This window comes from Amia ocellicauda, chromosome 2 (genome assembly GCF_036373705.1).
Source record: "Amia ocellicauda isolate fAmiCal2 chromosome 2, fAmiCal2.hap1, whole genome shotgun sequence".
NCBI lineage: Eukaryota > Metazoa > Chordata > Actinopteri > Amiiformes > Amiidae > Amia > Amia ocellicauda.
The window spans coordinates 52,821,879-52,893,967 of NC_089851.1; the positions used below are offsets into that span (position 1 = coordinate 52,821,879).

General features: G+C 41.7%; 3 non-coding genes across 3 annotated transcripts; 1 reads left to right on the forward strand and 2 right to left on the reverse strand.

Annotated features, from left to right (window-relative positions):
• Positions 1-22,345: 22,345 nt before the first annotated feature.
• trnan-guu (transfer RNA asparagine (anticodon GUU)) lies at positions 22,346-22,419 on the forward strand. The gene has a single exon. It is a non-coding gene; the product is annotated as a tRNA-Asn (tRNA).
• Positions 22,420-22,583: 164 nt separating this feature from the next.
• On the reverse strand, positions 22,584-22,657 carry trnat-ugu (transfer RNA threonine (anticodon UGU)). The gene has a single exon. It is a non-coding gene; the product is annotated as a tRNA-Thr (tRNA).
• A 384-nt stretch (positions 22,658-23,041) lies between these two features.
• Positions 23,042-23,115, reverse strand: trnat-agu (transfer RNA threonine (anticodon AGU)). The gene has a single exon. It is a non-coding gene; the product is annotated as a tRNA-Thr (tRNA).
• Positions 23,116-72,089: the final 48,974 nt, after the last annotated feature.

Below are 72,089 nucleotides of genomic sequence, written 5' to 3' on the forward strand. Positions count from 1 at the left end.
CTATCTATCTATCTATCTATGACTCTCAATATCTAACTCTCTTGCTTGCTATCGTTCCCTTAATGGTCAGTAGCATAGTAGCATAACAGCAGATCACGGACCACTGTCAATCAGATGCTTGCCTTGCCGTCCATCCATCCATCTATCTATCTATCTATCTATCTATCTATCTATGACTCTTGATATCTAACTCTCTTGCTTGCTATCGCTCCCCCAATGGTCAGTAGCATAGTAGCATAACAGCAGATCACGGACCACTGTCAATCAGATGCTTGCCTTGCCGTCCATCCATCCATCCATCTATCTATCTATGACTCTTGATATCTAACTCTCTTGCTTATTATTGCTCCCCCAATGGTCAGTAGCATAGTAGCATAACAGCAGATCACGGACCACTGTCAATCAGATGCTTGCCTTGCCGTCCATCCATCCATCTATCTATCTATCTATCTATGACTCTTGATATCTAACTCTCTTGCTTATTATTGCTCCCCCAATGGTCAGTAGCATAGTAGCATAACTGCAGATCACGGACCACTGTCAATCAGATGCTTGCCTTGCCGTCCATCCATCCATCTATCTATCTATCTATCTATGACTCTTCATATCTAACTCTCTTGCTTGCTATCGCTCCCCCAATGGTCAGTAGCATTGTAGCATAACAGCAGATCACGGACCACTGTCAATCAGATGCTTGCCTTGCCGTCCATCCATCCATCTATCTATCTATCTATCTATGACTCTCGATATCTAACTCTCTTGCTTGCTATCGCTACCCCAATGGTCAGTAGCATAGTAGCATAACAGCAGATCACGGACCACTGTCAATCAGATGCTTGCCTTGCCGTCCATCCATCCATCTATCTATCTATCTATCTATATATCTATCTATCTATCTATCTATCTATCTATGACTCTTGATATCTAACTCTCTTGCTTGCTATCGCTCCCCCAATGGTCAGTAGCATAGTAGCATAACAGCAGATCACGGACCACTGTCAATCAGATGCTTGCCTTGCCGTCCATCCATCCATCAATCTATCTATCTATCTATGACTCTTGATATCTAACTCTCTTCCTTGCTATCGCTCCCCCAATGGTCAGTAGCATTGTAGCATAACAGCAGATCACGGACCACTGTCAATCAGATGCTTGCCTTGCCGTCCATCCATCCATCTATCTATCTATCTATCTATGACTCTCAATATCTAACTCTCTTGCTTGCTATCGATCCCCCAATGGTCAGTAGCATAGTAGCATAACAGCAGATCACGGACCACTGTCAATCAGATGCTTGCCTTGCCGTCCATCCATCCATCTATCTATCTATCTATCTATCTATGACTCTTGATATCTAACTCTCTTGCTTGCTATCGCTCCCCCAATGGTCAGTAGCATTGTAGCATAACAGCAGATCACGGACCACTGTCAATCAGATGCTTGCCTTGCCGTCCATCCATCCATCTATCTATCTATCTATCTATGACTCTCGATATCTAACTCTCTTGCTTGCTATCGCTCCCCCAATGGTCAGTAGCATAGTAGCATAACAGCAGATCACGGACCACTGTCAATCAGATGCTTGCCTTGCCGTCCATCCATCCATCCATCTATCTATCTATCAATGACTCTCGATATCTAACTCTCTTGCTTGCTATCGCTCCCCCAATGGTCAGTAGCATAGTAGCATAACAGCAGATCACGGACCACTGTCAATCAGATGCTTGCCTTACCGTCCATCCATCCATCCATCTATCTATCTATCTATCAATGACTCTCGATATCTAACTCTCTTGCTTGTTATCGCTCCCCCAATGGTCAGTAGCATAGTAGCATAACAGCAGATCACGGACCACTGTCAATCAGATGCTTGCCTTGCCGTCCATCCATCCATCAATCTATCTATCTATCTATCTATGACTCTCGATATCCTCTCTTGCTTGCTATCGCTCCCCCAATGGTCAGTAGCATAGTAGCATAACAGCAGATCACGGACCACTGTCAATCAGATGCTTGCCTTGCCGTCCATCCATCCATCTATCTATCTATCTATCTATGACTCTCGATATCTAACTCTCTTGCTTGCTATCGCTCCCCCAATGGTCAGTAGCATAGTAGCATAACAGCAGATCACGGACCACTGTCAATCAGATGCTTGCCTTGCCGTCCATCCATCTATCTATCTATCTATCTATGACTCTTGATATCTAACTCTCTTGCTTGCTATCGCTCCCCCATTGGTCAGTAGCATAGTAGCATAACAGCAGATCACGGACCACTGTCAATCAGATGCTTGCCTTGCCGTCCATCCATCCATCTATCTATCTATCTATCTATCTATGACTCTTGATATCTAACTCTCTTGCTTGCTATCGCTCCCCCAATGGTCAGTAGCATAGTAGCATAACAGCAGATCACGGACCACTGTCAATCAGATGCTTGCCTTGCCGTCCATCCATCTATCTATCTATCTATCTATCTATGACTCTTGATATCTAACTCTCTTGCTTGCTATCGCTCCCCCAATGGTCAGTAGCATAGTAGCATAACAGCAGATCATGGACCACTGTCAATCAGATGCTTGCCTTGCCGTCCATCCATCCATCTATCTATCTATCTATCTATGACTCTCGATATCTAACTCTCTTGCTTGCTATCGCTCCCCCAATGGTCAGTAGCATAGTAGCATAACAGCAGATCACGGACCACTGTCAATCAGATGCTTGCCTTGCCGTCCATCCATCTATCTATCTATCTATCTATGACTCTTGATATCTAACTCTCTTGCTTGCTATCGCTCCCCCAATGGTCAGTAGCATAGTAGCATAACAGCAGATCACGGACCACTGTCAATCAGATGCTTGCCTTGCCGTCCATCCATCCATCCATCTATCTATCTATCACTCTTGATATCTAACTCTCTTGCTTGCTATCGCTCCCCCAATGGTCAGTAGCATAGTAGCATAACAGCAGATCACGGACCACTGTCAATCAGATGCTTGCCTTGCCGTCCATCCATCCATCAATCTATCTATCTATCTATGACTCTTGATATCTAACTCTCTTCCTTGCTATCGCTCCCCCAATGGTCAGTAGCATTGTAGCATAACAGCAGATCACGGACCACTGTCAATCAGATGCTTGCCTTGCCGTCCATCCATCCATCTATCTATCTATCTATCTATGACTCTCAATATCTAACTCTCTTGCTTGCTATCGTTCCCTTAATGGTCAGTAGCATAGTAGCATAACAGCAGATCACGGACCACTGTCAATCAGATGCTTGCCTTGCCGTCCATCCATCCATCTATCTATCTATCTATCTATCTATCTATCTATCTATCTATCTATGACTCTTGATATCTAACTCTCTTGCTTGCTATCGCTCCCCCAATGGTCAGTAGCATAGTAGCATAACAGCAGATCACGGACCACTGTCAATCAGATGCTTGCCTTGCCGTCCATCCATCCATCCATCTATCTATCTATGACTCTTGATATCTAACTCTCTTGCTTATTATTGCTCCCCCAATGGTCAGTAGCATAGTAGCATAACAGCAGATCACGGACCACTGTCAATCAGATGCTTGCCTTGCCGTCCATCCATCCATCTATCTATCTATCTATCTATGACTCTTGATATCTAACTCTCTTGCTTATTATTGCTCCCCCAATGGTCAGTAGCATAGTAGCATAACTGCAGATCACGGACCACTGTCAATCAGATGCTTGCCTTGCCGTCCATCCATCCATCTATCTATCTATCTATCTATGACTCTTCATATCTAACTCTCTTGCTTGCTATCGCTCCCCCAATGGTCAGTAGCATTGTAGCATAACAGCAGATCACGGACCACTGTCAATCAGATGCTTGCCTTGCCGTCCATCCATCCATCTATCTATCTATCTATCTATGACTCTCGATATCTAACTCTCTTGCTTGCTATCGCTCCCCCAATGGTCAGTAGCATAGTAGCATAACAGCAGATCACGGACCACTGTCAATCAGATGCTTGCCTTGCCGTCCATCCATCCATCTATCTATCTATCTATCTATATATCTATCTATCTATCTATCTATCTATCTATCTATGACTCTCAATATCTAACTCTCTTGCTTGCTATCGATCCCCCAATGGTCAGTAGCATAGTAGCATAACAGCAGATCACGGACCACTGTCAATCAGATGCTTGCCTTGCCGTCCATCCATCCATCTATCTATCTATCTATCTATCTATGACTCTTGATATCTAACTCTCTTGCTTGCTATCGCTCCCCCAATGGTCAGTAGCATAGTAGCATAACAGCAGATCACGGACCACTGTCAATCAGATGCTTGCCTTGCCGTCCATCCATCCATCCATCTATCTATCTATGACTCTTGATATCTAACTCTCTTGCTTGCTATCGCTCCCCCAATGGTCAGTAGCATAGTAGCATAACAGCAGATCACGGACCACTGTCAATCAGATGCTTGCCTTGCCGTCCATCCATCCATCCATCTATCTATCTATGACTCTTGATATCTAACTCTCTTGCTTATTATTGCTCCCCCAATGGTCAGTAGCATAGTAGCATTACAGCAGATCACGGACCACTGTCAATCAGATGCTTGCCTTGCCGTCCATCCATCCATCTATCTATCTATCTATCTATGACTCTTGATATCTAACTCTCTTGCTTATTATTGCTCCCCCAATGGTCAGTAGCATAGTAGCATAACTGCAGATCACGGACCACTGTCAATCAGATGCTTGCCTTGCCGTCCATCCATCCATCTATCTATCTATCTATCTATGACTCTTCATATCTAACTCTCTTGCTTGCTATCGCTCCCCCAATGGTCAGTAGCATTGTAGCATAACAGCAGATCACGGACCACTGTCAATCAGATGCTTGCCTTGCCGTCCATCCATCCATCTATCTATCTATCTATCTATGACTCTCGATATCTAACTCTCTTGCTTGCTATCGCTCCCCCAATGGTCAGTAGCATAGTAGCATAACAGCAGATCACGGACCACTGTCAATCAGATGCTTGCCTTGCCGTCCATCCATCCATCCATCTATCTATCTATCAATGACTCTCGATATCTAACTCTCTTGCTTGCTATCGCTCCCCCAATGGTCGGTAGCATAGTAGCATAACAGCAGATCACGGACCACTGTCAATCAGATGCTTGCCTTACCGTCCATCCATCCATCCATCTATCTATCTATCTATCAATGACTCTCGATATCTAACTCTCTTGCTTGCTATCGCTCCCCCAATGGTCAGTAGCATAGTAGCATAACAGCAGATCACGGACCACTGTCAATCAGATGCTTGCCTTGCCGTCCATCCATCCATCTATCTATCTATCTATCTATCTATGACTCTCGATATCCTCTCTTGCTTGCTATCGCTCCCCCAATGGTCAGTAGCATAGTAGCATAACAGCAGATCACGGACCACTGTCAATCAGATGCTTGCCTTGCCGTCCATCCATCCATCCATCTATCTATCTATCTATCAATGACTCTCGATATCTAACTCTCTTGCTTGCTATCGCTCCCCCAATGGTCAGTAGCATAGTAGCATAACAGCAGATCACGGACCACTGTCAATCAGATGCTTGCCTTGCTGTCCATCCATCTATCTATCTATCTATCTATGACTCTTGATATCTAACTCTCTTGCTTGCTATCGCTCCCCCAATGGTCAGTAGCATAGTAGCATAACAGCAGATCACGGACCACTGTCAATCAGATGCTTGCCTTGCCGTCCATCCATCCATCTATCTATCTATCTATCTATGACTCTTGATATCTAACTCTCTTGCTTATTATTGCTCCCCCAATGGTCAGTAGCATAGTAGCATAACAGCAGATCACGGACCACTGTCAATCAGATGCTTGCCTTGCCGTCCATCCATCCATCTATCTATCTATCTATCTATGACTCTCGATATCTAACTCTCTTGCTTGCTATCGCTCCCCCAATGGTCAGTAGCATAGTAGCATAACAGCAGATCACGGACCACTGTCAATCAGATGCTTGCCTTACCGTCCATCCATCCATCCATCCATCTATCTATCTATCTATCAATGACTCTCGATATCTAACTCTCTTGCTTGCTATCGCTCCCCCAATGGTCAGTAGCATAGTAGCATAACAGCAGATCACGGACCACTGTCAATCAGATGCTTGCCTTGCCGTCCATCCATCCATCTATCTATCTATCTATCTATCTATGACTCTCGATATCCTCTCTTGCTTGCTATCGCTCCCCCAATGGTCAGTAGCATAGTAGCATAACAGCAGATCACGGACCACTGTCAATCAGATGCTTGCCTTGCCGTCCATCCATCCATCCATCTATCTATCTATCTATCAATGACTCTCGATATCTAACTCTCTTGCTTGCTATCGCTCCCCCAATGGTCAGTAGCATAGTAGCATAACAGCAGATCACGGACCACTGTCAATCAGATGCTTGCCTTGCTGTCCATCCATCTATCTATCTATCTATCTATGACTCTTGATATCTAACTCTCTTGCTTGCTATCGCTCCCCCATTGGTCAGTAGCATAGTAGCATAACAGCAGATCACGGACCACTGTCAATCAGATGCTTGCCTTGCCGTCCATCCATCCATCTATCTATCTATCTATCTATCTATGACTCTTGATATCTAACTCTCTTGCTTGCTATCGCTCCCCCAATGGTCAGTAGCATAGTAGCATAACAGCAGATCACGGACCACTGTCAATCAGATGCTTGCCTTGCCGTCCATCCATCCATCCATCTATCTATCTATCTATCAATGACTCTCGATATCTAACTCTCTTGCTTGCTATCGCTCCCCCAATGGTCAGTAGCATAGTAGCATAACAGCAGATCACGGACCACTGTCAATCAGATGCTTGCCTTGCCGTCCATCCATCTATCTATCTATCTATCTATGACTCTTGATATCTAACTCTCTTGCTTGCTATCGCTCCCCCAATGGTCAGTAGCATAGTAGCATAACAGCAGATCACGGAACACTGTCAATCAGATGCTTGCCTTGCCGTCCATCCATCCATCCATCTATCTATCTATCACTCTTGATATCTAACTCTCTTGCTTGCTATCGCTCCCCCAATGGTCAGTAGCATAGTAGCATAACAGCAGATCACGGACCACTGTCAATCAGATGCTTGCCTTGCCGTCCATCCATCCATCAATCTATCTATCTATCTATGACTCTTGATATCTAACTCTCTTCCTTGCTATCGCTCCCCCAATGGTCAGTAGCATTGTAGCATAACAGCAGATCACGGACCACTGTCAATCAGATGCTTGCCTTGCCGTCCATCCATCCATCTATCTATCTATCTATCTATGACTCTCAATATCTAACTCTCTTGCTTGCTATCAATCCCCCAATGGTCAGTAGCATAGTAGCATAACAGCAGATCACGGACCACTGTCAATCAGATGCTTGCCTTGCCGTCCATCCATCCATCTATCTATCTATCTATCTATCTATGACTCTTGATATCTAACTCTCTTGCTTGCTATCGCTCCCCCAATGGTCAGTAGCATAGTAGCATAACAGCAGATCACGGACCACTGTCAATCAGATGCTTGCCTTGCCGTCCATCCATCCATCCATCTATCTATCTATGACTCTTGATATCTAACTCTCTTGCTTGCTATCGCTCCCCCAATGGTCAGTAGCATAGTAGCATAACAGCAGATCACGGACCACTGTCAATCAGGTGCTTGCCTTGCCGTCCATCCATCCATCTATCTATCTATCTATCTATGACTCTCGATATCTAACTCTCTTGCTTGCTATCGCTCCCCCAATGGTCAGTAGCATTGTAGCATAACAGCAGATCACGGACCACTGTCAATCACATGCTTGCCTTGCCGTCCATCCATCCATCTATCTATCTATCTATCTATCTATGACTCTCGATATCTAACTCTCTTGCTTGCTATCGCTCCCCCAATGGTCAGTAGCATAGTAGCATAACAGCAGATCACGGACCACTGTCAATCAGATGCTTGCCTTGCCGTCCATCCATCCATCTATCTATCTATCTATCTATGACTCTCGATATCTAACTCTCTTGCTTGCTATCGCTCCCCCAATGGTCAGTAGCATAGTAGCATAACAGCAGATCACGGACCACTGTCAATCAGATGCTTGCCTTGCTGTCCATCCATCTATCTATCTATCTATCTATCTATGACTCTTGATATCTAACTCTCTTGCTTGCTATCGCTCCCCCATTGGTCAGTAGCATAGTAGCATAACAGCAGATCACGGACCACTGTCAATCAGATGCTTGCCTTGCCGTCCATCCATCCATCTATCTATCTATCTATCTATCTATGACTCTTGATATCTAACTCTCTTGCTTGCTATCGCTCCCCCAATGGTCAGTAGCATAGTAGCATAACAGCAGATCACGGACCACTGTCAATCAGATGCTTGCCTTGCCGTCCATCCATCCATCCATCTATCTATCTATCTATCAATGACTCTCGATATCTAACTCTCTTGCTTGCTATCGCTCCCCCAATGGTCAGTAGCATAGTAGCATAACAGCAGATCACGGACCACTGTCAATCAGATGCTTGCCTTGCCGTCCATCCATCTATCTATCTATCTATCTATGACTCTTGATATCTAACTCTCTTGCTTGCTATCGCTCCCCCAATGGTCAGTAGCATAGTAGCATAACAGCAGATCACGGAACACTGTCAATCAGATGCTTGCCTTGCCGTCCATCCATCCATCCATCTATCTATCTATCACTCTTGATATCTAACTCTCTTGCTTGCTATCGCTCCCCCAATGGTCAGTAGCATAGTAGCATAACAGCAGATCACGGACCACTGTCAATCAGATGCTTGCCTTGCCGTCCATCCATCCATCAATCTATCTATCTATCTATGACTCTTGATATCTAACTCTCTTCCTTGCTATCGCTCCCCCAATGGTCAGTAGCATAGTAGCATAACAGCAGATCACGGACCACTGTCAATCAGATGCTTGCCTTGCCGTCCATCCATCCATCTATCTATCTATCTATCTATGACTCTCAATATCTAACTCTCTTGCTTGCTATCAATCCCCCAATGGTCAGTAGCATAGTAGCATAACAGCAGATCACGGACCACTGTCAATCAGATGCTTGCCTTGCCGTCCATCCATCCATCTATCTATCTATCTATCTATCTATGACTCTTGATATCTAACTCTCTTGCTTGCTATCGCTCCCCCAATGGTCAGTAGCATAGTAGCATAACAGCAGATCACGGACCACTGTCAATCAGATGCTTGCCTTGCCGTCCATCCATCCATCCATCTATCTATCTATGACTCTTGATATCTAACTCTCTTGCTTGCTATCGCTCCCCCAATGGTCAGTAGCATAGTAGCATAACAGCAGATCACGGACCACTGTCAATCAGGTGCTTGCCTTGCCGTCCATCCATCCATCTATCTATCTATCTATCTATGACTCTCGATATCTAACTCTCTTGCTTGCTATCGCTCCCCCAATGGTCAGTAGCATTGTAGCATAACAGCAGATCACGGACCACTGTCAATCAGATGCTTGCCTTGCCGTCCATCCATCCATCTATCTATCTATCTATCTATGACTCTTGATATCTAACTCTCTTGCTTGCTATCGCTCCCCCAATGGTCAGTAGCATAGTAGCATAACAGCAGATCACGGACCACTGTCAATCAGATGCTTGCCTTGCCGTCCATCCATCCATCTATCTATCTATCTATCTATCTATGACTCTTGATATCTAACTCTCTTGCTTGCTATCGCTCCCCCAATGGTCAGTAGCATAGTAGCATAACAGCAGATCACGGACCACTGTCAATCAGATGCTTGCCTTGCCGTCCATCCATCCATCCATCTATCTATCTATCTATCAATGACTCTCGATATCTAACTCTCTTGCTTGCTATCGCTCCCCCAATGGTCAGTAGCATAGTAGCATAACAGCAGATCACGGACCACTGTCAATCAGATGCTTGCCTTGCCGTCCATCCATCTATCTATCTATCTATCTATGACTCTTGATATCTAACTCTCTTGCTTGCTATCGCTCCCCCAATGGTCAGTAGCATAGTAGCATAACAGCAGATCACGGAACACTGTCAATCAGATGCTTGCCTTGCCGTCCATCCATCCATCCATCTATCTATCTATCACTCTTGATATCTAACTCTCTTGCTTGCTATCGCTCCCCCAATGGTCAGTAGCATAGTAGCATAACAGCAGATCACGGACCACTGTCAATCAGATGCTTGCCTTGCCGTCCATCCATCCATCAATCTATCTATCTATCTATGACTCTTGATATCTAACTCTCTTCCTTGCTATCGCTCCCCCAATGGTCAGTAGCATTGTAGCATAACAGCAGATCACGGACCACTGTCAATCAGATGCTTGCCTTGCCGTCCATCCATCCATCTATCTATCTATCTATCTATGACTCTCAATATCTAACTCTCTTGCTTGCTATCAATCCCCCAATGGTCAGTAGCATAGTAGCATAACAGCAGATCACGGACCACTGTCAATCAGATGCTTGCCTTGCCGTCCATCCATCCATCTATCTATCTATCTATCTATCTATGACTCTTGATATCTAACTCTCTTGCTTGCTATCGCTCCCCCAATGGTCAGTAGCATAGTAGCATAACAGCAGATCACGGACCACTGTCAATCAGATGCTTGCCTTGCCGTCCATCCATCCATCCATCTATCTATCTATGACTCTTGATATCTAACTCTCTTGCTTGCTATCGCTCCCCCAATGGTCAGTAGCATAGTAGCATAACAGCAGATCACGGACCACTGTCAATCAGATGCTTGCCTTGCCGTCCATCCATCTATCTATCTATCTATCTATGACTCTTGATATCTAACTCTCTTGCTTGCTATCGCTCCCCCAATGGTCAGTAGCATAGTAGCATAACAGCAGATCACGGAACACTGTCAATCAGATGCTTGCCTTGCCGTCCATCCATCCATCTATCTATCTATCTATCTATGACTCTCGATATCTAACTCTCTTGCTTGCTATCGCTCCCCCAATGGTCAGTAGCATTGTAGCATAACAGCAGATCACGGACCACTGTCAATCAGATGCTTGCCTTGCCGTCCATCCATCCATCTATCTATCTATCTATCTATCTATGACTCTCGATATCTAACTCTCTTGCTTGCTATCGCTCCCCCAATGGTCAGTAGCATAGTAGCATAACAGCAGATCACGGACCACTGTCAATCAGATGCTTGCCTTGCCGTCCATCCATCCATCTATCTATCTATCTATCTATGACTCTCGATATCTAACTCTCTTGCTTGCTATCGCTCCCCCAATGGTCAGTAGCATAGTAGCATAACAGCAGATCACGGACCACTGTCAATCAGATGCTTGCCTTGCTGTCCATCCATCTATCTATCTATCTATCTATGACTCTTGATATCTAACTCTCTTGCTTGCTATCGCTCCCCCATTGGTCAGTAGCATAGTAGCATAACAGCAGATCACGGACCACTGTCAATCAGATGCTTGCCTTGCCGTCCATCCATCCATCTATCTATCTATCTATCTATCTATGACTCTTGATATCTAACTCTCTTGCTTGCTATCGCTCCCCCAATGGTCAGTAGCATAGTAGCATAACAGCAGATCACGGACCACTGTCAATCAGATGCTTGCCTTGCCGTCCATCCATCCATCCATCTATCTATCTATCTATCAATGACTCTCGATATCTAACTCTCTTGCTTGCTATCGCTCCCCCAATGGTCAGTAGCATAGTAGCATAACAGCAGATCACGGACCACTGTCAATCAGATGCTTGCCTTGCCGTCCATCCATCTATCTATCTATCTATCTATGACTCTTGATATCTAACTCTCTTGCTTGCTATCGCTCCCCCAATGGTCAGTAGCATAGTAGCATAACAGCAGATCACGGAACACTGTCAATCAGATGCTTGCCTTGCCGTCCATCCATCCATCCATCTATCTATCTATCACTCTTGATATCTAACTCTCTTGCTTGCTATCGCTCCCCCAATGGTCAGTAGCATAGTAGCATAACAGCAGATCACGGACCACTGTCAATCAGATGCTTGCCTTGCCGTCCATCCATCCATCAATCTATCTATCTATCTATGACTCTTGATATCTAACTCTCTTCCTTGCTATCGCTCCCCCAATGGTCAGTAGCATTGTAGCATAACAGCAGATCACGGACCACTGTCAATCAGATGCTTGCCTTGCCGTCCATCCATCCATCTATCTATCTATCTATCTATGACTCTCGATATCTAACTCTCTTGCTTGCTATCGCTCCCCCAATGGTCAGTAGCATAGTAGCATAACAGCAGATCACGGACCACTGTCAATCAGATGCTTGCCTTGCCGTCCATCCATCCATCTATCTATCTATCTATCTATCTATGACTCTTGATATCTAACTCTCTTGCTTGCTATCGCTCCCCCAATGGTCAGTAGCATAGTAGCATAACAGCAGATCACGGAACACTGTCAATCAGATGCTTGCCTTGCCGTCCATCCATCCATCCATCTATCTATCTATCTATCAATGACTCTCGATATCTAACTCTCTTGCTTGCAATCGCTCCCCCAATGGTCAGTAGCATAGTAGCATAACAGCAGATCACGGACCACTGTCAATCAGATGCTTGCCTTGCCGTCCATCCATCTATCTATCTATCTATCTATGACTCTTGATATCTAACTCTCTTGCTTGCTATCGCTCCCCCAATGGTCAGTAGCATAGTAGCATAACAGCAGATCACGGAACACTGTCAATCAGATGCTTGCCTTGCCGTCCATCCATCCATCCATCTATCTATCTATCACTCTTGATATCTAACTCTCTTGCTTGCTATCGCTCCCCCAATGGTCAGTAGCATAGTAGCATAACAGCAGATCACGGACCACTGTCAATCAGATGCTTGCCTTGCCGTCCATCCATCCATCAATCTATCTATCTATCTATGACTCTTGATATCTAACTCTCTTCCTTGCTATCGCTCCCCCAATGGTCAGTAGCATTGTAGCATAACAGCAGATCACGGACCACTGTCAATCAGATGCTTGCCTTGCCGTCCATCCATCCATCTATCTATCTATCTATCTATGACTCTCAATATCTAACTCTCTTGCTTGCTATCAATCCCCCAATGGTCAGTAGCATAGTAGCATAACAGCAGATCACGGACCACTGTCAATCAGATGCTTGCCTTGCCGTCCATCCATCCATCTATCTATCTATCTATCTATCTATGACTCTTGATATCTAACTCTCTTGCTTGCTATCGCTCCCCCAATGGTCAGTAGCATAGTAGCATAACAGCAGATCACGGACCACTGTCAATCAGATGCTTGCCTTGCCGTCCATCCATCCATCCATCTATCTATCTATGACTCTTGATATCTAACTCTCTTGCTTGCTATCGCTCCCCCAATGGTCAGTAGCATAGTAGCATAACAGCAGATCACGGACCACTGTCAATCAGGTGCTTGCCTTGCCGTCCATCCATCCATCTATCTATCTATCTATCTATGACTCTCGATATCTAACTCTCTTGCTTGCTATCGCTCCCCCAATGGTCAGTAGCATTGTAGCATAACAGCAGATCACGGACCACTGTCAATCAGATGCTTGCCTTGCCGTCCATCCATCCATCTATCTATCTATCTATCTATCTATGACTCTCGATATCTAACTCTCTTGCTTGCTATCGCTCCCCCAATGGTCAGTAGCATAGTAGCATAACAGCAGATCACGGACCACTGTCAATCAGATGCTTGCCTTGCCGTCCATCCATCCATCTATCTATCTATCTATCTATGACTCTCGATATCTAACTCTCTTGCTTGCTATCGCTCCCCCAATGGTCAGTAGCATAGTAGCATAACAGCAGATCACGGACCACTGTCAATCAGATGCTTGCCTTGCTGTCCATCCATCTATCTATCTATCTATCTATGACTCTTGATATCTAACTCTCTTGCTTGCTATCGCTCCCCCATTGGTCAGTAGCATAGTAGCATAACAGCAGATCACGGACCACTGTCAATCAGATGCTTGCCTTGCCGTCCATCCATCCATCTATCTATCTATCTATCTATCTATGACTCTTGATATCTAACTCTCTTGCTTGCTATCGCTCCCCCAATGGTCAGTAGCATAGTAGCATAACAGCAGATCACGGACCACTGTCAATCAGATGCTTGCCTTGCCGTCCATCCATCCATCCATCTATCTATCTATCTATCAATGACTCTCGATATCTAACTCTCTTGCTTGCTATCGCTCCCCCAATGGTCAGTAGCATAGTAGCATAACAGCAGATCACGGACCACTGTCAATCAGATGCTTGCCTTGCCGTCCATCCATCTATCTATCTATCTATCTATGACTCTTGATATCTAACTCTCTTGCTTGCTATCGCTCCCCCAATGGTCAGTAGCATAGTAGCATAACAGCAGATCACGGACCACTGTCAATCAGATGCTTGCCTTGCCGTCCATCCATCCATCTATCTATCTATCTATGACTCTCAATATCTAACTCTCTTGCTTGCTATCAATCCCCCAATGGTCAGTAGCATAGTAGCATAACAGCAGATCACGGACCACTGTCAATCAGATGCTTGCCTTGCCGTCCATCCATCCATCTATCTATCTATCTATCTATCTATGACTCTTGATATCTAACTCTCTTGCTTGCTATCGCTCCCCCAATGGTCAGTAGCATAGTAGCATAACAGCAGATCACGGACCACTGTCAATCAGATGCTTGCCTTGCCGTCCATCCATCCATCCATCTATCTATCTATGACTCTTGATATCTAACTCTCTTGCTTGCTATCGCTCCCCCAATGGTCAGTAGCATAGTAGCATAACAGCAGATCACGGACCACTGTCAATCAGGTGCTTGCCTTGCCGTCCATCCATCCATCTATCTATCTATCTATCTATGACTCTCGATATCTAACTCTCTTGCTTGCTATCGCTCCCCCAATGGTCAGTAGCATTGTAGCATAACAGCAGATCACGGACCACTGTCAATCAGATGCTTGCCTTGCCGTCCATCCATCCATCTATCTATCTATCTATCTATGACTCTCGATATCTAACTCTCTTGCTTGCTATCGCTCCCCCAATGGTCAGTAGCATAGTAGCATAACAGCAGATCACGGACCACTGTCAATCAGATGCTTGCCTTGCCGTCCATCCATCCATCTATCTATCTATCTATCTATGACTCTCGATATCTAACTCTCTTGCTTGCTATCGCTCCCCCAATGGTCAGTAGCATAGTAGCATAACAGCAGATCACGGACCACTGTCAATCAGATGCTTGCCTTGCCGTCCATCCATCCATCTATCTATCTATCTATGACTCTCAATATCTAACTCTCTTGCTTGCTATCAATCCCCCAATGGTCAGTAGCATAGTAGCATAACAGCAGATCACGGACCACTGTCAATCAGATGCTTGCCTTGCCGTCCATCCATCCATCTATCTATCTATCTATCTATCTATGACTCTTGATATCTAACTCTCTTGCTTGCTATCGCTCCCCCAATGGTCAGTAGCATAGTAGCATAACAGCAGATCACGGACCACTGTCAATCAGATGCTTGCCTTGCCGTCCATCCATCCATCCATCTATCTATCTATGACTCTTGATATCTAACTCTCTTGCTTGCTATCGCTCCCCCAATGGTCAGTAGCATAGTAGCATAACAGCAGATCACGGACCACTGTCAATCAGGTGCTTGCCTTGCCGTCCATCCATCCATCTATCTATCTATCTATCTATGACTCTCGATATCTAACTCTCTTGCTTGCTATCGCTCCCCCAATGGTCAGTAGCATTGTAGCATAACAGCAGATCACGGACCACTGTCAATCAGATGCTTGCCTTGCCGTCCATCCATCCATCTATCTATCTATCTATCTATGACTCTCGATATCTAACTCTCTTGCTTGCTATCGCTCCCCCAATGGTCAGTAGCATAGTAGCATAACAGCAGATCACGGACCACTGTCAATCAGATGCTTGCCTTGCCGTCCATCCATCCATCTATCTATCTATCTATCTATGACTCTCGATATCTAACTCTCTTGCTTGCTATCGCTCCCCCAATGGTCAGTAGCATAGTAGCATAACAGCAGATCACGGACCACTGTCAATCAGATGCTTGCCTTGCTGTCCATCCATCTATCTATCTATCTATCTATGACTCTTGATATCTAACTCTCTTGCTTGCTATCGCTCCCCCATTGGTCAGTAGCATAGTAGCATAACAGCAGATCACGGACCACTGTCAATCAGATGCTTGCCTTGCCGTCCATCCATCCATCTATCTATCTATCTATCTATCTATGACTCTTGATATCTAACTCTCTTGCTTGCTATCTCTCCCCCAATGGTCAGTAGCATAGTAGCATAACAGCAGATCACGGACCACTGTCAATCAGATGCTTGCCTTGCCGTCCATCCATCCATCCATCTATCTATCTATCTATCAATGACTCTCGATATCTAACTCTCTTGCTTGCTATCGCTCCCCCAATGGTCAGTAGCATAGTAGCATAACAGCAGATCATGGACCACTGTCAATCAGATGCTTGCCTTGCCGTCCATCCATCTATCTATCTATCTATCTATGACTCTTGATATCTAACTCTCTTGCTTGCTATCGCTCCCCCAATGGTCAGTAGCATAGTAGCATAACAGCAGATCACGGAACACTGTCAATCAGATGCTTGCCTTGCCGTCCATCCATCCATCCATCTATCTATCTATCACTCTTGATATCTAACTCTCTTGCTTGCTATCGCTCCCCCAATGGTCAGTAGCATAGTAGCATAACAGCAGATCACGGACCACTGTCAATCAGATGCTTGCCTTGCCGTCCATCCATCCATCAATCTATCTATCTATCTATGACTCTTGATATCTAACTCTCTTCCTTGCTATCGCTCCCCCAATGGTCAGTAGCATTGTAGCATAACAGCAGATCACGGACCACTGTCAATCAGATGCTTGCCTTGCCGTCCATCCATCCATCTATCTATCTATCTATGACTCTCAATATCTAACTCTCTTGCTTGCTATCAATCCCCCAATGGTCAGTAGCATAGTAGCATAACAGCAGATCACGGACCACTGTCAATCAGATGCTTGCCTTGCCGTCCATCCATCCATCTATCTATCTATCTATCTATCTATGACTCTTGATATCTAACTCTCTTGCTTGCTATCGCTCCCCCAATGGTCAGTAGCATAGTAGCATAACAGCAGATCACGGACCACTGTCAATCAGATGCTTGCCTTGCCGTCCATCCATCCATCCATCTATCTATCTATGACTCTTGATATCTAACTCTCTTGCTTGCTATCGCCCCCCCAATGGTCAGTAGCATAGTAGCATAACAGCAGATCACGGACCACTGTCAATCAGGTGCTTGCCTTGCCGTCCATCCATCCATCTATCTATCTATCTATCTATGACTCTCGATATCTAACTCTCTTGCTTGCTATCGCTCCCCCAATGGTCAGTAGCATTGTAGCATAACAGCAGATCACGGACCACTGTCAATCAGATGCTTGCCTTGCCGTCCATCCATCCATCTATCTATCTATCTATCTATGACTCTCGATATCTAACTCTCTTGCTTGCTATCGCTCCCCCAATGGTCAGTAGCATAGTAGCATAACAGCAGATCACGGACCACTGTCAATCAGATGCTTGCCTTGCCGTCCATCCATCCATCTATCTATCTATCTATCTATCTATGACTCTTGATATCTAACTCTCTTGCTTGCTATCGCTCCCCCAATGGTCAGTAGCATAGTAGCATAACATCAGATCACGGACCACTGTCAATCAGATGCTTGCCTTGCCGTCCATCCATCCATCCATCTATCTATCTATCTATCAATGACTCTCGAAATCTAACTCTCTTGCTTGCTATCGCTCCCCCAATGGTCAGTAGCATAGTAGCATCACAGCAGATCACGGACCACTGTCAATCAGATGCTTGCCTTGCCGTCCATCCATCTATCTATCTATCTATCTATCTATCTATCTATCTATCTATCTATCTATCTATCTATCTATCTATCTATCAATGACTCTCGAAATCTAACTCTCTTGCTTGCTATCGCTCCCCCAATGGTCAGTAGCATAGTAGCATAACAGCAGATCACGGAACACTGTCAATCAGATGCTTGCCTTGCCGTCCATCCATCCATCCATCTATCTATCTATCTATCAATGACTCTCGATATCTAACTCTCTTGCTTGCTATCGCTCCCCCAATGGTCAGTAGCATAGTAGCATAACAGCAGATCACGGACCACTGTCAATCAGATGCTTGCCTTGCCGTCCATCCATCTATCTATCTATCTATCTATGACTCTTGATATCTAACTCTCTTGCTTGCTATCGCTCCCCCAATGGTCAGTAGCATAGTAGCATAACAACAGATCACGGAACACTGTCAATCTGATGCTTGCCTTGCCGTCCATCCATCCATCCATCTATCTATCTATCACTCTTGATATCTAACTCTCTTGCTTGCTATCGCTCCCCCAATGGTCAGTAGCATAGTAGCATAACAGCAGATCACGGACCACTGTCAATCAGATGCTTGCCTTGCCGTCCATCCATCCATCAATCTATCTATCTATCTATGACTCTTGATATCTAACTCTCTTCCTTGCTATCGCTCCCCCAATGGTCAGTAGCATAGTAGCATAACAGCAGATCACGGACCACTGTCAATCAGATGCTTGCCTTGCCGTCCATCCATCCATCTATCTATCTATCTATCTATCAATGACTCTCGATATCTAACTCTCTTGCTTGCTATCGCTCCCCCAATGGTCAGTAGCATAGTAGCATAACAGCAGATCACGGACCACTGTCAATCAGATGCTTGCCTTGCCGTCCATCCATCCATCCATCTATCTATCTATGACTCTTGATATCTAACTCTCTTGCTTATTATTGCTCCCCCAATGGTCAGTAGCATAGTAGCATAACAGCAGATCACGGACCACTGTCAATCAGATGCTTGCCTTGCCGTCCATCCATCCATCCATCTATCTATCTATCTATCTATGACTCTCGATATCTAACTCTCTTGCTTGCTATCGCTCCCCCAATGGTCAGTAGCATAGTAGCATAACTGCAGATCACGGACCACTGTCAATCAGATGCTTGCCTTGCCGTCCATCCATCCATCTATCTATCTATCTATCTATGACTCTCGATATCTAACTCTCTTGCTTGCTATCGCTCCCCCAATGGTCAGTAGCATAGTAGCATAACAGCAGATCACGGACCACTGTCAATCAGATGCTTGCCTTGCCGTCCATCCATCCATCCATCTATCTATCTATCAATGACTCTCGATATCTAACTCTCTTGCTTGCTATCGCTCCCCCAATGGTCAGTAGCATAGTAGCATAACAGCAGATCACGGACCACTGTCAATCAGATGCTTGCCTTACCGTCCATCCATCCATCCATCTATCTATCTATCTATCAATGACTCTCGATATCTAACTCTCTTGCTTGCTATCGCTCCCCCAATGGTCAGTAGCATAGTAGCATAACAGCAGATCACGGACCACTGTCAATCAGATGCTTGCCTTGCCGTCCATCCATCCATCCATCTATCTATCTATCTATCAATGACTCTCGATATCTAACTCTCTTGCTTGCTATCGCTCCCCCAATGGTCAGTAGCATAGTAGCATAACAGCAGATCACGGACCACTGTCAATCAGATGCTTGCCTTGCCATCCATCCATCTATCTATCTATTTATCTATGACTCTTGATATCTAACTCTCTTGCTTATTATTGCTCCCCCAATGGTCAGTAGCATAGTAGCATAACAGCAGATCACGGACCACTGTCAATCAGATGCTTGCCTTGCCGTCCATCCATCCATCCATCTATCTATCTATCTATCTATGACTCTCGATATCTAACTCTCTTGCTTGCTATCGCTCCCCCAATGGTCAGTAGCATAGTAGCATAACTGCAGATCACGGACCACTGTCAATCAGATGCTTGCCTTGCCGTCCATCCATCCATCTATCTATCTATCTATCTATGACTCTCGATATCTAACTCTCTTGCTTGCTATCGCTCCCCCAATGGTCAGTAGCATAGTAGCATAACAGCAGATCACGGACCACTGTCAATCAGATGCTTGCCTTGCCGTCCATCCATCCATCCATCTATCTATCTATCTATCAATGACTCTCGATATCTAACTCTCTTGCTTGCTATCGCTCCCCCAATGGTCAGTAGCATAGTAGCATAACAGCAGATCACGGACCACTGTCAATCAGATGCTTGCCTTGCCATCCATCCATCTATCTATCTATTTATCTATGACTCTTGATATCTAACTCTCTTGCTTATTATTGCTCCCCCAATGGTCAGTAGCATAGTAGCATAACAGCAGATCACGGACCACTGTCAATCAGATGCTTGCCTTGCCGTCCATCCATCCATCCATCTATCTATCTATGACTCTTGATATCTAACTCTCTTGCTTGCTATCGCTCCCCCAATGGTCAGTAGCATAGTAGCATAACAGCAGATCACGGACCACTGTCAATCAGATGCTTGCCTTGCCGTCCATCCATCCATCAATCTATCTATCTATCTATGACTCTTGATATCTAACTCTCTTCCTTGCTATCGCTCCCCCAATGGTCAGTAGCATTGTAGCATAACAGCAGATCACGGACCACTGTCAATCAGATGCTTGCCTTGCCGTCCATCCATCCATCTATCTATCTATCTATCTATGACTCTCAATATCTTACTCTCTTGCTTGCTATCGATCCCCCAATGGTCAGTAGCATAGTAGCATAACAGCAGATCACGGACCACTGTCAATCAGATGCTTGCCTTGCCGCCCATCCATCCATCTATCTATCTATCTATCTATCTATCTATGACTCTCGATATCTAACTCTCTTGCTTGCTATCGCTCCCCCAATGGTCAGTAGCATAGTAGCATAACAGCAGATCACGGACCACTGTCAATCAGATGCTTGCCTTGCCGTCCATCCATCCATCCATCTATCTATCTATGACTCTCGATATCTAACTCTCTTGCTTGCTATCGCTCCCCCAATGGTCAGTAGCATAGTAGCATAACAGCAGATCACGGACCACTGTCAATCAGGTGCTTGCCTTGCCGTCCATTCATCCATCTATCTATCTATCTATCTATGACTCTCGATATCTAACTCTCTTGCTTGCTATCGCTCCCCCAATGGTCAGTAGCATTGTAGCATAACAGCAGATCACGGACCACTGTCAATCAGATGCTTGCCTCGCCGTCCATCCATCCATCTATCTATCTATCTATCTATGACTCTCGATATCTAACTCTCTTGCTTGCTATCGCTCCCCCAATGGTCAGTAGCATAGTAGCATAACAGCAGATCACGGACCACTGTCAATCAGATGCTTGCCTTGCCGTCCATCCATCCATCTATCTATCTATCTATCTATCTATGACTCTTGATATCTAACTCTCTTGCTTGCTATCGCTCCCCCAATGGTCAGTAGCATAGTAGCATAACATCAGATCACGGACCACTGTCAATCAGATGCTTGCCTTGCCGTCCATCCATCCATCCATCTATCTATCTATCTATCAATGACTCTCGATATCTAACTCTCTTGCTTGCTATCGCTCCCCCAATGGTCAGTAGCATAGTAGCATAACAGCAGATCACGGACCACTGTCAATCAGATGCTTGCCTTGCCGTCCATCCATCCATCCATCTATCTATCTATCTATCAATGACTCTCGATATCTAACTCTCTTGCTTGCTATCGCTCCCCCAATGGTCAGTAGCATAGTAGCATAACAGCAGATCATGGACCACTGTCAATCAGGTGCTTGCTTGCCGTCCATCCATCCATCCATCTATCTATCTATGACTCTTGATATCTAACTCTCTTGCTTGCTATCGCTCCCCCAATGGTCAGTAGCATTGTAGCATAACAGCAGATCACGGACCACTGTCAATCAGATACTTGCCTTGCTGTCCATCCATCTATCTATCTATCTATCTATCTATGACTCTCGATATCTAACTCTCTTGCTTGCTATCGCTCCCCCAATGGTCACGTATGTTGCATTCAACGACAAAGAAAATCGTGTGCTGGAAATGATTTTTGGCAATTGTGAAGGAACTGCACGACTGCAGCAACCACAACACCTCCGTATGTCTCTGTGGCGCAATCGGTCAGCGCGTTTGGCTGTTAACCGAAAGGATGGTGGTTCGAATCCACCCAGGTACGGCCCACTTTTCCCCCCGCCCCTTGTTATTGTTTCTACTTCTGGCGGTCAGCTTGCCAGACTGCGGCTACAGTAACCTTAAGCTGCTTGCTGCGGACGGCCATCTTGCAAAAATGTATTGATCGTTTAGAAACTTCCTTTCCATTGCCTAGGCCAACATAAACCAAGGCACTGCTGGGAGTCGAACCCAGGGTTTCCTGTTTACAAGACAGGCGCTTTGAACAACTAAGCCACGGTGCCAGGACTCTCCCATTCCCCAGTGCCTACACTCAGGCGTAAGGCACAAAACAAAACAAAACAAAACAAAACAACACAAAACAAAACAAAACAAAACAAAATCTGGATGCAGGCTGCAACAAAGGAAGCACACAGAGGTGAAAACATAAGGTTGACGGGAGCAACAAGCTCCCTGTTGCGACTGTCCAGGGGCGGCAATGGGAATTGGATGTTGGCCGTAGCGCGTGTCCTTTGGGTTCTGGTTCTTCTTTACAAACCGGCATCTGTCCAGTTGGCTTTCCGGTTCATTACGTCCTCTGATGGCTTTACGATAAGCCTATCTTGCTAAAACTGATGGTCGACAAAGCGGAAGCACAAGCTTCGCAAGGAGCACACAAAGCCCGCCTAAGGCACCGCTGGGATTTGAACCCAGGACCTCCTGTTTACTAGACAGGCGCTTTAACCAACTGAGCCACGGCACCAAATCTGCTGCTACTGCTGATAGTAGCATACCCCACCGGGTACCACTCATCTCCACTACAAATAGGAAAAAGAGGCTACAATTTGCACAAGCTCACCAAAATTGGACAGTTGAAGACTGAAAAAATGTTGCCTGGTCTGATGAGTCTCGATTTCTTTTGAGACATTCAGATGGTAGAGTCAGAATTTGGCGTAAACAGAATGAGAACATGGATCCATCATGCCTTGTTACCACTGTGCAGGCTGGTGGTGGTGGTGTAATGGTGTGGGGGATGTTTTCTTGGCACACTTTATGCCCCTTATTGCCAATTGGGCATCGTTTAAATGCCACGGCCTACCTGAGCATTGTTTCTGACCATGTCCATCCCTTTATGACCACCATGTACCCATCCTCTGATGGCTACTTCCAGCAGGATAATGCACCATGTCACAAAGGTCGAATCATTTCAAATTGGTTTCTTGAACATGACAATGAGTTCACTGTACTAAACTGGCCCCCACAGTTACCAGATCTCAGCCCAATAGAGCATCTTTGGGATGTGGTGGAACGGGAGCTTTGTGCCCTGGATGTGCATCCCACAAATCTCCATCAATTGCAAGATGCTATCCTATCAATATGGGCCAACATTTCTAAAGAATGCTTTCAGCACCTTGTTGAATCAATGCCACGTAGAATTAAGGCAGTTCTGAAGGCAAAAGTGGGTCAAACACCAAGTGAGTACCAAGTGAAATCTATTAAAGTATTGAAGTATCCCAATGTTATAAGTTACACTTCATGTATACATGTGTTTGGAAGTTTATCCAAATATATTCTACCAGTATATTTAGAATGCAACATTTTTGCAGTCTAATATATTCACAGTATACAATACATGCAATATGAGATTGTTGTGTATTTAGCAGTATACTAAATGTATATTATAAGGAGACATATATGTATGCATTTTTATATATTTAGTATAAAATACATGTGTAGATGTTACAGTATATTTGCATATAATTATATATATTAAAAACAAGTTTACATATAATTCTGAATATACTTAAGTTATATTAAACAATATTTGTATTGTATAATATAGTGTATTTGACCATATTTATGTATCAAGTGACATACTAAAACTGCAATTGATATTTAAAAGTATATTTTCACCATATATTATAAAATGGTATGCACATTTATAAAACATATTAATACATTAAAATACATTTCATATTTCAGAATAATATATATTTTTAAATATTTTATTTTTGTAAGGGTATCTTCCATAAATGCAGTTTTACCAAACAAAGGAAAACCAGGAAAGGTTGGTGGAGGAGATTACGCAGTTTTGGCAGCCCATTCTGAAACCCACTGCAGAATATATTCTGGCAGGAGGTCTGATTAAAATACTGGAAAATCTTCAATCAAAGTCAAGAAATGTGTCAAAAGGCTTCCAGTTTCCTTTCCTGCCATGAGAAGTATGCTGATTTCAGAACCTCTATGAAGTAGATTCCTTATTTTTCAAAAAATAAGTAATGGTTATTTTTTTCACTGTTTCCTCAATATATTAATAATAAACTGTTTTATTTTTTTCTGCAAAATAAGTAAAGTTTACTTATTTATTTCTGGAGAAATAAGTAATAGTTACTCATTCCTTATTTCTGTTTCCCTGTTTTTTCACAAAATAAGTAATGGTTATTTCAAAAATCCCTGTTTACAAATGTAAGGACTTATAGGACAACAGCATTACATACAGATAGATAACATACATTAGTTATTATGCTTACAAGTGTCCATTATAAACAATCTATTAACAAATTATTGATTATGTTATTGTTATATGATTATTACAAATTATACATATATTAGACATTTTTATTTAAACATTTTTGCTATACTATGTAGTTTGCATGTTCTCCCCGTGTCCACGTGGGTTTCCTCCCACCGTCCAAAGACATGTGGGTTAGGTTAATTGGCTTCTCTAAATTGCCCTGTATGTGGGTGTGTCTGCGTGTGTGTGTGTGTGTGTGTGTGTGTTGCCCAGCGATGGACTGGGGTCCCGTCCTGGGTGTATTCCTGCCTTGTGCCCTTTGCCTGCCGGGATCAGTGCTCGGCGACCTTCGCCAGGATAACTGGTTTCAAAAATGGATGGATAATAGCAGTAATTAACTGGCATGGCAGTTAATGATAATAGATTGATATCGGTGTGCGAATGTCATGTTATTATACCCTTTATTAAATATGTTATTAAATACCTTAAAACATATTATAGCAAAAAAGTTTAAAAATGTCTAATATATTTATAAATTGTAAAATTAATCATATAATAATAACATAACATGTTAATAGATTGTTTATAATGGACACTTAAAATAAAGCATTACCATTATTCTTAATACATGGATACAAGATAATCAACAACATGGGAGGGCTTGAGAATCTGCTATGGCTTTGTGCAAGGAAATTTGGCACTGAATAAATGTTGGCTACGGCAAACATGCGCTGCTGTACAGGCTGACAGAGACACTGTGATGCATTTCTTCAATGAGTGATGCTTACTTAATCTTTATTTCCATTTCCCAGTTTAAGGACACTTATCTCTACAGCATTACTTCAGTAGTTCACGCAGCCCCCTATAGAAGTCAGCGGAAGATGTAGTGATTGAAGTAATGGAGGTATCTTGGCCTGTACACACTTGGCAGAGGGAACGACAGCCTGGCCATGGAACACCTACCCCCAGCTCCATCTTGAGATTAGCGATTGTTCTCTTGATTGTTGACATTGACACAGATACGCCTACCTCCTGGAGGGTATTCTTGATCTGGCCAACTGTTGTGAAGGGGTTTTCCTCACCAGGGAAAATATTCTGTCATCCACCACAGTTGTTTTCCGTGGTGTTCCTGGCCTTTTGGTGTTCCTGCGCTCACCAGTACGTTCTTATTAGTGGATTTGGCCCCACCTAATGTTTTTGCTCTCTGATTGGTTTGTTTTGATATCTAAGGCAAAACACCCCAAGAACAAGCAGGATCTAAAGACAGCTGTAGTGCAGGCCTGGCATAGCATCACCAGGGAAGAAACCCAGCATCTGGTGATGTCTATGGGTTCCAGACTTCAGGCAGTCATTGACTGCAAAGGATTTGCAACTGATAGGGAGACATTTTACTCCCTCAATAAACAGGCGGACAAGGAATACTCAGGACCCGATTTAACTGAAATAATACCAAAATAGTTTATTCAGCTACAACTAAGTGCTCTGGAGATGGTCAGTCAGCAAGACACATCTAAGGTTTTTCTAAAGAACATGCTATCATATACAAGATGACTCCCTTTGGTTGCTGGGCAACTGGATGACGTCAATGATGTACCCCAAACTTGATCACAGACTTCTCCTTTGTCTTCTGTTTTCTCTATAGCCTTGGATGAAAATGTTTTTCTAAAAATCAGCTACACAGAACTACTGCACCTGTCCTCTGCGGAGCAATACACAAAGCTTAAATTCATACATGGGTTACACAATCTTACTGCAACAATGGTGCAAATATATTTGGCATTCGGACAGGCCACTGTCCCGCATCACAACCAAGTATTGAAACTCACAATTTAATTAATGATTATGTTAGTTTGTCCAAATACTTTTGAGCCCCTAAAATTAAAGTCACAGAGGGGTTTATATGTGTAGCAGAGAGGAGCAGAGGACGGTGAAGGAGAGTGCTGGTCCAATGGGAGTTCGAGGATGATAGAACAAGTGCACATGGTGCCGAGGAATGTTAAGTGGCTGATTGCTGGGGAATGTGAGGGTTTAGAATTCCGGTGATGCTGACCTCTGCAGGGGAGCTTGTGAATTGCGGGATGTGTGGGATACAACAGTGACAATACCACTTGTTATTGTGTGTTTGAGTTTACTTGCATGGATTTTCTATTCATGTCAATATTAAAATTCCAAAGCATAACATTTATTCACAACATGCTTTAGTGTTAAATGTTTGATATGGCAGCGCATATAAAGGTGTATACAGCTCTGGAAAAAATTAAGAGACCAGTGCACAATTATCAGTTTCTCTGGTTTTACTATTTATAGGTATATGTTTTGGTAAAATGAACATTTTTGTTTTATTCTATAAACTGCTGAAAACATTTTTCCCAAATTCCAAATAAAAATATTGTCATTTAGAGCATTTATTTGCAGAAATTTACAACTGGACAAAATTACAAAAAAGATGCAGTGTTGTCAGACCTCAAATAATGCAAAGAAAATAAGTTCATATTAATTTTTAAAAAACATAATACTAATGTTTTAACTTACAAAGAGTTCAGAAATTAATATTTGGTGATTTTCAATCACAGCATTCATGCGTCTTGGCATGCTCTCCACCAGTCTTTCACATCGCTGTTGGGTGACTTTATGCCACTCCTGGCGCACAAATTCAAGCAACTCGGCTTTGATTGATGCGTCCTTCACAAAGACAAATCTGCATCTCTTCCTGCTTGTCTGCTATCTCTGCCTGGATGCACTCACACCACCTCAAGCTCAACCTCTCCAAATCTTTTTTACATTCCGTTAATTCCTTTAGAAATCAGGATAAATTGGGTAAAACCAGAAAAGCATCTAATTAATTCTCATTCAGGAGTCAACATAAAAAACAGAAAAGAAACAGAAAACCATCCTGAGGTTCTGTGACACCGAAGAAGGTTTCCTACTGTTCACAGAGAAAGGGGAGCAATTGCTTGCCCCAGTGGAGGACCTTCTATGGCAGATGGGATTGAAGACTGTGGAGGAGATCGAACAGCTTCTCCCTGTAGTAGCAGACATAACTATCCAAAGTAAAAAAAAAATGCAATCAATCTATTGCAATTAGCAATGAGGAGTAGCATTTAGTGCTATTGTTTGGCTCCAAACCAGAAGCCTATTGGATGATGTGTTATTTTAAATAAGTATGTATAATATAAAAATAGTAACAGACTGATTTGTTTTTTTGTATACACATATTTTACTGTTTTAGTTTTTAATTTACTTTTTTTTAATTAAGTTAATTACATGCAATTAAATGTGTGTGTATATATATGTTTCCAATTTTGTTTACTTTTTAACAAAATTAAAGTGTTCCGAAGCCCAACCCTGCAGCAACACCAGTCTATCACAAGGCAACTCTAATTATCTCTAATTAAGGACACAAGTCTAACACAGGGTAACTCTAATTCTAATGTTTGTTATATTTCTTTTTGATAATTTTCAAGATAAGAAAATGTACAAACAAATGATATATGCCAATATTCAGTAAATAATTATCCATTAAGTTTAATCTGAGGATTTTTACAGCTTTTCTTCTACCCCCAAAATTCCAACTCCTGTTACAACTTTGGTAGAAACATAGTATACATACATTCCCTATATTATCCTTATCTAATAGCCTTAGCTTATTTTCCTTAAACACCTTTTTCAAATCATTTAACGTTTCGATTATTTTCAAAAACTACTACTAGTAGCTTACTACTGTTAACAATAACTTACATGTACTTATAGTAACTTACATACTGTAGCATTGGAGGGGCATTTTATTGGTTATTATGAATTATTATTTATTATTTTGTTTTGTAAGGATAAGGGTGTCTGCCAAGAGATAAATAATAATAATAATTTAATTATTGAAACAGCGATACACAGCAGACCGACACTGTACACACTGCCGGTTTTTCTGCCGCTCACGCTTGGCTGCCTGAAGAGCTGGAGTCTCTGGCCTGCGCCCCCTCCTCCCCTGTCTGCTGGCCAGGAGCCGTAAGTGTCCATCCTCATTTCTGATGCCAATGTAGTATTTTCAGCGGGGGAAAACAAGTAGCCCACAAATCGCTTGCTTACTTGCTGCTAGATTTATTGAAGAAAAAAACTACGCGCCTCTTGCCCAGAAGAAGTTCACACAGTTCCAGGTGTTGCTCCGCACACGTGGTCACCAACTCTAAAACCCCTGCACACACCCTAATAAACCCCAGCTACCTTACCTAAATTAGCATAACACATTTTTAAATAAATTAAACTGAGCACTTTATCTCCGTTGTTACACATACATAGTATTAATAATTATACTGTTCTTACCATATGTAAATCCTGCAATAAATCATTCCCCAGCGTGAAGTAATTTTCGCAAAACGAAATCCAAATATAAATTTTTGCTAGTCTTTAGATGTGCCCAGCAAATGTAGTCTGTAACTCTAAGTTAAAACTTTAATAACACTCATGTATTACAATCAAACTTGAAAAATAGGGCATCCAAAACAGGAATGTCACAAAATGTTGTATCACTATATTAAAATAATATCATATGAAAGCTGTTGGGACTGAGGGACGGAAGCTCAGTTCGTTAGCTTTGCCCCTCATATTAGGAATTGGGGGTGCACAAAATGTACTAATTTATGTTTAATCTTAATTGTAAACTACTGTAAATAAATGAATAAACATATCAAGATGGCTTCCTTTGATCTACTGGCAGAGGTCTGGTCTCATAGTTCTCAAAGCAACTGTTGATCAATAATGATGAGGTGACCTCTCCAGCCACAGATTAGCCACAGAAATCTTGAAGGAGATGCTGGGAGTGTCAGAACAGCCTTGCTAAAATTTGCTTGCTTGACAATTAATATAATTGGCTCTGTTGACATGTTTTTCAATCATTAATATAAAACATTATACAGTTTATACAAAACATTAATACCGGCTCTTCAAAAAGTTTTACATTTATATTTATAAATGTTATTTTGTATACTGGTAAGTTAGCCTTGATTGGTCTTTGTTCACATATTTTTCTTTTTAAGCTGTCAAAAGCAAAATATTCCATACCTCTGTTTTGGATAGCGTACAGTTGCTAATAATAATACAAACCATACATTTCATTACAATAACACACACACATATATATTAAGGCTGTCAGTCCATTCAAATATTTGATCGGTTAATCAATGGGCAATTGCTGATTAATCGGGCACTTATTAAAATAAAAACAACGCTGTAACATGAATGGTAAAATATATATATATATAGGAATATATATTTAAAAAACACCAAATCATTATAATAAGCAAACTAAATTATAATTGCTACAGCAAATGGGTGCTCACAAATTATACTGTAAACTACACTGCTCTTGTAAGAAAAGCATTGCATGCAAATGAAACAGAAAACCTTTCCTTGTCTTCAATATTTCCTTACAAATCGAGTTTGAATCCAAAGTTTAGTTTCCCATTAGCGGCTTGTGACCCTGTAGTTTGTGTGCTGATACTGTACACGTGATGTGATCTTTTGCATGATTTGCCTTTATAATTTAACTCTAGAAGTGCACGGCTGGTCAGTTTGACTGATTTAATTTGAATTACTATGTGTTCCTGAATACACTATGGATACCAATTCCTGACTTTTCCTAAATATATGTATTAAATATGCCTACAGCATTTTAGCTTTTTTTATTAAGTTTTTTATTTGATCATTATTATACTATAGTTTTGGCTCTTGTAGGTAGTTTGAAATGTCGGTGCTTCTAGTGTGTACTGTATACTAGCCAGTCATTATAATAGACATTTTTAATTTGTTTAAATCTGCTTGATAAATGATCTTTTAAGAACTATACTGTGATGATTATATATATATATATATATACTGTGTCATTTATGTTGTTGTAACTTACCATTACATATAGTGTGCCTTCCAGATGTATGCATACCCCTGATTCAATGTAACAAAAATAGTTTTAGCAAAGAAAAGAGAACAATGTTTTTTGTTTGTTTTTGTTTTGTTTAAATACATGCACACATGAAACAATGTAGGACTATCAGTGTTAGATATCGCAAAAATATTAAAGTACAAGTTTTGAACAAATATGCAAATATGTTTTTGCGAAGTACAGTACTGAAACTAGTATTGCTTTCATTAATTTCTGCAACAAATACTGAGTGTACACTTGCATAGATGTGAGTGAAGCCATCTTCTTTTTGCCAATGTACAGCATGGCAGAAGCTGCCATTACTAAATATTCCTATACATATTTACACTCTTGATCTTGCTTTTCTCTTTCAAAACTCAAAACTTCACCATGTAGTCTCGCTCCCAAACACCCTTTATATAGCATGCAATTGCATCACGATTTAATCTGTATTCACCTGATTAAATCATGCAATTTCATGCATTCGGATTTCATGAAATCCAACGAAATTGAACACATTCGGATTCCATGGAAATTTCATAGTGTATCGCAAAGCTCTTTACAAGAAAATATAGTTAATTAAATATTAAAACTACAATTAAGATAGACAATAAAACAATACAATTATACTATAGTACTTACTACAGTAGTACAACAAATACTGTAGGACACTGTTGTATACCACACTAAACTTTTATACTATGGTATACTGAATAATGTGTGACATACGATAGTACAATGTTATACTACAGTATACTCTTGTTACGTGATATACTATAGTATCTTGTAATGTACTATAGTGCCTCCTACGGTACTTAGACAAATATTGAACTACCCTGTTGTATACTATAGTTTACTGTAGTACCTTGTGATGTACTATAGTACTTAATATATTACATGTACACTGAAACATACTGCTTACTGTACTTCCACAATGTTTCTCATGGAACTTTAGCATTCTAGTTATAAATAATATCATCATTATTATTATGCTTTTACTTTGTATTGCCTACAGGTCTTACACATACTAGTACAGACTGTTACCGAGGGTCTGGTGGAGAGAAAATGGCCACCTATTCCTTAAGAAAATCATATTAATAAATATATCTTCACTTCAGACATTTGTGACATTGCTATATTTAAAACAATTTATACAAATAACAGAATTAAGATAAAATTGTGGTGCAGTTCCCCTTAAAGTCTAAGAAAAACTTATTTTAGCAAATACATTGTTTATTCATTACTTGAATCGCTTCACATTACATAAATAAATGAATAAATGTAGTAGTGTTGACATAAATAAATGTCCATTTGAACTTGTATTTATGTATTAATGTATTGATTATTTTCACTGTAATTAAAATTTAAAACAAATTCACAGTGAAAATAATAAATAAATGTTGAAATAAATAAATACATGTTCTAATAAATACATGGAGATTTATTTATTATTGTATTTAATTCAAAATCTGTTTATTTATCCATCTATTTATTTCCACATTAATTAATGTATTTATTATTTTCTCCATGTATTTATTTTTAATTTTGTCATGGATAGTATGGAGGATAATTTGTGCCAAAATGTAAAAAAAAAAAAAAAAAATGTATAAATAAATAAATAAATAAATATGTAGATAGTAAAGACGTTAATTCCGTTCGGAACTTAAAATGGTGTCCAGACTGTTCCTATTGCACAGACCTCCTGATGTGCCTTGTCCTAATGGATAATTTCTGTAATGGATAATTTAATCGCTGGATCTATAGAGTTGAACATAAGACAACATACGGACATACGGACATACTCGGTCAGGCGCAATAGTAAAAACTAATTGGAGCTATTTGCTCCTTAGTGATATACTTTGCTTTTCCAGCTGTAAATATATATAACACATACATCAGAAATCAACGTGATAACTATATGAAACACCAGGTATGCAACTAAATAAGCTTGAGAAGGTAAATGGAAAAATGGAGAGCAGCAGCAATCTAAAGCTACTTAAATTGTTAGATTGTGTTTTAAAGTACACAAAATGAAACTTAGAGAATAAAGTGTTTACTACTATATTATGATATTAGAAGTATTGATGGTACTACTAATGTAATTAAATTGATACATTTCAATCAAATAAGTGTAGATGGTTTATTGAGATTGAAATGGCTTGTTCCTTAAAATATTAGACCACAAGAGGGGGAACTTGACCTTGAATACTCTACTTACCAAAACCTTTAAGCAACAATTGTTGTCAACATGTGTCTTCATCTGATTCATATTTTTATGAGTCTGAAGCCATACATTTCTCGACTCCAAGCACCTGGAAGCCTCAAAAGTTGGGGGCCAAGCAACGAAGTTGCTGGAACCCTATTGTTAGGATTATTATTTTTCAGCAGTATCTTTTCAAAAGCCTATAGAAACCAATGCTTGATGAAAACTCATGAAACTTCATACAGTGATAGATGGCTATGTAGTACTATGCCATATTCAATATGGAGGCCATATGTCACATGGTCTGGTGGCCATAGTGGCTTAAGTGACACATTTTGGAAAATATACAAAAATCTTCTTCTCCGAAACCGCAGACGGGACAGATGTGAAACTTGGTGTGTGATGTTATGTTATGGCCTAAATTCAGATTTGTTCAAAACAAGTCAATAAGTCATATGGTTTGGCAGCCATATTGGATTGGCCAAGAATCTTCAAAGATCTTCATCTCCGAAATGGTTGGTCTGATTGATATGAAATTTTGTACACATGACCTTGGCTAGCTCCTCTATCAGATTTGTTCAAGGCAAGTTGATTGAGAAAACAAAATGGCCGCCATGAGCCAATCAAATTTCAGAGATGGTCAAGTTGCAAATAAATGCATATGGTGCAGTATGGAACTATGTTAGAATGTATTGGACTGATTGTTACTTGACAGAATTGATCCCATAAGCAATGTGGTGGTCACTGGTCATTATTAGTATTATTATTATTATACTTATTTTTTCTTCTCTTCCACCAGAATATGTTCAAATGCCTATAACTTTTGAACCGCAGTCAAAAAAGTCACCAGACTTTGAATGGATGTAGGGGTCTATGGCATGGTCACTAGATCGCAAAATGGCGGCATAATGTCACATGGTTTGGTAGCCAACTTGATTGTAGTCCAGGCAAAAAATTACAGTTTTCAAACATAGTTTTCTCAGGAACGGGAAAGATATTGTACATATTGCGCTTATGAGTAGTAATGATGGCACTTTATGTCAAAGTGTCAGGTGGCCCCACCCCTACCCAGAAGCCCCATGGGCTGGGAAGCCCCGCCTTACCCAGAAGCCCCACGGGCCAGGAAGCCCCTCCTTACCCTGTACCCTTTGATCCTCTCCAGTCAGCCAACTTGTTAGGTTACAGGTTTTACCCTTTGACCCTCTCCTGTCAGCCATCTTGTTTGGATGACCGTAATCTTGTTAGGATGACAGCCATCTTGTTTGGATGACCTCCATCTTGTTAGGATGACAGGCATTTTGGAAAGGGCACAGGTCATCTTGACAAGTGTTTACTGCCATCTCACCCTGATGGTGTATGTGTGTGTGTGTGTGTAATGTTTAAGAGTTTAAACTTATTATTATTTGTGTTATGTTTTATGATTAGGTTTGTTATGATAAGTTGTTAGCAAAATAAAATACATTAAAATAAAAAGAGAACAACAACATAAAGTTTTAATAAAAAAGTATTTTAAACTGTGTTTAGTGATGTGCGTGTGATGATTTTAGGTTATATATTTTATGATTATTTTTGGGGTGGTACAGTGTTGGAAAAATAAAAGAGAAAGAAAAGGTATAGACATTCAAAATATGAGACTCAGTAAAATATATTTCAATGTCAATATTTTATTGTGACAGCTCTAAAAATGACAACAAGGCATCAAGTCAGATGTAGACAGTGAGATTAGATACTGACTCGGGTGACCAATGATCCCGCTTCCCCAACACCTACAGCAGCCAGGAAGAAACAACTGAACTGTACTGCACTAGCTACTCCCTCTACTTGTTTATTGGCCAGGGCAGTGACACTATTCTGTCTAGCACAGTGTAGAAATTGGGTTTGGTCATGATAGGGATAGTATTTCCAAAAGAACTCTGCAGAACTTTTTGGACAGATGTAAAAGCAGATTCACCAGGATGTGTCTCTTTATACAGCATTCTCTTGAGCACATTGGGGAGGGACGCCACTGTTTTTTCAACATCAGCAACTAGCGATTTCACATCAGAATTACCAGTATCATACAAATCACCAAACTTGTGAGCTATTAGAGTGAGGATGACATCTTCAAACATAGATTCCTCAAACATACGTAAACGTAATTCCAGGGGCCCCGGGGGTTTCTTTCTCTGAAAAAATATAGGAATTAATATAATGTCTTATTGCACAGAAAAGCAGAGCAGGCACAAACAGTATTTTATTTATGTTTGTAAAACACTTGATAAGCCTTGTTTTTTATAACCTTCTCAACTATTTGCATTACTTTCTCATCCACACTTTCTAACAAGTCACTAAACCATCTTGAAGGTAGAGTGCATGTTTCAGAGAAAAGCATGCAGTAAGACAGCCCGCTACTGTAAAAAGAGGTAAGCAGACAAATAGCACAGTTAACCCCACTCCGAGTGTGCATAAAGAGATAGACAGGTCAGGTGAACAAATACCCTGTACAGGCATTCAGACCTCTGATGATTCTAGGGCCCTGTTGTTTAGTAAAATATGTCACATTTGTTGGCAACTGGTAGAAGATTTACACAGAGCTCATAGAAAAATACATGTTTTGACAAATGTGTTAAAACAAAAAGGGTATAACATCGAGTTTGCTGAATCGTCACACTGTGAGTGAAAACCGCAATTAACAAATAATGAAACAAGTAAGACACAAAGACACTCGGTCTGCACGTATCACGGCAGTACTGATAAAGAATATTAATGTAGCCAAAAGAATGCTGCGTAGGCTTAAATCTAGAATGGATGTGTCACAATTAGCAGGATCACAGACACCATTACAGCACAGTGGCGGTTGATGACCACCCAGCAAACTTGGAAATTCAGGAATATATTGATTTGATTGTGTCTGATGAATTAGCATTAGAAGCTGATAATAATAACCAACCAGACTTGGAAATTCAGGAATATATAGATTTGCACGTGTCTGATGGGTAAGCATTAGAAGCGAATAATAATGATAATCAGATTGGGGGTGGTGATGTAGCAATGTTAGAGGTGAATAATGAAAATGCTGAACAAATGGTTGAGTGTGGTAATGGCGGGGACCCGCCTCGGGTGTTTTTGGAGCGTATTCGTCACTATGACCGGGAACTTAACAGGTTCCGGGGAATGGAGTTTTATGAAGAATTCAGGTTTGTGAATCTGGATCTGGTAGAATCGTACTGGTGCTGTGCAAGGGCTGTTAAATGAAATATCACACAATGTGGGTCCTAATGATTTTGTACAGCTTAGACTGAGCTCGGGGTCATTAAATAATGCTTTCTGTTAGAGGAGGCAACATTTGGGGGAGCTGAAACAGATTTCCTAGAGAGCATAGCTAATTTACTGCAAAGTCACACCGAAATCCTAATATGCAAGGTGGGGTACGGAGACGTATAAAAGGTATTTTGTTTTGCAAGATAATAGACAAGAAAAGGGCATGCCTCACTGATTTCAAAAACCAAGGTAACAATTTATGTTTTGCCGCCAGTGTGTACCGCCTGTGGAAAGGGAAAGAATGCACAGATGTTTGTTTTACTTCACAAACAGCATTACTACGGGGTTTTAAACATCAGAACATTTATAGGTGTTAACTATTTCTGTGATTATTGCCACGCAGTATATGGGCATAAAAATAGTCACACGTGTCGGAATTTGTGCAGAGCGTGTTTAGACCCCCACTGTTTTGAGGTTAAAGAGACCATCACCAGATGCGATGTATGTAAAATATTCTGTAGAGGTGGTGTCTGTCTCAGGAGACACAAGGCTAAAGCTGCCACCAAAGAGATTCAGTGTGTTCAACACTTTTACTGTACAGAGTGCCGGACTTTTCTCCCAATAATGCACACTTGCGAAGAAAAGCTCTTTCCGCGCTGTAAAAGTGTTATCCAGACACCTGACAATCATGTATGCTACATGAGCGTAATAAACATCCCCAAACAATCGGAAAAATACATTTTCTTTGATTTTGAATGCATGCAAGAAACAGGACACACATCCCAAATTATGTTTATGCCTCACACATAAACAACAAACGCACATGGGAGTTTTATGGGGATTCTTGCTTATCTGACTTTGTGAAATGTTTCATTGACACGTGTTTTAAAAACTACACTTTTATTTCACACAATGGTAAAGGCTATGATAACTACTTGGTCATTAGAGAGCTCATACGTGAAAAGGTTGCTACACACTTCATCACACAAGGAGGTAAAATTATGTGCATGACAGTGACCGCTCTGAACATCAGGTTCATTGATTCATTACATTTCTTGCTTCTTAAACTGAGCAATATGCCAAAAGCAATGGGGTTTGAGGGTGAGAAAGGCCATTTCCCACACTTCTTTAACACGGTCGCAAACCAAAATTATGTAGGACCCTTACCCGCTGAACAATTTTACGGGGTAGACTACATGATGGGTGCTGATAAAACACAGTTTCAGGAATGGTACGATGAGCACAAACTCGATGAATTGAAGCGGTAATGTAGACAGGACGTGGACATACTGAGACAAGCTTGTACTACATTTAGAAACGAGATATTAAGTATGACAGATGAGATACGTCTGAAGTGTCCATCTGACCCTGATTCAGACCTGATTAAAGTCAGTCTTGACCCGTTTCAGTACATCACATTAGCCTCTGTGTGTATGACCATGTACCGGTACATGTTTCTCAGACCGCAGACCATAGCATTAGTCCCGCACGACAATTATCACAACCAGAAAAAGCGGTTCTTGACCCCCGCTATTCAGTGGCTCATGTATACTGAACACACAGACAACATCAGTATACAACACGCACTAAAGCTGGGTGGTGAGCATAAATTTGGCCCGTACTATCTAGATGGTTTTGCAGTAATAAACGGTGTGTACACTGCTTTTGAGTACCATGGATGTTTTTTTCATGGTTGCGATACCTGTTATAGCGAAAATGACGTTAACAGTGTGACAAAAACAACATTCGGCTGGCTATATCAAAAGACAATGTATAAAACCGAATTCTTAAAATTACAAGGGTTTGATGTTAAAGTGATGTGGGAACACAAATGGAAGACAATGCTGAATGAAGACCAGGATGTTAGGGCATTTATTTCCGAATCACAGTTACCAGCGCCTTTAGACCCCAGGGAGTCTCTATTCGGTGGGTGGACGAATGCAGTGACCCTGTATTATCAACCAAAACCTGGCTAGGAACTCCGTTACTATGATTTCACCAGTCTGTACCCGTTTGTAAATAAAACCAAATTGTACCCCGTTGGTCACCCGGATATAATATGCGAGGGCTTTGAAGATTTACAAAATTACTTTGGGCTCGCAAAAGTCAAAGTTTACCCTCCTAGAAGGTTGTTTTTCCCTGTGCTACCGACCAGGGTTGGTAAAAAACTGTTCTTTACACTCTGTCGGACGTGCGCTGACACCCAGCAGGGCCCCCCTGAACAAACAGCGACGAGCAGAGAGCGCTTACCGGTGTCTGGTGCATGCCAGAGCTGCTGTCTGCTGTAGATAAGGGTTACAGAATAGCAGAAATATACGAGATCTGGCACTTTAAGCACTCGACCAACACGTTGTTTAGTGAATATATTAAAACGCATTTAAAAGGCAAACAAGAAGCTTCAGGCTACCCCCAGTGGTGCAAAAATGACACAGACCGTGAACACTACATCAGAGAGTAACATGACAGAGAGGGGGTACACTTGGACCATTACAACATTACTAAGCATCCGGCCAAAAGACAGATTTCAAAACTGTTTTTGAATTCTTTATTGGGAAAATTTGGACAACGACCAGATTTACAAAACACCAGTATTGTGAGAGACCCCAACGAATTATTTAAATACGTGTTTGCCCCATACCACGAGGTCTCGTCTTGTGATTTTATTGACGATGACGATGATTTTATGTGCCTGTGTCACATGGAAACGGGGAAAAGAGCACTACAATCAGCTTTCAAATGTAAATATTTGTATTGCCAGTTTCACCACCGCCTATGCTAGGTTAGAACTGTACTCTCTTCTGGATTCATTGTTTGTATCGTTGTTTGTATTATGACACTGATTCAATCATTTATGTAAGCAGACCAGGACAGTGGGACCCCAAGTTAGGAGATTATCTGGGTCAATTGACAAGTGAGCTGCCTCCGGATCAGCACATTACAGAGTTTCTTGCAACAGGACCTAAATCCTATGGATATAAGCTCTCAGGAGGGAAAGCCTGTATCAAGGTAAAGGGTATCACATTAAACGTGGCTAATAGTGAGAAAATTAATTTCGATAGCCTAAAAGATTTGATACTTGACTATGCGGATAAGTAGGCTGGTGCAAATGGTGAAATAAAAGACATTGCACTGCGGCAACCGGGGATAGTACGTGTTAAACGTGACTGGCACTTTGAGATGAGAACACTGCAAAAGACCGAGAGATAAATTACAGATTACAACGTTAGCTCGACAGATGTATCCAGGCAAATCTCAATATTTTTTGGAAGCTTTTGAAGATGCCACCAAGAAGTATTTCGGATACTTATTTGTCGATGTCATGTCAAAGACCCCTGATGAATACCGTTTAAGGACGGGTCTTTTCCCCCCTGACATCCCGGTGGTTTATGTGTTTAAAAAACAAAGAAAGTAAAAGCCGCTGGTTTTCCAGCGTTGAGCACATTTGCTGTCTGTGACTCTGGCTGTCAGTATGTCACTGCGTATGAAGAGAAAACTGGCTCTCCTGCAGCTGCTGGTTAAAGCCAAGCCGCAACAAGGCCATTCTGTGCGCCGCTGGAAGCGACCTGGTACAGGCCGTGTCAGAAATCGCTCTAAATACACTGAAAGGAAACATCCGCTTGAGCGCTAAACAATTTCAGAAACTCAAGAAAAGTGGCCACATTATAAAAACACTTAGTAAAAAGACAGTGTCTGTTAAGAGAAAGAGAAATCTATTGAATCAGTCTGGGGGGTTTATCGGTAATTTGCTAAGTATTGCCATTCCCGTCATTACCGGCTTACTGACCAGATGAAAATGCAATTCACTGAGAAAATGTATCTAGTACCTCAGAAACAGATGGGCCAAATTAAAGAGGACTTTCCAGTTGAACACGACATCAGAAAAATAGCCACATATAAATTGGATGGTGAAATGAAAGATATTCTGCAAAGCTCTCAATTGGGTGAATATGACAAAGCGCTGCAGAGGTACTTGGCCCTGACGCGGCAGGCAGAATCTGAAAAAGCCACTTTGACTTTGCAGATGCCTGACACCGATACCCCGGCCGAAAAACCGCACACAGAGCCTGTTTTCGATTATATTTTAGACGCTATCCCACAAAGGCAAAATAAAAATGCCGAAATGGTGTCCAACAATTCTATAGCTAGCTGGAATGAGAATGGGGAATTTATGTACAAGGGGGGCCCTGTTCGTGGGTCTCATGTGATTGATCTGGTTAGGGCTGTCACACAGCCGCACACTCTGGCCACAGGAAGAGCCCCCAAAGGCTGGGGCAGTTTTATGATGGCGATGGCGGAGATTAACATCCCCGGTTCGGTACTGTCTAACAGAATAAACAGGGAGGTGTTGGAGAAACTGAAAACAACACCTACTAGAGACAGTTCTATGTCTATACAGAGAAATCCTATTTCTCCTGAACCAGACTTTGATATTTCGATGGAGGGGGCGGCTGCCCCACCCGAAACACCACAAAGAGACCAGCCAGCTAAAAAGCATCGGCTGTTTGGGAAATTACCATGGCTGTCTCTGTAAAGCGGGTCCTCATGGTTTTATTTTTTGTATTATTATTTTGGTTGTTGTTTGTTTATATATAGGCTATAGAAATACATACATTGATATTATCTGTAAAATGTTAAATCCTTGTGTGATTCTGATAATAAAAAATGTATTATTATTATTATTATTATTATTATTATTATTATTATTATTGTGTTTGTATGTCAAAGAACATTATCAGTGGTGTTTCACTGTTTTAGTTTATTTGGTTTTTGTGTGTGCTGAATAAAAAATGTAACGCGTGATAAACAATGGTGTTTGTATGTATGGATTTATTAACTACATATAATTACATATAATTCATGTGTATATAATATTTTATTATCAGGTTAGCAGGCGTTACATATATGAGAATGCCACGTCATTAAGCTGAAACGAGTTGAATTTTTATATCAACGCCGTTCAGCATTAATTTGTCTTGAAAAAACATGTCTGCATGAATACAACCCAACAATTCTAGTTTTCGGCTTCCTGCTGTATAGGCCGCTCTATTTCTGAACCCCAGGTTTGTCCCGTTCAGTGCGGTTACTTCATGCTGGCCGGCTGTGTCCTTGACAAAAAGGCCTGTTGAGTACTGTGTGTTCAAAGTGCTTTCACTGTAGTTGAGAATGGATTCTATTATAGCCCTGTATGGATAACAGTTGTTGCTCTGGCTAATAAGTCTGTCACCGATTGTGATGTCGACCTGGCTGAAAAGGGAGGCCACGGGGTAATTTACCAGGCCCACCCGATCATCCTGGGCCAGATCAGTGCCATCATGCTTAGTAATTTTACAAGTCAGGTAGATGATCGTGTTGTTCAGATCTAGATAGTCTTCTCCGTTTCCAGTGATGTAGAATTCCAGTGGGGCATTGTCAGAGAGCGCTGTGAGGGGGGGAACCTCCACATAGAAACTCTTCTCAATGCTGGTCTGTGTGGGCACCAGCTGAAAAAGGTCCAGTTCAGATTTGGTGCACTCCTCAGAACTGCAGTGAACGAAAGCCATGTTTAAAATATATCCCCGCGATGTTGTTGCCTGGAGCTCCTCTTCTTACCAGCCCCGTTTCTCTTATGATTGTGTTTCTTCTGTATAGTCCTTTTAACAGGGGCCGGCGGTCCTGTGAGCCCCAGTGGTGTCGTTCTTTTCCTTTTAATGCCTCTCCTGACCTTTCGGAGCATGAATTCTACTGGCCACCGCACTTGTAACCTGCCCGACCACATCTTTAGCTATGTTTCTGGCAGCCAATTTGACGTGTGGTTTGACAATTTCTAATCCGCGTCTCAGAAAAGGCATAGCTACCAGCTACCCCCGCACCGTATTGTACTGGCATCCCGGCGAAACCGGGGAGGCCGTTACCCGCCTGATACTTGTAGTAGTTCCTATACATGTGCGGGTCTCCATAGTTTTTAACAATCACCATGATTTAAAAGTGGTTGTATCTAACAGGTTGGAAATGCAACTTCACTATCACCTTGCCGTATGCGAATGTCACATGTCCGTTCTGGTCAGTCTTTATTTCAGTGCTGATGGTGTCGAATTGATCCATGCTCAGGGGGACATAGTGGGGCTTATCATATAACAGCGTAACAAACTTGCCTTCTTCCCCTTTTTTAGGTACACAGCACAGAAGCGGGGCATACATGTCACCCACTAGTTGGTGTTCAATTATATCGGTATAAACATACATGTGGTTAAAACCCGCTGTAATATCCGCAGGCTGGGGCGATTTCCCCCCCCCCCTTCTCGGGAATGAACCCCAAGACATGTGCTAGCTGGCCCGTGGTAAAAAACAATAAAGTCGAATCCCTGAAAAGCCTCACGCTTCTAATATAGTTGTATTGAAAGTATACCTTGGGCAATGTGGGGACGGCCTTGACAGCATTATTCATGGCTGTTAACAATACATCAATGTTTTTATAGTAGCCTTGTGATATTTCATAATACCAGTTTGTATCGGTTGTCTCAGAATGCAATTCAAAGCTCTGTTTCCTGTCAAACGTATTGATGGTCATGGGGTAGTGCATCTCCACCATCCCTACCTCCCATTTACCTGGTAGATCGATGGATTTGGCTAGATGGTCAGTGAAGTTGGAGCTCTTGTTGTTAGGAAATAGTGTCTCCGAGGCATTACTGGTAAAAGTCAGGTAAAATCCATTTTCACTCATTTTTTATCCTCTCACAACCCCCGGGGCTATGTCTTTCACCTCTGAAGCTTTGATCCAACTATTAAATTTAACTCCCCAACTCAGCCATTTGACTAAAACTTGTTTACCCCCCGGCCACGGCCTCTGGAGTCTAAAATTTTCTGTATTCGATAGACTCTGTCACCATTTGGGTTTATCTTTTGTAACTCTTCGGTGTAAAACTGACCTTTTATGTCGTCACCAGCATAATCTTTTAGTTTGTAAATAGGCCTTAATCCAGGCACACATTCTTTAACTATGAATATTTCATCTGTGAATGTTTGCTCATACCCCTTTTCAAATTTCCCTTTTATTCTCGACACCCTCACATGATCACCTTCTTTAAACTTAAATTTTGAAGGTTTGCTTTTTACAAATGACCCATACACAGTCCTCCACACCCTCAGGGCATTGTCATGGGTGACATCTACTGGTCGTTCCTTGACAGTTCTATGGAATGTGTGATTGTAACTGTGAAACAGCTCTAAAGTACTTCCACATTTTCGATTTTATAGTCCTATTGATTCTCTCTACCACACTGGCTTTCACTTTACTATTTGTCACAAAATGTACAATTTGGTATTGCTTGAGAAGACTTTGAAAACCATGGTTGAGGAATTCTTTCCCCTGATCTGTCTGCAGTTTCTTTGGAACGCGCCCTTGGGTGAATATTCTTTTAAAGGCGGCACACACTTGCTGACCCGTTTTGTTTTTTAATGGTACGGCCCAGGCGTATTTGGACAACACATCTATACAGGTTAGAATGTATTTCATACCGTTGTTGAACTTTGAGAACTGACCCATTTCCACCAGGTCTGCCTGCCATTGCCAGTCAATGTCTTGTACCAGTGTCAAGTTCCTCTTAAACCTCACCCACGCTGGTCTGTGCACTGTGTATGTATATTGATCCGATAACCATTGTGAAACATGTTCTCTTTTTATACGGTCACCCTTTGCTCTGGCACTTCTCAGCAGTGTATCGAGTCCTCCAAAACGACCGGCTTCTTTAGGCGTATAATAGATCTCTTTTAATCTCTCTTCATGGTTCATTTTCTCGTGATTAATGAATACACCCTTCAACTTAGTAACTTATACCAAATAGTAACACCCAGGTGGCTGAGTGGTTAAGGCATTGGACTTAAGATCTAATAGATGTATGTCTGTGTGGGTTGGAATTCCACTCTGGGTAAGTACTTTTTTGATCAAAACTTTATTTTGTTCTCTTTTTCTAATTTAATTTATTTTATTTTATACCACCCCAAAAACAATCATAAAATATATAACCTAAAATCATCACATGCACATCACTAAACACAGTTTAAAATACTTTTTTATTAAAACTTTATGTTGTTGTTCTCTTTTTATTTTAATGTATTTTATTTTGGTAACAACTTATCGTACCAAACCTAATCATAAAACATAACCTAACACAAATAATAATAAGTTTAAACTCTTAAACATTACACACACACAAACACACACACACACACACACACACACACCATCAGGGTGAGATGGCGGCGAAGACTTGTCAAGATGACCTGTGCCCTTTCCAAAATGCCTGTCATCCTAACAAGATGGAGGTCATCCAAACAAGATGGCTGCCATCCTAACAAGATCACGGTCATCCAAACAAGATGGCTGACAGGAGAGGGTCAAAGGGTAAAACCTGTATTCTTACAAGATGGCTGACTGGAGAGGATCAAAGGGTATAGGGTAAGGAGGAGCTTCTTGGCCCATTGGGCTTCTGGGTAAGGAGGGGCTTCATGGCCCGTGAGGCTTCTGGGTAAGGCGGGTTTCCCAGCCCATGGGGCTTCTGGGTAGGGGCGGGGCCACCTGTCACTTTGATATAAAGTGCCATCATTACTACTCTGATGTTAGTACTTGAAATGTGTATTACCAAACATTGATAAGTCACACAGTGTGGCAACAATCTTGGATTATGCCTCGATTTCTCATAAACCCTTATACTGGCTGATGTGTGCTTTGGTATACAGTATCTTTGGACTGTGTTCTACACATATTCTAAAAGACAATTCCTACATGAAGAAACATAGCAGTAATGAACAAAATATTTTGACTTACTGTACATTTTGTTCAATTTTAAGCCTGCAATAACACACTGTCACCACTGGTAGCAGCATATACCACAAACAGCACTGAGATAAAAAAAAATGAAGCGGCCATCTTGGGCATGTACATCGTAACAACAAAACACTATCAGTCACTTGCAACAGTATTAGAGTGGAAACTATTATTTTAAACACACAAGCACTTCTGTCTGCAAATACAAATAGTGTAAATTGAGATGTGTTTAAATTAGGGATTATTTCAGCTGTAGAGAAACCTTGAAGAGAAGCAAGAGAAAACAAATGTGAAACTAAAAAATTGGATTAAATGTGATTCACATGAAACATAAATACACATTATGTAAAATACATAAAATACATGAAAATCAACAGTGGTACAAGAGCGGTGATGTTGCTGAATCTGTAGTGGTGGATTATTGCTGTCAACTGAACATCATTTCAAACTGAGATTGGCTGGATCCATGCATCAGTTCCTGGTTAAATAGTTAACGATGCAACACGGGGGGCGATTTTGTGCTCTTCTCTCTCAGTGAAATCGTAACTTATGGTGACATGTTGTATACTGAACTGTGCAGAATCGCTGGCTCTATTCAATATAATTTAAAGGGCGAACATAAGACGTTTACTGTGCGAGCTACAATCGAATAAACGGACCTGCTCATTGAGGCGCTTGATATTAGTAATTGGACATATTTCCCGCTTTATGAAAAACATTGCTTTTACAAGCTGGAATTGTACACTGTAAAAAATGTTACATGCAATCTACTTAAAAAAATTATGGTAACATTATTACACATATTTTTTAAGGTTTAGTTTTTTTGCGAAATCTACCCGAATAAATTAAGTAAAATTTCCTAAATTATTTAGTCTATGGCACACAATGAATTTAATTTAATCTTTTTTATTTTATGTTTTCTCACAAATTAATCAAGTAAAATTTACTCATTTGTATTAATTAAAATGACTTAATTATAAAATGTACTGCCTTTTTCAGGTTAAGATAATAATGAATACAAAATGCAGTTTTTGTTGACAAACATGCTTTTATTGTCTTTTTGGACTGTAACCATAAATAACAAATATATATAAAATGTAAGCAGCAGTTTTAAGACATGAAAAAAAAAAGTTTACATTTCCCATGTCATTGAGAAACATCATTTTGTTACACAAAAACATGTGCATACAAATAACAACTTGTAGCAAAATGTATAAAACCATTTATGTAGAACAGTATCAAACGCTCAATCAGTGCAGTTTTTTTTCCACCAGAACTTGGTAATAATGCTTTGCCTCTCAATCTAAGACATGAGTTTGTTTTTAAGTGTTAGTAATTTGGGGGAAAACTTGCACACATCCAGTTCTAAGAAGAGCTTCTGAAAGGCCTCAAATGTGTGCCTCAGTTCTTTCGAGTAGGTGAGGTTTAGTGCATACGTCAGTCCAAGAAAAACAGCACAGGCTCTAGACAGATTTTCCAAGCCAGCCATGACTTGCACCCCCTCCAAGATGATGCTGACGTCCTCCTGATCATCCCTCTTGCAGATGGCAATTTTCATTATTTGCGGCAGGAGATCTTGCTGTACATCTGTATTGTCGCACTGTAAAACAACCATTAAATAAGTATTTGTATCTTGTCTGTCTCTCTATCATTATATATCTGTCCATAATTATAAAGTTTATTTGTGTATGGTTGTAAACAAACATTTTGAAACATTTTTCTAATAACAGCTTAAAATTCTAAATTTCTTTGTAAACACTAAAACAAAAAAATATGTTTCAGTGGACGGCACACACTGTCAAAATAACAAGCTCAAATATAGTTTCACCAATGACAGAGGGTGTATTCAGGGTAAAGAAAAAAAAATACATTTGGTGACACCAGTGTAGGGGGGAAAACTGCAAATTAACCATGTTTACATGAGGAATATAGTGCATTCAGAATGTAAAACAGCCCCCACATTAATTCTAATTTTCAGTTTACTTATTCTGATTGTTGGGGTAAAGTTGTTTTCCCAATTATAAAGAATACCTTATCAATTATTTCTTCCTGTGTCTCGGAACTGCCCTGGGACATATGCAAAGAAAATTTCATTCAGGTTTGGGACTGCCCCGAACCACCTATGAAATATTGCTTGTAGATGTATAAAAGGCTGTGTGAAACTTTCAATAAACGAAGATAAACAAACTGACATTGTGTCAGTGACTTTATTTCCCGGGCCTGTCTCCTGCTGAGAGTCTAAACTGTTACTGGAAGCGCTCACTGGGGTGCCTGATTCACTGGGATCCGAAGGGTTGCTTCAACTGAAGCTTTGCACCTTAACACTGATGTTGATCCCAATCTGTAAATGTAACTGGTCCTACTTGCACCGCTCCAAGCAGAATTCGAACCAGCTTCACCGGCATTGGAGGTGGGTGCACTAACAAGGACGCTAAAGATCATAGCCTCTAGCATCAGTCACTGGGGCACCTCTTGAGGCCAAGTGGAGTGAAGTTTACTCACACAGCTCTTAGCTGGTCTCTGTTACATATAAATGAGATTACACTCTGCCTTACATCACGCCTTTTGGGTTTGAGGACTGAAAGATATAACCTACATTTTTTTTGTTTGGTTACACTATTTCGATGGTCCACTTTAGACATTCTACTAACTGTAAGTAACTACTCTCATTAGAGTATTAGTAGACTGCAAGTAAACTGTTAGATTAGGGTTAATAGATTACGTTACTTATAATCAGTAGAATTTCTAAAGTGGACCACCAAAATAAAGTGTTACCTTTTTTAATATAGTGGCTGACAAAAGTCTTATTTGTGTTAAATATTTTCACAGTAGTTTTAGACAATTTAATTGTAAAAAAGTATTTTTCAAGTTCATCCCCTTGGAATTATAAGGTTCTATCTGACATTTTTGACAAAATTGAGTTATTCAAATATTCTTATTCTGTGACAACTTATTTACATTATGTGACTTTTTTTTAAGTTGTGTACATTTTTGGACTTTTTATTTAGAAAACAAAAAGGTTCTGTCTACAAAGTTGAACTCAAACTTCGTACTATAAGGTTCTATTTGCGAGCCAATCAGCACTTATCTAATTCTATCTATCTATCTATCTATCTATCTATCTATCTATCTATCTATCTATCTATCTATTTATCTATCTATCTATCTATCTATCTATCTATCTCTCTTTTGGCTATTCTTTCTCAAGCCAACATCAAACAAACCTTTCAATCCATACTGATCTCTAGAGAGAAAGACATTTTACCTGTCACACTTTTTGTGGAATATTGGATTTCGTTAATTTAAGACACCTGTTTCAACTCATCAGCTCGTCAGAATAGGCAACTAAAATTGAACTAATTCTCTTAAGCCTTAAAATTGCAGAAATGTCCTTAAATAAAAGAGGAAAATGTATCTCTTGGTTCTATTAGTGAAATCTTCTCAATATTTTGTATCAAACACTAAACCACAATTTCATTAATGAAATGTACACATTATTTTTAATTATTACGTAAAAAAATTTAGTGAAAATTACAAGACCCATGATTAATTTTTTACAGTGTATAAAACATTGCATTTACAAGCCATAATTATATATAACGTGCACATCTGTAATCAATGTGACAACCAAATGAAACAGAAATTAAGCTACTAAATGAGGTTCGGATGATAACTGCGAATTGAAAAGCTGCAGCAGTTCTATGCTATACAAGTACACAAATGAGACTTGTAGAATAAAGTGTTTACTCATTTATTATGATACCAGAGCTATTTATATTATTAAACTAATTTAATTAAAAATGATATATTGAAATCAAATCAGGGTAGTTGACTTTTTGAGATTAATACTGGCTTGTACTTCAACATATTTGACCACAAGAGGGGGAACTTCAACATGAAAACTCTTCCGATTTTGTCAAAATTTGCTTTCATCTGATTTATATTATTAGGGGTGTGAAACCTTACATTTATTGACTGGAATCACCTGGAAGCCTCAATAGTTGTCTGCAACGAATATATTTCATTAGTATTATTATGAAAATGTTTCTGCAGTTATTTTCAAAAGCTTATACAAACAATACACTTCATACAGTGATACACAGCTGTGTAGAGCATTGCCATATGTAATATGGAAGTCATTTGTCACTGGCTGGTTGCCAGATTGGTTTAAGTGACAGATTTTGGACAATTTTCAAACGTCTTCTTCTGTGAAACCGCAGGTACGATTGATGTGGAATTCTGTACACATGCCCTTGGCTAGATCCTCCATCAGATTTGTTAAAGGCAATACGATTGATGAAACGAGATGCTTAAAGCAATGCTTAAATTGCATAACGTGTCATAAATAGCAGGTTTGAAGTACATTAGAATGTATTAGACTGTGTTAGTACTGTGTAGATGTGTATTTGGCCCCCTGCATTGCTGCTTGCAGATATATTTATTATTACGCTTCCAGGTCCAGGATGCCTGGAAGCCTATTGTTGTTGTAAGGATTTTTATTATTATTATTATTATTATTATTATTATTATTATTATTTTTATTTATTTATTTATTTATTTATTTATTTATTTATCTTTTCTTCCGCCAGAATATTTTCAAATGCCTATAACTTTTGAACTGCTTGGTGAAAACTCACCAAACTATGGTATGAGTGTAGGGGCTATGGTATGGTCACTTGAATACAATATGGTGGCCTAACGTCACATGGTTTGGCAGCCATCTTGAATGTAGTCCAAAAAATTGGACCGTTTTCAAACAGTGTTTTATCAGGAATGGTAAAGAGTTGAGTTATGAAACTTTTTCTACATAGTGTGCTTATGTAAATACTTGATTTGGATATATCAAGAAAATGATAAGTCACATGGTGTGCTCACAATTTTCAATTAAGCTGAAAACACTTGAGCCTCAGCTCCTCATAGACCATTTGACTGGCTGATGTGTGCTTTGGTATACAGCATCTGTGGACTGTTCTCTACAAATATTCTATAAGAAAAGTTCCTACGTGAAGAAATATGGGCGCAATGAACAAATGTTTTAGACAAAAAGACATTTTTTTTACTGTAATGATGCACTGTCTCCACTTGTGGCAGCATATATCATATTTTTCACTGAGAAAACAAGATTCAGGCGCCATCTTTGGCATGCACATCGTAAAAACTAAGAACTATCAGTCACTTGCAACAGTACTACAATGGAAAGTATCTGTTTAAACACACAGACACTTCTGCAAGCAAATACAAATAGTATAAACTGAGATTTGTTATAGTGAGGGATCGTTTCAGAAAGAAAGCCGTTGAGAAAAGCTAGACAAACCGAAAGTGAAACTAAAACATAGAATTAAAAGTGATTCACAAAACACGAAAATACAAGTTATTAAAATAAATACATGAATATGAACAATGGTACAACAGCAATGACGTTGCTGAATCTGTAGTGGTGGGTTATTGCTTTAATTTGAAAATCATTTCAATCTGAGATCGAGTGCCACCGCGAGTGCATTACTACTGTTTAATGTTAACGATGCAACACGGGGGCACGATTTTGTCCTCTTCTATCTCAGTGAGATCGTATATTATGGTGACATATTATATACTGAACAATGCAGAATCGCTGGCTCTACAAAGTAGAGTTGAAAGGGTAAACATAAGACGTGTACTGTGCGAGCTACACCCGAAAATACGGACCTACTCTGTCTTTGTACATTGTAACAGCAAAAGACTAAGGGCAGGATTAAATCAAAAATGTTTGCGAGCGCGAAAAGTCCCAGAAGAGTCACAGGAGGGGATCTCGCAGCTCAGCTCCTCGCTGAATTAAATCTGAAATGTGCGGAGCTGCGAGCGGGAGGAGCCGGATTTTCTGGCGGGGTTTCTGGGGTGGGCGGGCGCGTGAGAGAAATCGCGAGCCAATCACAGTGTCTGAAATCTGAGTGACAGCGAGGGCGCGAGAGCAGGACGTGCTGCGAGGAGAGCGATGCGTCGATAAAGCAGAGAAATCAAAACTGTGACCCGCCCGCTAATAGCAAACTACACAACTGTACTCAGTTGCGGCTTCATTTTCAGTAAGATGACACTTTCTTCTAACCATAAATGTAACCGCTGTGATGTACAGGTGTGTAGTTTGCTATTAGCGGGTGGGTCAAAGTTTTAATTTTATCCAGCCCCACGATAGCGCCTGAAGGTACAGCTCCACGCTGTAAATTGAAAGCATGAGTCTACCCGCTGAAACACAATTACAAACCTGTACTGTGTAGCGGCTAAAAAAGAGTAGGAGAAAATAATACAATAATAAAAACAAAGCCGCTCTTGATGACAGCTGTGTATTTTAAATTTTGTATGTCTTCGCAGACAATCTTATCCAGGCGTTATCTATAGCCGTGGATCAATGCTGGTATCTTCGGTTATATATGAATACCAGAAAAATGCAAGTCTCTTATTCAGGGACGCTTTAAATCAGCGTTTACTTGTCATGTGCACTTTGTATTGCTCTGTTTTGTAAGATTGCCAATAAACATATAATAATAATAAGAATAGTAAGAATAAGAATAATATGTGTAGCGCGGTGTATTCAATAAAAACTGACCCACTGGCTAATACAAAACTACTAAATGAACATCATAGTGGTTACATTAATTATTAGAATAAATGATCAACTGAAGAATGAAGCCGCAACTGAGTCCAGTTCTGTAGTTTTGTATTAGCAGCGGTCAAAGATTTGATTCAATCTGGCCCCTAGTTTGCCGGTATAATGTCGGTTGATGTGTGATTGTTCACTGGATGTGTCCCATTGTGATATGTGGTTGTGAAGCAAATATATATTTCATGGAGATATTGATATAAGTTGTTCGACTCCGATATGACTCAGAATCGCTCATTTCAGGTGTTTAATTTTCTACATTTTCTGCTGGAGGACCCCCAGACCCCCACCGTGAATCCCTCATTATGCCTCGCGCTCATTTTCCTGGCTACGCCACTGATCCATACATAGATACTCTTTATAGTACACATTGTAATATGACAGTGTAATATAATTGTGTATATGTCAGTTGTATATATGTCAATCTACATCATTGATTTTCCACAGTGCCAGCTGTGATAGCGGTGCTGATAGTGGCTTGGCGCTCCCACAACGTCCCCTACTGTAGTTTGAAAGGAGCCTGTAGCATATAGGCTAACACGGCACATAATTGTCTCCACGGTAAGAGGATGGTTGCGTGCAAATCTATTGTTCAATTTATCCTTCAGCAGGTGACACAATAACGATATGCTGTGTCTATCAAACCGATAATGTCTTATTAAAAGGTGATCGGAAGGTCTAGAAAGTTCCGATGGATCTGAAAGTGTAGGGCTGGCATCGTCTTCCACGCCTTCGGGCATCGATGTCTGCCGTTATAATTTTAATTGTCATAATAGTCCACTTTCTCTTGTATAGATGGCGATATGGTGCTCATTCAATCCAATTGCGTCATGCGTGTGTGATATGTGATTAGTAATGAATGATTGACTGATGCTACATTATTACTGGTTTCATTATGTTGTTGCATATCATCTCCGTGTTATATAGGCTGCTGTGTCTAGGATAAAGGCATAACGCTGGCCACCTGCTACTAGATAATTGATTGTTCAGATTATTCCATATTTTTCTAGAATATATACAGTGGGGGAAAAAAGTAATTCATCCCCTGCTGATTTTGTACGTTTGCCCACTGACAAAGAAATGATCAGTCTATGATTTTAATGGTCGGTGTATTTTAACAGTGAGAGACAGAATAACAACAAAAAAATCCAGAAAAACGCATTTCAAAAAAGTTATACATTGATTTGCAGATTAATGAGGGAAATAAGTATTTGACCCCTTCGACTTAGTACTTGGTGGCAAAACCCTTGTTGGCAATCACAGAGGTCAGACATTTCTTGTAGTTGGCCACCAGGTTTGCACACATCTCAGGAGGGATTTTGTCCCACTCCTCTTTGCAGATCCTCTCCAAGTCATTAAGGTTTCGAGGCTGTTTGGCAACTCGAACCTTCAGCTCCCTCCACAGATTTTCTATGGGATTAAGGTCTGGAGACTGGCTAGGCCACTCCAGGACCTTAATGTGCTTCTTCTTGAGCCACTCCTTTGTTGCCTTGGCTGTGTGTTTTGGGTTATTGTCATGCTGGAATACCCATCCACGACCCATTTTCAATGCCCTGGCTGAGGGAAGGAGGTTCTCACCTAAGATTTGATGGTACATGGCCCTGTCCATCATCCCTTTGATGCGGTGCTATTGTCCTGTCCCCTTAGCAGAAAAACACCACCAAAGCCTAATGTTTCCACCTCCATGTTTGACGGTGGGGATGGTGTTCTTGGGGTCATTCCTCCTCCTCCAAACACGGCGAGTTGAGTTGATGCCAAAGAGCTTGATTTTGGTCTCATCTGACCACAACACTTTCACCCAGTTCTCCTCTGAATCATTCAGATGATGGCAAACTTCAGACGGGCCTGTACATGTGCTTTCTTGAGCAGGGGGGCCTTGCGGGCGCTGCAGGATTTCAGTCCTTCAGGGCATAGTGTGTTACCAATTGTTTTCTTGGTGACTATGGTCCCAGCTGCCTTGAGATCATTAACAAGATCCTCCTATGTAGTTCTGGGCTGATTCCTCACCGTTCTCATGATCATTGAAACTCCACAAGGTGAGATCTTGCATGGAGCCCCAGACCGAGGGAGACTGACAGTTATTTTGTGTTTCTTCCATTTGCGAATAATCGCACCAACTGTTGTCACCTTCTCACCAAGCTGCTTGGCGACGGTCTTGTAGCCCATTTCAGCCTTGTGTAGGTCTACAATCTTGTCCCTGACATCCTTGGACAGCTCTTTGGTCTTGGCCATGGTGGAGAGTTTGGAATCTGATTGATTGATTGCTTCTGTGGACAGGTGTCTTTTATACAGGTAACGAGCTGAGATTAGAAGCTCTCCCTTTAAGAGAGTGCTCCTAATCTCAGCTCGTTACCTGTATAAAAGACACCTGGGAGCCAGAAATCTTGCTGATTGATAGGGGATCAAATACTTATTTCCCTCATTAACATGCAAATCAATTTATAACTTTTTTGAAATGCGGTTTTCAGGATTCTTTTGTTGTTTTTCTGTCTCTCACTGTTAAAATACACCTACCATTAAAATTATAGACTGATCATTTCTTTGTCAGTGGGCAAACATACAAAATCAGCAGGGGATCAAATACTTTTTTCCCTCACTGTATACATATATATATATATATATATATATATATATATATACATATATATATATATATATATATATATGTATATATATATATTTGTGTGTGTGGGGGTTTTTGCACCCAATGTGCAGTGCCTAAACGTCACACACTTATATGTGTACTGGCTTGCAAGTTATACAACCATATATGCCTGTAACAATATTCTATAAATGTCATCCAGACGTCTCCAGATGCTTTACCTTTTTGTGTACATATTCATAATAGCAATTATACAGCTGCTGACAGTGTAATTCGATGTAGTGTTTGTGTCTTAAAAGTCGCCTTCATTCCCAAATATACATATAGCCCACGGGCGTCGCTAGACCCTATTCAGTGGGGCTTCAGCCCCCCTAAAAATATTACGATCAAAGACGTACGAAGCAACGGAGAACAGCGTCCAAACTCCCCCCCATTATGCGTCTGTAGAAACACCGTTTTCCAGCCCCTATAACTGTCAGTGAGAAGCACCGAGCAGCCTGTAGAGAGAGATGCGTGAACTGTAGAAATACTGTACTGTCCAACATCAGCTACAAAATGCATCAATCACAATCCACATTCAATCCGTGTATCCAAATGTATCAAACATGGAAACACCCCCGTAACATAGGGTATAGGCTTAATATACATCATTGTAGTGAGTACGAGTGAGGTGTAATATACACTTGATAGTGTATATACACTTGATAGTAGCACTTTTCCCATGAAAGATCTGATAAGAAGGAATCAATTGTTAAGACATGAAAGGAAGAAAGCAAGAGCAGAATAAACAAGTAATGAAACCAAAACGAAACAAAACGAACACGGACACATTGCTGAACAAAACAATATAAATATATATTTTCTCTATGTGCACGAATAATAAGCAACATTTCGTTTATGTAGATGTTGGGCGCAACATCTAATGTATTATTATCGCATTGTACAGTTATTTCACTGACACAGAGCCGCACTGTGAATAAAGCCGGAGCTGCGCTTTCTCTTCACTGTGCCTTAACCGCGAGAGGCTTTAGACTGCGAGAGCATTTTCAGGGTGTTTTCTCGCAGATATTTTCTTGATTTAATGCAGCGAAAATGTAACCACTCCCAATGTATTGTTGGGCGGGATTAACTACAACTTTAACCAGCCGCTAATAGCAAACTACACAACTGTACATCATGGGAGTTACTTTAAAAATTAGACGAGAGTAGCATCTAACTAAACATGAAAGAGTATAGTGGTGTAGTGTTGTAGTAGCGGCTGTGTGAAAGTTGTGTTTTATTCTCTCTCATTGTGCCAGAAAGGAGCTGAGAGAAGGTCGTTTTGCGGCGCAAATGGGGTCAGATTTAATACCACGATAGTTTAGCAGCGCAATTTCCACTCGCAGTCATGCTGCTAATGCTTCTGCAAGCGACTCGCAGCGCAAACATTTTTGATTTAATCCTGCCCTAAGTCACAATCAGTCACTTGCAACAGTACAGTATTAGAGTGGAAAGTATTCGTTCAAACACACAAAGACTTCTGCATGCAAATACAAATACTGTGAACTGAGATGTGTTTATATTGAGGGATTGTTTAAGCTGTAGAGAAACAGGGAAGAAGTACAAGAGAAAATTAAAGCGAAACTAAAAATATAATTTGAATATAAAGTCATTTCAAACTGAAATCGAGTGCCACCACGAGTGAATGACTTCACTTGAGGGGTGTCCTCTTCTCTCTCAGTGAAATCGTAATTTATGGTGACATGTTATATACTGAACTGTGCAGAATCGCTTGGTCTTTGCTGTAACGTTGAAAGGATGAACATGAGAAGTTTCCTGTGTGAGCTATACCCGAAAAAATTGACATACTCGGTCAGGTGCATTAGTAAAAACGAATTGCTGCTATTTGCCCCTTAGTGATATACTTTGCTTTCCCAGGTGTAAGTATATATAACACACACATCATTAATCAATGTATTAACCCTGTTTGGTCAAGCGAGATTACTGAAGGTAGGACTGCCTCAAGCCGATGTGCCAAAGTCTTGGCAAGGATATTTACATTTGTGTTAAGAGGGGAGATGGGATGATACGAAGCACAGTTCAAGGGGTTCTTGTCGTTTTTTAATAACAATTAAATAGATGCTTGACATAGGTTGGAGGTAGGGACAAAGAAGTGAAGGATTTTAAAAATGCAGAACTGAGCAAAGGGGCAAGTTGAGGGCAGATTTTTTAATAAAATTCCACTGGAAACCAGTCTGGACCTGGAGACTTACCACTCTGCATTGACTGAATTGCCCTCTTCAAGAGAAAGAGTCTGTTTTAAGCTTGCTTTAGATTCAGGATTAATTGCAGGAATATCTAAGTTATCAAAAAAAGAATTGTACAGAAGGGAAATCAGAAGTGTATAGACTGCAGACCAGGAACACCCCACATGAGCTGCTGTTTTGGAGATGCTCTGACCCAGTCGTCTAGCCAATTTGGCCCTTGTCAAAGTCGCTCAGATCCTTATGCTTGCCCATTGTTCCTGCTTCTAACACATCAACTTTGAGGACAAAATGTTCACTTGCTGCCTAATATATCCCACCCACTGACAGGTGCCATGATAACTAGATTATCAGTGTTAATCACTTCACCTGTCAGTGGTCATAATCTCCCTTCGATAGCTCTCTCGATAGCCGTTGAATCTACTCCTTAACCTGGAAGTAGTGCACCCTAAGAATAATGGGACGGGGCCTGTCTCCTTCCCTAGGTCTTGGCATTATCGATCGGTGAGCACGATCCAGAACAGGCAGGGAGTCCGACTTATTCTTCCCAACGATATCAACAAAGAACTACGACAGGAAAGTAGTAGGATCACGACCCTCCACTCCTTTCACTACACCAACAACACACAGGTTGTTCCTCCGTCCCCTTCCACCTAAATCCTTTACTTTCCATTTGAGCATCTCATTCTCTGCAGAAAGGCCACTGCAAGAGGCTTCCGTCACCCTGTCAGATATGTCGCTCAGAGACCTCTCTACCTCCTGCAGTCGGCTGCCATACGAGTGCCCTTAAGAGTAGCAATAGCCTCACGCATTTCAGATCAAAACGATTCTATGGAGCTCTGTATTTTGCTCACCGCTGCGACAAGAAAGGCCAGGTCTCCGCCACTTTCTGGTGAGGGATTGCCAGCCCCAGTCATGCCTGAATCCGAATCGGGTTGAGTCGCCTCCATCGCTGGCCCCTTCTTGCCTTTTTGTTTAGACATGGTTTTAAAACAATAATACACATAATATACTGCAGTTCATCGCTTAAAATAAAAACAAGAAAATAACGTTTGCTGAAAAAAATTGAAATATCGCAGGAGCTCTCTGTTCACACGTCAAATTGGAAGCTGTAGGCATTCAGGGTAATGTAAGTAGATGGATTATGAACTGGTTGATGTATAGGAAGCAGAGGGTGTCGATTAGAGGAGTTGCTTCTAACTGGAGTGAGGTTGTTAGTGGAGTTCCACAGGGATCAGTACTAGGGCCTTTGCTTTTTCTAATCTATATTAATGATCTAGTCTCTGGGATAGTTAGCAAACTTGTCAAATTTGTAGATGATAGTAAAATAGGTGGCTCAGCAGATACAATCTCGGCAGCACAGGTTATTCAAAGGGACTTAGATAATATTCAGTTGTGTGCCGACACCTAGCAGATGAAATTCAATGTGGACAAATGCAAGGTATTACATACAGGTAACACAAATGTCCACTATAATTACACAATGGAAGGAATAGAACTAGATGAAGTAATGCATGAGAAAGACCTAGGAGTCTACGTGGACTCCTCACTTTCTCCATCCAAGCAATGTGGGGAAGTAATAAAAAAGGCAAACAGAATGTTAGGGTATATTGTCAAAAGTGTAGAATTTAAAACAAGGGAAGTAATGTTAAGACAATGCACTAGTTAGACCTCATCTGGAATACTGTGTACAGTTCTGGGCACCACACATACCAAGAAGGATATCGCTTGGGAGGCCATGGCTCGTCAGACCTTGGGGTGTGGGTGCCCTGTTAGTCCTCCATGGTAGGGTGCCTCTGAGGTGGGTTTTGCCTCATCATCCTCTCAGAGGGGGCTATTGCTGGAAGACAAACCATTTTATTTTCCTTTCTCTCTCTGCCAATCTCTCTCTGAGGATTGCATTTCTGTCCATGTTATCTCCTGTGTCATGCCCAGATTTTTGTAATGTTCAGACACCTTGGTCGGACAGTATATGTATTTTCCAGCCACTCCTGGTAACATTGTATGGACGTGGGGTCTGTTTGGCCCCTGTTGTAATTGTAGCTGGCAGAAGCGGCACAGTCAGCCAGCAGGGTGGGGTTCAGGCTGCTTCCTCTTCTTTTCATTCTTCTGCACTACTCTTTGTTTTGTGGCATCAAGCACCCTCTGGAAATACATGGTTGTAATAAACTGCTCAAAAGGCATTCCTGAATCAGTCAGACCCATACAATTTGAACACTTTTGTGGAACAGTAGAAGAACCTGAGTTTTCCCTGCTGATGAACCATCCGTAGAAACCAAACATGTTTTAGTCATATTAGTTACTGCTGCTGCTGTCCATGATTTATTGAACAATCTGTTCAGTAGTGATAATGGCAGCTTATGTCAAAGTGACAGCCGGAAGCCCCTCCTCACCCAGATGCCTCATGGGCCAGGAAGCCCCCTCCTTACCCAGATGCCCCATGGGCCACAAAGCCCCCTCCTTACCCCCGGTTAACCTTTGAACCGGAACCATCTCCTCCTTCCTACCACCCCCCGAAGTTTACCCTTTGACCCTCTCTAGTCAGCCATCTTGTTAGGATGACCGCCATCTTGTTAGGCTGACAGTAATTTTGGAAAGGGCACAGGTCATCTTGACAACAGTTAAACGTATTATTATTTGTTTTAGGTTATATGTTTTATGACTAGGTTTGGTATGATATGGTGTTGGCAATATAAAATAAAAAAAAGTTTTAATAAAAAGTATTTTAAACTGTGTTTAGTGATGTGAGTGTGATGTTTTTATGTTATATATTTTATGATTAGGTTTGGGATGGTACAGTGTTAGCAAAATAAAATAAAAAGAAAGGTATAGACTTTCAAAAAATGACACTCGGTAAAATATGCATCAATGTCAGTATTTTATTGTGACAGTTCTAAAACATGATAACAAGGCATCAGGTCAGATGTAGACAGTGAGATTAGATACTGACACAGGTGACCAATGACCCCGCTTCCCGAACACCTACAGCAGCCAGGAAGAAACAACTGAATTGTACTGCACTAGCAACTCCCTCTACTTGTTTAATGGCAAGGGCTGTGACACTGATCATGGCTATTCTGTCTAGCACAGTGTAGAAATTGGGTTTGGTCATGATAGGAATAGTATTTCCAAAAGAACTCTGCAGAACGTTTTGGACAGCTGTAAAAGCAGATTCACCAGGCGGTGACTCTTTATACAGCATTCTCTTGAGCACATTGGGAAGTGCCTCCACTGTTTTCTCAACATCCTCAACTAGAGATTTCACATCAGAATTACCAGTATCATACAAATCACCAATCTTGCAAGCTATTAGAGTGAGGATGACAAGATTCCTCAAACATACGTAAACGTAATTCCAAGGTCCCCAGGGCTTTCTTTCTCTGAAAAAATATAGGAATTAAAATGTAATGTCTTATTATACAGAAAAGCAGAGCAGACACAAACAGTATTTTATTTATGTTTGTAAACACATGATAAGACTATCTATTTGCATTACTTTCTCATCCACACTTTCTAACAAGTCACTAAACCATCTTGAAGGTAGAGCGCATGTTTCTAGGCTATGCAAAAGAGTTTTCACTTCTTTCTCAGTCTGCTTGTTTATACTCATTCCACGTAGGGTACGAGCAACACATAACAAAACGTTTAGCAAACTTGTGACACTTATTTTGTCGCATATAAGAGCTACAATACTCCAGACACTACCTTGCTCATGATCTAAAGTTAGACAGATGTGATGTAGTTGGCTGGGGTCTCCTATCAGACAGGCTTCACATTTATCAACTAATTCACGGCCTATACAATGTTTTAACACAAGGGCGACACTGGCCTTTACAGTATGTCTCATCACCAGTCTAACATGCTCATCCTGGTATTTACAATTATATCTCCCACCTTCACTGTCTGAATCAAAACTCTTGTGGGTTCTAGCAAGGCAAGAACAGAAGCATGCAATGGTCAGTCTTGTTCTGGGTCTTAAAGAGCCGGCAGAGGAATCAATGTCACTGGTGTCAGGGCCACCATTATTCTAATGAAGAGAAAAGAAAATAACACTTAAAACTGAAATGAGTCTCTAAGTAAATAAGCACATGACTATAGAAGTTTCTAGGGCCTTTATAGTTACCTCTCTTTCTGCTGATTGCCCAACTCCCCCGTCAATGTCAGAGGAGCTGTTTTCATCCTCACTGCCATGGTCAGGGTCCTCGTCATCATTGTCAGACTCATCAGCAGTGCTGACACCTTCATCTTCATCAGACATCTGGGCAGCTTCACCGGGGCTCAGGAGAGGAATTCCTACACCAGTCTTTTGTTAAACAAACAAATAAAAAAATGTATTTAAATTCACTTTCTCGCTGAAATGTATACACACACACACAACCTTTTCTGTTGCAGGAGGAGCCAGGTGTGGCCTGTTAGGTGTGAATTGGGGGTAGGTAGACAAAAGCTACTTAAACAGCTGTTTCTCACTGACAAAAGTTTGGCAGTTGACTAGGCAATAGGAACCAAGAGACAAAAAAAAAACAAAAAAACTAACATTTAGAAGCATGTGGCCACTACAGTGTCAGATTTGCAGAATGATTGCCTTCCTGCATGAACTCATCCAAGAAAGTTTCATTTGTGAACGTTGTCAACAGGTTGAAATCCTAGAGATCAAGGTTCATGATCTTGAGGCTCAGCTTGTCGATCTGTGCTGTATTAGGGATATAGAAGAATTGGTCAATCAGCCCATGAGAGAGATGGTGTGCACTACAAAACCTAGGAGAGTTGGGACCTTAGAGCAGGACAGTGTAGAGAACTGCTGGGTTACAGTAGGTCGTAACCACAGAAAAGGGCATGCACAACCCCTAGCGACACCCCAAGAGCTAGAATTGCTCAACAGGTTCCAACTGCTGGACACAGAGTTGGACAGTGACAGCTCAGAGGGTGATGGGGGGGCAGTTGAGCACCAGAGCACCATGGTGCCCACTCCCCCCCAGAAGAAAGAGGTAGTTCTAGTAGGAGACTCAATTCTTGAGGTGTAGATCACACAGTGTGTTCTAGTGACAAGGAGACCCGCATGGTATCTTGCCTGCCTGGTGCTCAGGTTGCAGATCTCCCTAAACTAGTAGACGGGCTACTGGCCAAAGCCGGGGGGAATCCACTGGTCATGGTCTACATTGGAACCAATGGCATAGGAAAAGGTAGGACAGAGGTTCTGCAAGACAAATTTAAAGAGTTAGGAACAAAACTAAACAGCAGAACCTCCACGGTAGTTTTCTCTGAAATACTTCCGTTACCACGTGCCAGGCCAGGGAGACAGGCAGAGATTAGAAAGTTTAACACATGGTTGAAAGCTTGGTGTAGGGAAGAGGGGTTTAGGTTTATAGAGCATTGGTCTTTCTTCTGGGATAGATGGGACCTGTACAAAATGGACAGTCTACATCTAAACAGAAGGGGGGCTAATGCATTGGGAGAGCGTATGTGCAGTGAAATTGAGAATCATTTAAACTAGGAACCAGGGGGACAGGGAGCTATGACAATGGGAGATGTTCCTCTAAGGAAAGAAAACAAAGGGAACCCACTAGTAGGAAAGTTCTGAAATGTTTGTACATCAATGCCAGGAGTATAAGGAACAAGATGTTAGACTTGGAAGCCACAGTGCTGGCATGTGACTATGATGTTGTAGGAGTGACAGAAACATGGCTTACAGAAAATGATGGGGATGAATACAAGTTGGAAGGATACACACAGTTTAGGAGAGACAGGCAAAATCAAACAGGTGGTGGGGTAGCATTATATGTCAAAAATGACATTGAGGCAGAAGAACTCATATTAGATCCCAGTAATGGAACAGAATCTTTGTGGGTGAAACTTTTGAACAAGAGATCTGGAGGATTAGTGGTAGGAGTGTGTTACAGGCCACCAAACTCAGATATTCAGCAAGATGTTGCATTGTACAGTGTAATCAGGACTGCATGTAGCAAGGATGTGGCTGTTATAATGGGATTTCAATTTCCCAAACTTAGACTGGGAAAGCCCAGTGGGGACTACAGAAGCAGAAATCGAAATGGTTGAGATGGTAAATGACTGCTTTCTAACTCAGTTTGTTATTGAACCAACTGGGGAGAGTGCATGTATTGACTTGATCTTTTCAAATGACCAAGACAGAGTCAGGGGGACAGTAGTTAGAGAACCAATGGCAAATTGTGATCACAATATGGTTAGCTTTGAGGCACTTTTAAAATATTATTAGAATATTTTATTGTCATGCTGGAATACCCATCCACGACCCATTTACAATGCCCTGGCTGAGGGAAGGAGGTTCTCACCCAAGATTTGACAGTACATGGCCCTGTCCATCGTCCCTTTAATGCGGTGCAGTTGTCCAGTCCCCTTAGCAGAAAAACACCACCAAAGCATAATGTTTACACCTCCATGTTTGACGGTGGGGATGGTGTTCTTGGGGTCATTCCTCCTCCTCCAAACATAGCAAATTGAGTTGATGCCAAAGAGCTCAATTTTGGTCTCATCTGACCACAACACTTTCACACAGTTCTCCTCTGAATCATTCAGATGTTCATTGGCAAACTTCAGACGGGCCTGTACATGTGCTTTCTTGAGCAGGGGGACCTTGCGGGCGCTGCAGGATTTCACGGTGTAGTGCGTTACCAATTGTTTTCTTGGTGACTATGGTCCCAGCTGCCTTGAGATCATTAACAAGATCCTCCCATGTAGTTCTGGGCTGATTCCTCACCGTTCTCATGATCATTGAAACTCCACGAGGTGAGATCTGGCATGGAGCCCCAGACTGAGGGAGACTGACAGTTATTTTGTGTTTCTTCCATTTGCGAATAATCACACCAACTGTTGTCACCTTCTCACCAAGCTGCTTGGCGATGGTCTTGTAGCCCATTCCAGCCTTGAGTAGGTCTACAATCTTGTCCCTGACATCCTTGGACAGCTCTTTGGTCTTGGCCATGGTGGAGAGTTTGGAATCTGATTGATTGATTGAGTCTGTGGACAGGTGTCTTTTATACAGGTAACGAGCTGAGATTAGGAGCACTCCCTTTAAGAGAGTGCTCCTAATCTCAGCTCGTTACCTGTATAAAAGACACCTGGGAGCCAGAAATCTTGCTGATTGATAGGGGATCAAATACTTATTTCCCTCATTAACATGCAAATCAATTTATAACTTTTTTGAAATGCGGTTTTCAGGATTCTTTTGTTGTTTTTCTGTCTCTCACTGTTAAAATACACCTACCATTAAAATTATAGACTGATCATTTCTTTGTCAGTGGGCAAACGTACAAAATCAGCAGGGGATCAAATACTTTTTTCCCTCACTGTATGTGATAAAGAGGTGTTTTTCACCCTTGCTTTAAGATGCATTACTATTTATGTACAGCACAATTAGGCTGGGATTAAATCTAAACTTTGACCCACCCGCTAATAGAAAACTACAGAACTGTACTCAGTTGCAGCTTCATTTTTAGTAAGATGCCATTTTCTTCTAATCATAAATGTAACCACTATGATGTACAGGTTTGTAGTTTGCTATTAGCGGGTGGGTCAAAGTTTTGATTTAATCCGGCCGTTAGTCAGATATGAATTCGTTATTTTAACTTTTTTTATAAAGGTGACCTGCCTGGTATGACCTGAGTAATGGGGATAATGTTTCTATCTCTCACAAATTTAATAAGACAATTGAAAAAAGTAATAGTTTAAGAATATATACACAGATATATATATACCATTGTTTAAAAGAAACTCACCTATCTACCCACTGGTATTGGGCCTTTTCTACACCAGCACCTTCATATCTGTTCGCTAATCTGCATTCCAACTGCACCATCACCCAGGAAAGGATCATCCAATTCTCATTCATAACAGCGTAGGATGACATGGTGTCAGATGTCAACTTAATTTTTCTGGCAACTTTCCTGGTGTGGTCAGATCTCATTACTTGCCCAAATGTGCCCTGTGTAAACTTGTTGATGACTGACTCTTGACATTGATGCTTCTGTATCAGACAATCAGTAAAATGTTGGTATACCTCAGAGAAAGTTTTTCCAGCCATTGTGGATTGTCAGCAAACCAGTGCTTTTTTCATGCTTTACAGCACAGTCTGGATGTAAATATATAATATTGACCACTGATGCCAACAATCACTCTGGGTCTTCCCACCCCAGATGAGACTATCAGTGGCTGAGAACATCCATGTAAGCAGCGAAGTGTGAAATTGTTTTTCAACCTGCTCATAATGGTACTATCCTCAGGTTTCCAAATAAAGAATAGGTGGAGCTGAAAATACTTTGGTCAAAACAGCGAAACACTGTTCATTGGGAGACATACAGGATGCGATCCAGGCCACAGTCCCAAGGCTTCTAATTCTGTCTTCATCCACACCTTCCACTCTTGAGAACATCTCCAACCCTTGATTCCTTTATCAAAACTAATTGTGTGAGGAGAAGCAAATGATGACACTTGTATGGAAGTAGGTGGTAGGGGTGTACCTTTAGGCAAAATATATGAATCATTTTTAGTCCAGACCACAAAGCTTGCACAGTACACAACTATTTTCTGTAATGGTGCGCTGGCAATGGCACTCACAGTCACAGACTCTGTACCTGCATAAAATATCAAATATCAGTATCTTTTTATAGTGTTTAATTTTTTTCTAAACTGGTAATTATTTAGTGTAAAAGATTAAGAAAAACATGTATATAGTGACAGTACAGACAAAAACTTAGGTTTGTGAAACAACAAAAGCAATGAATTGTCTATTTGTATGCATGTGCACATAATGGTGATTTCAGTACACTTATCAATGAAATGTAAGTAGCATACCTTGTGCTTGACCAGATGGAGCCACTTCTGACACCATTGATAACAGTGGTGATGTAGGCTTTACAGGTGGACTTATGTTTTAAAAACAAAGAAATGTTTCAAATGAAAGTTATGTTTATTAAGATTATGCAAGTAATACATATTTACAATCTGACTGGCATACATCCTTGTTGGTAGTGTCACCTCCAGGTGGTCTTGATACTGTAGAATTAGATCGTTCTGAATGTATAAAAAAAAGTTTATTCATATTCTTACTGTGAAGCAGATTAATTGTTAGTGTTAGTATTAGTATGGCAATAACAACATTCCATGTTTAAAGTTTTTATCTTTGGTTGTGCCACCTTATTCACTAATAAGATAATTTCTATGTGAAATGAACATAGATAACTTGTTTCACTTTTGACTAGTTTCAAAATCAAAATAACATAATAAACGTTTACTTACAAGCTTGTGCAGTAAATTTAGATGGTGATATATCTATCATTACCTTTTCCAGGTATTCATGACCACTGACAGGTGAAGTGAATAACACTGATAATCTCGTTATCATGGCACCTGTCAGTGGGTGGGATATATTAGGCAGCAAGTGAACATTTTGTCCTCAAAGTTGATGTGTTAGAAGCAGGAAAAATGGGCAAGCGTAAGGATCTGAGTGACTTTGACATGGGCCAAATTGTGATGGCTATACGACTGGGTCAGAGCATCTCCAAAACTGCAGCTCGGGTGTTCCCGGTTTGCAGTGGTCAGTATCTATCAAAAGTGGTCCTAGGAAGGAAAAGCAGTGAACCGGCGACAGGGTCATGGGTCGGCCAAGGCTCATTGATGCACGTGGGGAGCGAAGGCTGGCCCGTGTGGTCCGATCCAACAGAAAAAGTTAATGCTGGTTCTGATAGAAAGGTGTCGGAACACACAGTGCATCACAGTTTGTTGCGTATGGGGCTGCGTAGCCGCAGACTAGTCAGGGTGCCCATGCTGACCCCTGTCTACTGCCGAAAGTGCCTACAATGGGCACGTGAGCATCAGAACTGGACCACGGAGCAATGGAAAAAGGTGGCCTGGTCTGATGAATCACGAGTTCAGGGTGTTGACTTGGCCTCCAAATTCCCCAGATCTCAATCAAATCGAGCATCTGTGGTATGTGCTGGACAAACAAATCTGATCCATGGAGGCCCCACCTCGCAACTTACTGGATTTACAGGAGTCCATGCCTCGACAGGTCAGGGCTGTTTTGGTGGAAAAAGGGGGACCTACACAATATTAGGCAGGTGGTCATAATGTTATGGCTGATTGGTGTATATCTAGTATATAGAAAATATTTAAGTATTTAATTTTTGTTTTTAACTTCATGACATTCGTTACTACTTGAAGTAGTGAAGTAATTACATGCCTGGTTCTTGTGGGGGAGGCACAGACACTGTTGAGGGAACAGAAACAGCCCGAGGGGGCACAGACACCCTCGAGGGAACAGAAACAGCCCCAAGTAGCAGAGACACTGTTGAGGTAGCTCTACAAAAATGATCCCTTTTCCTCTGCAAGTAACTTTGTAGCTTATGCATTTTTGTCCCCGGTACACATTTTCTGCTGAGAATAAATGCAGCATAACCATCGGCTTCGCTTTATCGAAATCTCTCTCCAGGTATCTTCAGCGCGCACCCCAAATCCAACAAGATTGTCATCTTCAGATTTCTCAGGTCCCATTGGCACATCTTTCTTGTGCGTTTCAAATTTCAGAAGATCCTCAATTTTGTTGTGGCTCAGTGCATAATCAATGAATGACATTAAACTGTCCTTACTGTGTCCTTGTGAAGAAGGGAACCTTTAGCGGTTTCCTCCTGTACATTTGTGATCAGGTACATGGTGTAACCGACATCATTTTCCAGAAGCCATCTGAATGATTTCCCCTAATATCAGCCAAAGTCGGCGCAGTTGGTCTTTGAGACCTTTTTGGATCACGTGCGGAACAGACCAGGGAGGCGCCAACCATGACTCATTTCAAAAAAGGCAAAAGTTTTTATTGTTTGAGTATTTTACATTACGAAAATTAAACATACAAAGTTTTAATACTCCTGATTAAAAACAGTTTTTAAAAAACAATTCTAAAATCATTTCTGAAACTTTTAAAATCCTTAAAAGTTTTAAACAGAACAAGTGAATTCAAAAGTGTGTTAGATATCAAAACAATTTGTATTAAATATGGCAAACTGCCAAAATAACTATAATGAAAAAAAAACATCTGATGTGTTGTTTTAAAACGGTAGATGCATTAGACAAAATAAAGAACAAAACATGTTTCTAAAGCAATACAAAACAGTCTAATACATATTTTTCTAATTTTAAAAACAGTCAGCACATCAGACAAACCATAAACATAAAAAAAACCCTCAAAACCCTGTGATTTAAAACCATTTAAAACAAAGACCATAATCAGTCTTTATAAAATTAAAATCAACAATCCTGCAGAGGAGGCCCTCACAGTCCTGATAGAGATGTTCTTTCTATGCTTTCCAGTGCTGATGCTCCACTCCGGACCGGTTCCTGTCTCTGCTGTGCTAACTCCTCTCCGCAGGCCATGGTTGCCTCGCCGGCACCCTCAATCTGTGTGGATGGTGCCTAGGCGCCGGCGCCTCGGCTCCTCACAGACCTGCAGAGAGAGAGAGAGACAGAGAACCAGTCTGGGTGCACATGGGAAGCTTCACTCACGTCTGTACTCCTGAGACCAGCGTGTGAGGTCGGACTCTGCTCCTGAGGAGCAGCCCTGAGGTGGGGGCCCAAGGACCCCTGGACCAGACTTATTAGGAGGAGGAGTGGCTTTTACCCCCCCCCCCTCACCACCTTTGATCTTCTTAACAAGAGGGATGGGGTAGTTGGGGTATCTCTTTCCCTCTCTCTTCCTCTCCTTTGGCCGTCTGGCCAACTCCTCCTCTGTCATGGAGGCTTTGGCCCCTAACATCGAATCCTGGGTGGGGCAGTGCAGTTGTACCCTTGAGCAAGGTACTTCACTTAGATTGCTCCAGTAAAATGCCCAGCTGTATAAATGGGTACAAATGTAAGTCGCCCTGGATAAGAGTGTCAGCTAAATGACAAAAATAATAATAATAATAATAATAATAATAATAATAAAAAGCAGGGACCCCTGGGTGAGACCGTGGCCCTGCTGCTCCTCTATCCCCCTTCTCCGAGGTGGCTAGAGGAGGCACCCTTCTGTGCTGGCGGTTTCGACACCTGTGTGGCGCCGATATTCCTGTCCTTTGCCTTTCTTTCTATACGAGCCAGCACCTGATTCACCCTCCAGCTACAACGGTTCCAGGGCTTTCTTTCTCACCTGCCTGTCGCAGCTGGAGGGAGGGCTGGCTCTCTTTTGCAAGACGGTCTCACCTACACTATCTTTCGACCCGGTTCCCGAGGCTCTGCTCTCCACTCTCACACATGGAGGAGCGGTGGGTCTGGTTTTCTTTTCAGCGGTTTTCAGGGGGCTGGTCCACCAAGGCAGGGCCCGATGTTCCGTTTTTGCTGGAGGAGGGAGTGGAACTTCTGCCTCGGCTCCAGCGAGGGGTGGGCCGGGGGGAGCTCGACTATCTTGGGCTGCCTCCAGAGAGGAGACATTATTCGGGTTCTTGGCAGATTTCTCCTCTCTGTCCACCACTTTTCTCTTTTTATTGCTCACCTTCACCCAACCCCCCCCTTCTGACTGTTCCCCCTTTCTCTTAAGTGGTTCCTTTGGGGTAGGGGGAGGTTCTGGAGCCAGGTCATATATCTGTTCTTCTTCTCCCTCTCCCTCCTCCTCCCGCGCCGGGCCTCCCTCATGTTCCGGCTCAGGGTCCAGAATGGAATCGTGAGAAGGGAGACCCAACTCTATTTGTGTACGACTGGAGGCAGTTCTTATAGATATGGCCCCCACAGCTGCAGAGGTAGTAGAGTAACTTTTCTCTGCAGGCGTGTGTCTGGTGACCTCCTCTACACTTACACGTGCACTGGGCAACAACGGGGTCTCGGCCCTGACACCGCCTGCAGAGTTTTGGCATCCCGTCATAGTAGACCAGCCCCCTAGCTTCTCTGATCTGTATAGTATTGGGGAGGTGGCAGACCTTCTCTGGATTCTCCACGCTCCGCCTCAATCGAATCCGGCACTGCCACGTTCCCCCCACACTCCGTCCACATCCAACATCCAACTATTCGAGTGGAGAGCTCACTGAACCTCGCAAGCCAGATCTTCACGTCCTTGCCTGAGACCATCTCACAGAAAAATTGCACAGTCACTATTCTATAGCAAATATCCGACAGGATTATCATCGCAAAACCCGCCAGCTCCCTGTATTTCTCCCTTCTATACACGCTGTAGCACTCCTCTAGCAAATCATGGTTGACAAAGCTTACCTCGAAGAAGTCTTTGTCTTTATGCGGCAGCTTCACCAGCAAAGCCCATACCTTTTTGCAGGACCTCCCTGCTGAACTGGAGTCTTGACATCCGCTTGTCTCCTAAACTAAACAAAGGAACAGAAAACTAGAGGTAGGTCTCCTGCTGGTGGTGGAGGTTCCAGTGGATTGATGTCAGTGAAAAGGTCTGACTGGAGTCACTGCTCCAGTGGGCTGCGCTGCTTCCCGCTGAGACCTGGTCCTGGTCTCCCGTGGGGTGCTGCCTTCATGAAGCCTGGTCGTCGGTCGAGGTCCTCCCTGCTCTTCGGTCCCACTGGTCCAGGCAGGACCTTCAGATGGTTCATCCTCAGCTGGGCCTCCCTCGCACCGGAACAGGAACACCGCTGGATCAGGAACTCCAAAGGATTCTGGGTCGCCGCCACACTGCCTCTGCTGAAACAAAAAAAGACAAATGCCAATCTCTGCAAAGTCTACTCCATGTCCTCCTTCAGGTGGTGAAGAGAAACCCAATTCCAAGATAAAGGAGCACTGGCTATGTCAAAAGCAGGAATCAAACCCATGCCTCTAGGGGAAACTACAACCTAACCACAGCACCTTCGAACACTTGGCCATCCTGACCACCCGGGAGGGTGCTAGCAAAATAAATAGCAGTCAAGGACTGCCTTCCGGAGCTTGAGCTGACTGAAGGACACTCACAATGTGGAATAAAGCAGGCAGGGGAGGCAGCGATGCTGCCCTCAACTTTTAGAACTGGAAAAAGACGTGGCGGAAGATATGGGGGCTGCAAGGGCAGCTCCTCGTTAGAATAGCGTTGAGTATCCCTGCCTGTCATGCGGGAGACTGGGGTTTGATTTCCCGATAGCAGGCTCCTTCTCTGGTTTTGCTTCCCCCACCTAGGGGGGGAAGCCTACACAAAGGACTTGGGAACAAGAAAGAAATGTCACCCCAATGACCAGAGAAAGGAGGAAGAGCAAGAGCAACACAATAATTCCAATAGATTCCAATCTCTATATGTAGATTTATATATTATAAAGTCATAGAGCGAGAGAGAGAGATTGCAAAAAAATGTGTGAGAGAAACAGATTTTACGAATGGGGGCCAACAAGCCATAGGGGGGCTGGCACTATTCTTTGGCGTCATAGTCAGCAGGATTCAAACCTGCATGGGGAGACTTCAATGGATAACTAGTCCATAGCGGGGGATGTGGAGAAGCAGGTGTATCCCGATGAGGAAGGGACAGGGAGAAGATCGCTTTACAGATCAAGAAGGATATAGGATTAAAAGCGTCTGCTAAACCTACTTAAAATGATGGACGGGGGTGCTTGACTTATTTTTTTCTGCTGTCTGTTTTCTTTGTGTGTGTTACTCACTCTACTTCTATAATGGACACAATTAAAGTATGAATGGATGCGTTAAAGAGAGCGGCTGTGTTTTAGTATGTCAAGCAGAAATGCCTGTCCGTGATCTTTTTAGATGCAGATGCACACAGAGCACGCTAGAGGGGGAGTGGGTCAGGAATTGGAAAGGCGAGATTTGTTTTAGTCATGGGTCAAGACAGAGTGCAGGAGTTACAGTTTTATTTTCAGGGCATTTTAGATTAGTTTCTGTTTTAATGACTGAGGTGGTGGAAGGACGCCTGCTTGTTGTCAAGGCAGTAGTTGAGAGACGATTGTTTGTTTTTATAAATGTATATGCACCAACAAATGGCAGGGAGAGAGCGGGGGGTTTAAAACAGCTTGACAATGACAATTATTGATTTTAATTGCACCCTGCATGACAAACTTGACAGGAACCACACTGAGCCGCACTCCCAGTCTGCCAGGGAGATGAGGGGGCTGCAGGAGAGGCATGACCTGCAGGATGTGTGGAGGAGTTTGTATGGGGCAGAAAGGCAGTATAGCTGGTCGGAGGTGCGGGAGGACACTCTCTCCCTATCCAGGCTTGATCAGATTTACACTGTACTCCAGTGAGGTGGATGAGCCTCAGACCAACATGCAGCATCTCCTTGGAGACCTGCCGCAGGTGCCGGAGGAGAAGCAGGCTGGGCTGGAGGGGGAGCTCACCCTGCAGGAGCTTACTGCTGCTCTTCATGGGTTGAGTACAAGGAAGGCCCAGGGCATTGATGGCCTGCCAGTTGAGTTTTATAGCACCTTCTGGGGTCTGCTGGGGACTGACCTGCTGGCAGTGATGCAGGAGAGCATCCAGCAAGGGGCGCTGCAAGTGAGCTGCAGGCGTGCCCTCGTGGCACTGTTGCCCAAGAAGGATGACCTGTGCTAGAACTGAAGCTCCTCTCCAGAGTGATGGCCTGATCCATCTGATCCACCCTGACCAGTCCTACGGTGTGCCTGGTAGGTCCATACAGGACAACATCCTGTTCATTAGGCAC